This window comes from Ixodes scapularis, unplaced genomic scaffold, assembly GCF_016920785.2.
Source record: "Ixodes scapularis isolate PalLabHiFi unplaced genomic scaffold, ASM1692078v2 PGA_scaffold3__209_contigs__length_174095766, whole genome shotgun sequence".
Classification (NCBI taxonomy): Eukaryota; Metazoa; Arthropoda; class Arachnida; order Ixodida; family Ixodidae; genus Ixodes; species Ixodes scapularis.
The window spans coordinates 161,165,668-161,237,756 of record NW_024609868.1 but is presented as its reverse complement, the minus strand read 5'-3'; the positions used below and the strand labels follow the sequence as shown (position 1 = coordinate 161,237,756).

Genomic DNA, 72,089 nt, shown 5'->3' with positions numbered 1-72,089 from the left:
ATAAATCAATTAATATCCTTTTAGCTGATAAGGGGAAAGGCCCTGTAATACTCGATAAAGAAATTTACTATAAAAAATGCAGGTAATTCTTGACGACACACCGTATTTTGTGACGTTACCACCGGACCCGACTCCTAAATTTGAGATATCACTTGTTGATCACCTCCGCGATCTAGAAAAGAAGAAACGCCTAGACGATGCCACGTACCGTCGTCTTTATTCTTCTGACGGATCTACACCTAAATTGTATGGTCTGCCCGAAATTCACACACTGGAGTGCCCGTTGCGTCTTATTGTTTCATTATTGGGTCTCCGACGTACAATCTGTCAAAGTATCTGGTCGAACTCATCACTCCGGTCACAGGAAAAAATGGATTAACAGTACGGAATTCCCAAGAATTCGTGGGCCTGGTTCGGGATCACGTCCTAGACGAAGACGACGTAATGGTTTCCTTTGACGTTGTGTACTTGTTTACAAAAGTCCCCACCTCTCGGGCTGTTGAGAAAGCCGAAACACGCCTACGTAGGGATGACAGCCTCCCCTCACGCAAGTCGTTAACGGTGGAAGACATTGTAATTTTGCTGCGGTTGTGTCTTAAACAGTCGCATTTTACGTTTCGCGGAAAAAATTTTTACCAAATTGAAGGATGTCCAATGGGTAGTCCAATTTCTGTTACAATGGCAAATGTTGTTATGGAGTATGTGGAGGAGACTGTCCTTGAAGAGAATGCTCACCCGATAGAGTTTTACAAACGTTATGTGGACGCCACCTTTGTAATTTATAACAAAAACCATGTCGCTGACTTTCATTTAGCTTTAAACAGCGTTGAATCATCAATCCAATTCACACATAAAGTTGAACAGAACTGTTCGCTGCCTTTTCTGGATGCTAATGTGTTCAGAAATAGTACCGGTCGCTTAGATACGACAGTGTACCGCAAAGCTTGCGATCAGGCAACCTCTTAAGCTTTAACTCACATCATTCGTTGTTCTCAGATGTTCGTGGTTCTGGCGCGGAATGTTCGTTGTTCTGGCACGCAAGAGTTAATTCGCTAATGAAAAGTATTTTTAAAAGTGTCGCTTTTGGCATGCCAGACGTTTCAAGTGCAGAGATATTTCAGGAACTTCTCCTGTCGTCTTTTGAGAGATTTTTATGAAACCGTCGTGCTGCGTCATTTCTGGAGCTCCAATTTCAAAGCCCCTTATATTCAACAGCGGCCAATGAGGCCATCTCATCGTTTTGAGGTACCGCGTATTCGAACTCGCTATGGTGAGCGTGTAAGAGTGTATTATGTGGCGCATGTATTTAACCACCTACCAGGATCAATGCTCCTTATAACGTCGAGAAAAAAACTTAGGAATGCGTTACGGAACTTAGAGGAATAAAATCAAATTTTAAAGTGCAATGTTTTTTTGTTTTTTTTTTCTTTTATGTTCTTTTTTCCCCTCTTTTTTTAAACATAGCGGTTGCCGTGTGTCAAAGGTGTTTGTTTGGAGTGTGTATTTTTTTGGTTTGTGTTAAGACGCACTGAAGTTTCAGAGAACGAGTGTGCTGTAGATTGTAATTTGCTTTTCAATTAATCTTCTTCTTTATCTAATATATGTGATTTCGTCACCTGCCGAGCCAGGTACACAAGCCCTTGAGGCTTATTCCGGCTCGCTGTTGTATTTTGAAACAGGATTATTCTGTCAATAAAGCTATGTTCTATGTTATAAGCTATGTTCTATTCTGTCGAACATAAAAGGGCTGTCGTAAAAACCCTCCTACATCGGTCCGAACGCATTTCTTCTAATCCTCAATTGTGCGCTTCTGAGGATGCTGTTATTGCTGACCTGTTGATGAAGCGGAATTATCCGAAACGTTTTATTGACAACACGCGCAAACAGATGGGACAAAGAAGAAGTCAGGATAATGAAAGACTTTGGACAGGGCAAGTAACAATACCCTAGTTGAAAGGTATTTCTGAGTCTATTCGCAGGGCCCTCGCCCCTTTGAATATCCGCACAGCCTTCAAACCCCATCGTAAACTACGTGACCTCATTTCTAAACCTAAAGATTACACCCCCCCCCCCCCCCCCCCCCAGAGTCCCAGTGCGGTGTTGTGTATAAAGTGAACTGTCTAGACTGTGACGCATCCTACATTGGGGAGACAGGCCGGAGGCGCTGCACTCGCCTAAACGAACACAAAAGGGACATGGCGAAGGCCACGCATGCGACAAGAGCGAAGACGGAACACGTAGAGCAAGTTGGAATACGGGTCACAGTTTCGACTTTGAGAATGCGTCCACACTGGCGCGTGAACAAATATGGGGCCCACGCAGGTTCGTGGAATCATGGTTCATCCGAAGTAACTCATCGGCTTGCAACTCCAACCACGGCCCCCTCACCGATGTGTACGCGGACTTGCTTAAATAGGACTGTTGAAGTTTTTTCGCTCATTCCTGCTTGAAGATTTCACTGGTGATGTCGTAAGCTGCCTGCTTTGCCAACAGCCGGAAACTATCAAGCACGTGCTCGTGAACTGTTGGGACGATGTCTTTTTTTTATGTTACAGCGTAGCCTGAAACAAAGATCTACGTGTTGATTATTTCAAGATTAGGTCTCTCCCTATAGAGAAGGGGGATAACGTGCGACATATTTATGGCAAAACAGTTACGGCGCAGGCGAGCTGGTGTAAGTTTACCATTTTTTACCACCTAAGACTGGGTGAGACGTCGTCGTGTTCCTTCCACCCAGTCTCAGGTGGTAAAAAATGGTAATATTTATGGCGCTAGGGCTGTACAGTTTATGGCGATCACGCTTGGTGATGCGACATGCCGAAGTTCAACCAAAATCGGCTCGCGTATTTTTTTATCGAGCTTGTAATTCAAGTAAATTCAGTTCTTGAATAACTGAGACCATGCCTCAGTGGATTGGCCTGCTGGATAAGCTAAAGAGCAAGAAAGAGTTTTAGCGGCGCCAACAAACCCAAGTTAGGGCCCTTCGTATTTTACCTTGTTTTGTTGTGTTTTGTGTGTTTTTGCACAACAAAAAAACGTGTCGGCGTGTCCTGGATCTTGCGGCCAGCGCTCGACCGAGGCGGTCGCAGAATGACGAGCTCCGGAGGAGTGGTTATTGCTACAAAGGCCTTTGCTGGCCGCGGCTCTAATCAATCCGGGGAATCGACAAACGATGACTATACAGCTGTTTTGCCACAGATGCCTACAGGAATTACGTGTGAAACATCGGTGCTTCTGCATTGCGATTTGAAAGGAAGCCCCTATTGTATCCAGAATTTTCGACAAGAGATGGGCAGGTGCGGCGTACTCGGCGACATATCACTGCACTTGGAGCGAATCAAATGAATCATGTTTGGATGGCTACCATGTGACCGCCAGAAGCAAAGAGGCGACTCGTGGACACCAAGGAACTGCAGGGGAAGGGTCTTCGATGCCTTGTCGTGGATCCTAGCATCACGGAGGAAGGCTCCATCTCCACTGGATCCCGTATAATGTGCCGAACGACGTTGCTCATAAGGGACTGGAGCCGTATGGCAAGGTCCTGGAAGTGAGCCGGGAGAAGTGGAGGGTTAAAGGCTTCCAAGGAATCGAATCAACGACCAGTTGTGTGCGGATGACCCTGAAGGAAGGCGGCACGGCTGATACCATGCCACACCAGCTTCGGGTCCAAGCGGGTAACGTACTTGTCGTGATCCCTGGACGGGGGCTCTTGTGCTTACGCTGTAAGCGCACAGGTCATATTCGACGAGAAGGCAGGACGCCGAAGTGCTCGGAATGTTTTTGCTTCGGGCATGGCGGCACCGAGTGTGTAAGGTCGTACGCCAGGGTAACCAGCGGGCTCGGGGCGTTCGAAACAAATGGACACGCCATAGATGCCGAGGAAGCCGAGCGTACTATTCAGGGCTTAGCGTCAGAAGCTTCAACTTCTGCCAAGGACTGCAAGATTGAGGGAAACGGCTCCTTGGAGGCAGAAGAAAGAAGGGAGGTCCACCGGAAGGCGAAGCTTCTAGCGGTGCCGACGTGAAGCCCTCTGATGCCGAAGCAGCCAAGGAATCGAACGATGCGAGCCCCGATGGACTTTCAGATATGGACGACACCAGCGAGTCGACTGAGCGAGTTTTCGACGATGGTGCGGCAGCAGGAAACGGAGCACGCCAGCCACACCCCTGGACTGAACGCACAAAGAAGGGGCGTTACCAGCTCTCGCCCAACGACCCTAGAGACGAACAACGGCGCAGGGAAAGCAAGTAAGGCGTTCTTTGCCTGGTTTCCTGGTTTTAAGATATCTACACCAAGGCAAGTTCGATCCTGGCTGCTTAGGTGTTCAATGTCTACAGCAAATCCCATCACATGATTGGTGAGTCCCAATCATCCATTACAGTCGCAACGCTGAATGTTCGTAGTTTATGCTCTAGGAAAAAGCAGTACCAAATAGAGCGTCTATGGTTGAAAGAGCAACCCGATTTCCTGGCGTTGCAAGAAACTAAGGTTCGTGCTAGACTGCTCGCATCTGACACCCCACTTGCCGGCCCCCCCCCCCCCCCCCCCCCGTTTTGTCTCCCGCCTCTTCCTAAGGTCTTAACTTTGTGCCCCTTGCCTCCGAAGCCTTACTTCACTAAAGTTGACCTCAAAGACGCTTTCTACCACTTTAAGCTCCACCATCGCACTCGGCCCATCACATGTTTCCGTCTCGACGGAGTCTACTATCATTATAAGGTGCTGCCTTTCGGCATCCGAATAGCTCCGTTCCTCATGCAACATCTCGCAACGGCACTCACCAGGGAAGCTCGAGCTAGAGGAATCTGGGCCTGGTCCCATGTGGACAACCTGTTGTTTGCGCACAGTGACCCCAACCGCCTCCAACAAGTCACCGCCCAGTTCATTCAAGACCTCTTAGACTGTGGCTTCCGCATCAACCCCGAAGACACTGAATTTATTCCCACCCAGCGAGTACGCTTCCTCGGCTTCCTTCTCGACGGCGCAGCCCAGACCATCGGACATACACCGTCAAGGTACAGGGACCTTCTCGCTACCTTGGACCTCCTCAAAGTGCCTAGACCCATTAAGACCTACCAAAGACTGGCCGGCCTTTGGTCTTTTTATTTTTCAATCTTCTAAGGACATTTTCATGCTATCCGACCACTCCACCGAGCAGCGGCAACTGGTTTTCCACCACCACCTTAGTGGGTTACCTTGTTTTCCTTTACTTTAACTATGCTACCGGCATCAGCGCCTTTTGTGCCACCCACAGTTCAACACTGTGTGTTTGCGGACGCCAGCCTGACTGGACTTGGAATTTGTGTACCTCAAGGGAACATTGCGGTAATTTCACCATCGCCTTCGGGCATCTACAAGAGGGAATTGTGGGCCGTGCTCCTAGCCCTCATCTGCTCGCCCCCAAGAACCTTGGTTTTTTGTGACAACGCCGCCATCGTCCATGCGCTCACTCGTGGCCATGGACGCACCTTTTCACCATGTGAGGCCCTAGCGGCCACCCTTGTTTTCACAAATAAAGCATCCTGGCTGCGCTGGCTACCTACGACTGTGAACCCAGCCGACGGTCCCTCTCGGCTCAACCGCACACTTTTCCGTGGGTCGAGAGGGATCCGCCGCCAGGGGGCCGGGCTTACTTAAGGCTCGCTCCTCTGAAGAGGGGCTCAGTCGGGAGTTTGGCACCGTAGCAGAAGGGTTACCTGGATAGACCCCGTTTTTCCTCAAGTGTGGCAGGCTCGTCCAGAATTACCCTGCTCCGGTTGGCAGCAACCTTCCTGACACCATGCCGCCCAAACAGGTCGCGCCTCCTCCTGACAATGACGCTAGCTCCGACAATGAGTCCGAGACTCCTGGCGTCGTACGCGCCTTGGAGTCACACGCTCAAAGGATTGAAGACCTCGTCCATGCCGATAGGGTGGCGGCAAACCAGACCCTCGAAAGACTCTTACAAGACGCCCAACGTCAACAACAAGAGTCGACTCGGGAGCTCGCCGACGCAGTTGCCAACGTAATCGGTCGTGCACTCGCCCAGGGACTCCACACCGGAGGCCCCCCGGCAGCCCCCGCCCCAACGCCAACCCAACCCCCCATCACCAGCTTTGGAGGACTACGCCTCCACAGCGGACCTGCAACGGACTCCCAGCCCCCCGTGGGGATCCCCCCGCCCACCGACCCCTGGCCGCCGGTATCCCAGTCCGAGTTCCGGCCCACCTCTGCGACCCAGGCGGCCGCAGTCGCTGGACCGGACATCAGGTACCAGCAGCCCTATGGATTCGGCACCGCCGACCCCGGGCGCTTTTTTACGCCCTACGAGCTTTCACCAGCCCACCCCTACAACGTCCTGGTCGCCGGGCGACAGAGAGTGTTCACCATCCAGGATCCCCCCACCAAACGTGACATCGCGGAGGCGTTTGTTCATATCCAACACGCCGCCAGGCACTCCCCTCACGTTGGCAAACGTGAGATTACCGAACTACAACTCCTCGAGTGTTTGGTACAAGTCTGGGACTGCCGCTGCATCGGGCTCCCCAACCGCGACAAACTTAAAATCTTTGACAGAGTCCGTCTACTCTACCATGTCGCCCAGTCCGGCTGGGAAGCCGCCCTTGACGGCTACGCCGACCCCTGCGCCTCTTTGCTTCTTGGACCCCCAGTGCCCACCAGAAGGCCCCACCAACCAAGAGCAACTTCCTCAGAACGTGCTACCAGTCCTTCCAGGACTACCCGGCCTACTACCAGAAGCCAAAAACCTCCAAAGTCCCCCAAGAAGCCGAAAAAGTAGCCTTTCACCCCCCAGGACGACCACGCACCCCGCCTGGCCGCCCTCCCAAAACGGTGACTCTGCGCCGCCGCTCCAGGGCTTTCCCCTGGACCTGCCATGCCCGGAGCTACCACTCCGACCCCCAGCACAAGAAGACTTTTCCCTTACAAGCCAACCTAGGAGTGACGACACAAGTACCACTCAGGGCCTTCCCCTGGCAGCTACGACTGAATCACCGGTCGCCCCCCTCTACCCTGTTCCCTTACCGCCCAACGCAGACATCCCTTCGGAGTGTTGGGACTTATTGACTACCCTCGATGCTACTACAGGCGTCCCACCTTCCCTGGACCTTGTGCTCGGACAAGCCCAAACAGTGATAGCAATAGTCGACGGCGCACCAACCCTTGCACTCCTACAGGATGTCCTAAGACCTGACGACCTTCTCGCTTAGGCCATAAGAGAAGCAGGTATACCAAGTCATCAACCATCTGAAAACATCCCTGGCTTCCCCAGGAGTCCGTACCCAACGGACAACCTACCTTCCGATGACTCCACATCAGAGGACCTTACCTCGGAAACTTCCTCGACCGACTCCGAGATGACCCCCCCCCCCCCCCCCCCGAGCACGGTGTCTCGAGGATGCGGCCATTAGGATTCTACGTTGGCTTGAGGCCCATGACCCCTTCCCACCTCCTGATGACCAACAACAACCGGACGAGGATGACAGTCGGCGACCAGCCTTCCTGGCCTCGGGACCCCCTCATCCACATGTCAGAGAAAGCCTACCACCACCAGCAGTCCAATGGGACCGCGTGAGTACCCTTTTTGGTTACCACCCCCCCTTACGATCCCTCAGCTATAACCATACGAGTCCAACGACCTTCGGTTGTCAACGCCCGGAGCCTACCCACCACCCAACTGCCCGTACTTCGCGATGACGTAGCATCCATGGAAACGGCAGGCATCATCGAAAGAAGGACCAGAGGGCCCTTTCTGTCCCCAATTCAAGTTGTACCGAAGTCCGCAAAACTCTCTAGGTTCGTGCTAGACTGCTCGCATCTGACACCCCACTTGCCGCCCCCCCCCCCCCCCCCCCCCCCCCGTTTTGTCTCCCGCCTCTTCCTAAGGTCTTAACTTTGTGCCCCTTGCCTCCGAAGCCTTACTTCACTAAAGTTGACCTCAAAGACGCTTTCTACCACTTTAAGCTCCACCATCGCACTCGGCCCATCACATGTTTCCGTCTCGACGGAGTCTACTATCATTATAAGGTGCTGCCTTTCGGCATCCGAATAGCTCCGTTCCTCATGCAACATCTCGCAACGGCACTCACCAGGGAAGCTAGAGCTAGAGGAATCTAGGCCTGGTCCCATGTGGACAACCTGTTGTTTGCGCACAGTGACCCCAACCGCCTCCAACAAGTCACCGCCCAGTTCATTCAAGACCTCTTAGACTGTGGCTTCCGCATCAACCCCGAAGACACTGAATTTATTCCCACCCAGCGAGTACGCTTTCTCGGGTTCCTTCTCGACGGCGCAGCCCAGTCCATCGGACATACACCGTCAAGGTACAGGGACCTTCTCGCTACCTTGGACCTCCTCAAAGTGCCTAGACCCATTAAGACCTACCAAAGACTGGCCGGCCTTTGGTCTTTTTATTTTTCAATGTTCCAAGGACATTTTCATGCTATCCGACCACTCCACCGAGCAGCGGCAACTGGTTTTCCACCACCACCCCAGTGGGTTACCTTGTTTTCCTTTACTTTAACTATGCTACCGGCATCAGTGCCTTTTGTGCCACCCACAGTTCAACACTGTGTGTTTGCGGACGCCAGCCTGACTGGACTTGGAATTTGTGTACCTCAAGGGAACATTGCGGTAATTTCACCATCGCCTTCGGGCATCTACAAGAGGGAATTGTGGGCCGTGCTCCTAGCCCTCATCTGCTCGCCCCCAAGGACCTCGGTTTTTTGTGACAACGCCGCCATGGTCCATGCGCTCACTCGGGGTTTTTTGAAACCCTTCTGCTACGGTGCCAAACTCCCGACTGAGCCCGCCTCCAGAGGAGCGAGCCTTAAGTAGGCCCGGTCCCCTGGCGGCGGATCCCTCTCGACCCACGGAAAAGTGTGCGATTGAGCCGAGAGGGACCGTCGGCGGGGTTCACAGTCGTAGGTAGCCAGCGCAGCCAGGATGCTTTATTTGTGAGAACAAGGGTGGCCGCTAGGGCCTCACATGGTGAAAAGGTGCGTCCATGGCCACGAGTGAGCGCATGGACGATGGCGGCGTTGTCACAAAAAACCAAGGTCCTTGGCGGCGAGCAGATGAGGGCTAGGAGCACGGCCCACAATTCCCTCTTGTAGATGCCCGAAGGCGATGGTGAAATTACCGCAATGTTCCCTTGAGGTACACAAATTCCAAGTCCAGTCAGGCTGGCGTCCGCAAACACACAGTGTTGAACTGTGGGTGGCACAAAAGGCACTGATGCCGGTAGCATAGTTAAAGTAAAGGAAAACAAGAAACCCACTGGGGTGGTGGTGGAAAACCAGTTGCCGCTGCTCGGTGGAGTGGTCGGATAGCATGAAAATGTCCTTGGAACATTGAAAAATAAAAAGACCAAAGGCCGGCCAGTCTTTGGTAGGTCTTAATGGGTCTAGGCACTTTGAGGAGGTCCAAGGTAGCGAGAAGGTCCCTGTACCTTGACGGTGTATGTCCGATGGTCTGGGCTGCGCCGTCGAGAAGGAAGCCGAGGAAGCGTGCTCGCCGGGTGGGAATAAATTCAGTGTCTTCGGGGTTGATGCGGAAGCCACAGTCTAAGAGGTCTTGAATGAACTGGGCGGTGACTTGTTGGAGGCGGTTGGGGTCACTGTGCGCAAACAACAGGTTGTCCACATGGGACCAGGCCCAGATTCCTCTAGCTCTAGCTTCCCTGGTGAGTTCCGTTGCGAGATGTTGCATGAGGAACGGAGCTATTCGGATGCCGAAAGGCAGCACCTTATAATGATAGTAGACTCCGTCGAGACGGAAACTTGTGATGGGCCGAGTGCGATGGTGGAGCTTAAAGTGGTAGAAAGCGTCTTTGAGGTCAACTTTAGTTGACCTCAAAGACGCTTTCTACCACAAAGTACCACAATTATGCCTTTCATGTCTAAGTACGAAATCTGTGTGACGCGCGCAATTGGTTATTCTGCAGGGTGTTTCCTACTTATGAAAAAGTCGGTACAGTTCTCTCAGTTATGCGTTACTACGGACACTGAAGGTCGTTCCATTATGTGTGATTTTGTGATAGCGTCTAATCAATTTAGGCTCATTTGCCTTTATGCCCCAAATGTGACCACTGACCTCGTTTTATTTTTTGTTGGTTTACGCAGGTATCTTGATTGCGATTGAGCCTTAGTCCTTGTGGGTGACTTTAATTGTGTTATACGACAGTTAGATATATCGCCAATTAGACGGAACGCTGATAAGAGTGAACTACGTTCGAGCGAAATGTTGGAGGATTTCCACTGGGTTGATGTGGGCACTGTAAGAAACACGAAGAAGGAAATTCGCTTTACCAGTTTTCTAGCGTAATCCAGTGCGCGTTTGGACTGGGTGTATGTTTCGGCCGCTCTAGCAGAATATTTAGGATAGTACCGTGTCACACCTGTCTTTTTCTCAGACCGCAGTCTGGTTATGGCAACGATAGGCGACAGAGCACTTGAAAAGAAAAATTTTAATTGGAGCCTATGGAAACTAAATATAAAGCTTCTGAAAGACAACGTCTTTCTGAAGAATGTGGAACAGTTTCTAAAAGATGTTTTTAAAGAACCGACAGGGGACATTTGTGAGAAATGGAAATGGCAAAACAAGAAATCAAGGCAGTTGCCATTGAGAGGTCCTCAATAATTTCGTACAACGCCCGGTGTGAGGAGACTTGTAGAGCTGTGTAAAGCAGAGTGCGAAAGACCCGGTAATGGGGTCAAAGAAGTAGAGTATGTTAGAGAAAATTTAGACCAGTTCCACCACGAGCGCTACCATGGTACAGTAGTGCGCGCCCGTGCAGAAAAATACTCGACGGGCGAGCAGCCCACTAAGCGTGCCTCGACAGGCGAGGAGCGTTGTGCACTTCTGAACGAAATAGCGAAAATTGAATTCAAGCCATGAATTACTACGGATCCCAAGAAAATAGCACAGGCCTTCCTCGAACATTACACACAGCTTTTTGCTAGCAAAGCGCAAAGGTGTAATACGGAAATTTATGCCCAGCTTTCAGAAAAACTGCAAAAGCTATCGAATGATGAACGCGAAAGGCTTGAGCACAAGATTATGATCCACGAAGTGGAGCGCGCAATCCACAACTTGCCGAACTCTAAGACGCCGGGACCGGATGGATTGGGCGCAGAATTTTACAAGAAGTTTCAGAGCGTATAGCTAGTGTTTTTATTGACGTCATTCATACTGCCTATAAGAAAGAACGTTTGCCCTTTTCGTTTACTCGTGCCTACACTGTCCTGATACCGAAATCTGATGACATCATGAAACTGCGCAGCGTCACCGGTTATCGCCCAATAACGTTATGCAATACGGATCACAAGATCTTCGCGAAATTTCTGGCTCGTCGCCTTCAAGGGGTCGCATGCGAGATAATAAGTGAGCATCAAACGTGTGGGATACACGGGAGGGCTATCTTGACAAATGTCCATGTGGCCCGTAGTGTCCTGGGAACCTGCAGTGATAGCACCGGGCAGTTTGCAATGCTACAGATAGATCTAGATAAGGCATTCGATCGTGAAAGCCATGATGTTCTCTTTGATGTCTTGAGTCATGTTAATGTGGTGACGCCATCCTTCGAGGTGTAAAGATGGCCTATAAGGACTATACAACAAGGCTTATTGTGAACAAAGAGCTCAGTTCTGTTATTACCGTTCGAGAGTATATACGACAAGGTTGCCCTATGTCTCCCTTTTTATTTGATTTGTATTTAGAGATTATTTTGTTTAAGTGTAAAGAATAGTCAGCATGTCCCAGGTTTTCAAGTACGTAATGCAGAAGTAAAAATAATAAGTTACGCTGATGACATTGCTGTTTCTTGAAGGGACAAAGAAAGAGTCACCGAAGTCATAACTTTAGCTAAAAGGTGTTTTCCACGCTACTGGTGTTGTTATAAACTGGGATAAGTGCCGTGGTTTCTGGCATTGCGTTTGGTCCAATGCACCCTCAGAATTTAAGGGTGTATGCTGGGACACAGTGCCGTGCCAGTACCTCGGGGGCCATTGGAAAGTTTCCGGAATAGCCAAGCGTATTGGTCGGATGTCGCTACCGCCCTGGACAGGCGTGCTTCTAGTTGGAAGCAACATGAGCTGTCCATTTTTGCCCGAGTGACAATCGTAACGTTTTCATGTTGCGAAGCTCTGGAATATTCTTCAGGTCATCCATTGTGCGCGAACTAATGTTCAAAAATTTCATCGAATTTTCGCCACGTTTTTATGGAGCTCGAAATATGAGCCCATGAGACGAGGTAATCTTTTTCATCGAGTCTGTATCGGTGGTGTAGGGCTTTCCCACGTTTTTGTCAAGCAGCTTGTGTCACGTTTCTCTTGTCTGAGAGGCCAAGAGCACCCGTTCTTTTGCATACTGATTGAAACAAAACTGTCCCCACATTTGCCATTTGTTCTTGTTTTTTCTCATGGCGGCGAGCCAACAAGAATCGTTGTTTTTCTGAGAGAAGTTGTTGACTCAATGGGGTTTTTGACGGCACATTATTCCTTGAATTACCTTTGTTATGTCGGTAAGAAAGCGCTTTTTCGCGATTTATTTGTGAGTGTTTCCGATGCCCTTGTACTGAGGTGTGTCCCAAGGTGCAAACGATGTGCTTAGACGTGTAAAAAGGATGCGGTTCCCGCGGCTGTGAAGACTTTCTTTTATAAATTACACACGAATACGTGGCTAGTTAATGTTTGTCTGAAGAAAGAGGAATTTATGTGCCGTGGCCGGGAAATCGCTTTCTATGTAAGAAACATAAGACTATTGAACATGTGTTTATTTTTTGTTGGGACGCGTTATTTTTTTGGGGATGTGCTCCAGCGCACTTTAAAGAAAGAACTAGCTGTAACCCCAACAGGATGCATTTCCTTAGTGTAGATAATTATAATGAAGTTCCTTATGACACTGTAACGCGAGTCATGATTGTGCCCTCGTGTTATCAGCCGCTTCTCTTGTCTGTTTCACTGCTCACATGTTCTGTATATATTATCTCGCTCCTGGCAATAAACGTTCGTTCGTCACTTGACACGCAACAGACCACACGGTGTCAGAAGCGGTCGCGACAGCGATCCGTTGAGCACGCTCTCGTTGTTGTCGGCAACACGCCGCTTGCTGCTGAAACGGATCCGCCCATGGCCACGTCGAGCATCAACGCATCCGACGCCGCAGCATCGCACGGATTTATGACGTCGCTACTGCCTCCGCCCAAGCCCTTGGACACGTTCGAAGATGTGCGGCAAAGTTGGCAGATCTGAAAAAGTGAGTTTGAACTCTTCGCTACCGCGACCCACCTTACGTCGCAGCCCAAAGAGGTACAAGCAGCGACACTGCTTATGACGATAGGCCAAGAAGCGCGTAGAACCTACAGCACGTTTTCCTTCGACAACAAAGAAGAGAGGTACGACGTCAGTCTCCTGATAGCCAAATTTGAAGAGTTTTTCCGACCAGCATCTAACCTTGCATATCATAAATTTCGCTTCGGAACGCGAAACCAGAAGGAAGGGGAGACTTTCAGCGTGTGGCTAACAGACCTAAGAGTACTAACCAAGCGATGCGAGTTTGGAGAGCTTGAAGAGAGGATGCTCCGCAGCTCGATAATACTGGGAGTTCGAGACTTGAAGTTACAAGAAAAACTTGTCTCGGAACATCCGACGTACGGCAAGACAGTTGAGATTTGCAAAGCTCGCGAGCACTGTAAAGAACAGTGCCAAGAGATTCAAGGGTCATCAAAACCTCAGTAAATTAGCTCCTTAGTGAAGACCGAGGAAGAACTTTGTCCGAAATGTGCCTTCCAGCATCGCGATGATCGATGCCCAGCGCGAGGGAAAAACTGCATGAACTGCGGCAAGCCAAACCATTTTGCGAGAGTATGTAAAAAAAAAAAAGGAAACAAGCAATCGAAGATTTAAAGCGAGCTACAAGGTGCGCCAGATAACGACCGAAGATTCAGATGATTTCTGGTTAGAATCCTTGTCAGTGAACACAATTGCAGAAGAAAGTAAATAGACAGTCACGTTCGACATAGAAGGCACGCCAACGAAGTGCAAGCAAGACACCGGCGCAACCTGGTCAGTCATCTCGGCGGGTCAAATTAGACAGATAACTTCAAAGCCGTGGCAAAAGTGCAACGTCGTGCTGAAAGCTTTTTTTGGATTTCAAAAGAACGCGTCCGTGAAGATTCGGTTGTGTATATCTGGGAATGAAAAAAAAATCGAGGCAGACTTTTTTGTGGTTGAAGACGACGTCACAACCACGCTCAGTGGTGCTGTCTCCGAAAGTTTGCGTTACGTTCTTCGTGTGGCTACCGTAGAAGAACAACCATATGAAGCGGCTCAACCTTACGTGATGTTTTTCAAGGTTTTTGGCAACTTAAAGACGTCATCTACCACCTCAAGCTCAAGCCGGGTGCCCAAGGCTCCGTGAAACCGGCTAGACGTGTTGCGGTCATGCTGCAGGAAAAGGTGAAAGCTGAACTGGACCGCATGGAAGCAAACCAAGTAATCGAAAAGGTAACTGACCCAACAGAATGGGCAAGCCACATGGTTGTAGTTGTCAAGAAAGACAGAAGTTAGATTATGTTTATATCCGTCATACTTAGACAAAGTTCTGTTGAGGGAACACTATCCAATGCCGACTTTGGAAGATATCGCTCGAAATCTTAGTGGTGCAAAATATTTTTCCACTCTAGACGCTGCTTCCGGTTACTGGCAGATTAAGCTAGCAGACAAAAGCCCGAACATTTGCGGCATGAGCACCCCCGTATGGGAGCTATAGATTCCAAAGAATGTCATTTGGATTCTCGACAGCTCCTGAGATATTTCAACGAGCCATGCACCAAGTATTGTAAGGGCTAGAAGGGGTCTCAGTTGTTATGGACGATATTCTGGTATGGGGACGAACCAAAACTGAGCATGACCAAAAATCTGAAACTTGTGCTGGTGAGGTGCCGAAACTACAACTTACGGTTAAACAAAAAAAATTACACTTTTTTACAGCGAATTGTCCGCTACTTAGGTCACTCGTGACTAACGAGGGACTGGCCCTGGACCCAGGAAGACTTCAAGACATCTTGGAAATGAAGGAACCGAAGAACCGTAAGGAACTCCAAGTATTCCTTGGCATGGGCAACTTTGTAGCTCGGTTCGGGCCTAACATGTCAACGATCACAGCGCCATTGAGGGAGCTGCTGAAAAAGTAAGTTGCCTGGGTGTGGAATGAACGACAACAAATTAGCTTCGAGGCCTTGCGCGAGGTCCTGACCAAAACCCCAGTGTTATCCTATTACCGGAAAGACAGGCCGATTACACTTACGGTTGACGCAAGCTAGTCGGGCGTCGGAGCTGTAATCATTCAGGATGGGCATCCGCTAGCATATTTGTCGCGTTCGCTAACTGAAACTCAGCAAAAGTATGCCCAAATTTAAAATGAAATGCTCGCCTTTGTCTATGGGTGCAAAAAGTTCCACCACTACATTTTGGTTTAGTCCGAGGTGATCGTTGAATCTGATCACAAGCCGTTAGAAATGATATCGAAAAAACGCTGTGTCAATGCCTGTTGCGGTTGCAACGCATGCGACTAAATTTGCAAAAGTATGCAATCACGATCAAGTACAAGCCAGGAAAAGAAATGTTTTTAGCAGACGCCTTGCCGACGTTTCCAAACGAAGCACCCTTGGGAGAGGAAGCTTAATATTTTTATGTGAACGTAATCAAATGCTTGCCTGTTTCAGACAAACGTCTGAACGATGTACTGGAAGAAACCAACCGGGACCCCAGCATGACGAAGCTCCGGGAGTACGCAGGTGATGCTTGGCCCGAAACCAAAAGCGAGGTTCCAGCCGAGATCCGAACCTACTGGAACTACCGCGATGAAATGCACGTCCAGGAAGGACTCGTGTTTCGCAGCAACAGGCTCGTCATCCCCGCGAGGCAACAGAGGGAAGTACTTTCTCTGCTGCACTCCGCTCATAGCGGCGTCGGAAAAATGAAGTCAAAAGCAAAGGCCGTGATTTTTTGGCCCAACATGGGAAGCGACTTTGAGCAAATGGCAAAGAATTGTGCCGAGTGTCAAAAGTATAAACCTAAGAATGTGAAGTTGCCACTGCTCAGCCATGACAACCCGAAATTGCCATGGCAGACCATCGGAATCAGTGTTGCGGAGTTGCCACTCCGGAGTTGGAATGATTCCGGAATCATTCCGAATTTTCGCCACCCCGGATTGGAATAGGAATGGAATGGCGGCAGCGGATAGGGGAATGGAATGGGAATGGAATTAGATGCCTTTTGCCCGGAATGGAATGGGAATGGAATGGGCCTGAGTCGTCTTCTTTTTTTTTGTGTGTGTGTGTGAGTGTGTGTTTGCGGTCAGCGAATTTAAGCCAGTCAGCGAGCCAGTTCCTCAGAAATAAAATGAGCGGGCGGGAAACAGCTAACCAACGTGGAGCTTTAACAGACTTATACGCAAAAAATTCGATGCAAAAAAGAAGCGTGAAAGCAAAGAGCAGCGGGGGGAGGGAAGGGGGGGGGGGTGGTAGCGTGTTTCGCGCTGGCGACGGGCTTTATTGGCGTTACACGAGAGCGGGCGAAACTATACTTTGTTTCAGCTTTGGTCCGAGCGCGGCCGATGTTATAAGCCAAAGGGCCAATCAAACAGCGCAAAAGCGCAGCGTCATGGCGTACTCTCTGCACTTGATAGGACTAGCCGGCGGAGGAGTACGCACAGAGAGACGGCGAATACCGGCTGGTCCTATCAACAGCAGAGAGCATGCCGTGATGTTGTGCCTCTTTCGCTGTTTGATTGGCCCTTCGGCTCATAACATTGGCCGCGCTCGGACCGAAGCTGAAACGAAGTATAGAAACCAAGCAAAAGAAACGAAGGCATGGAGAATACACGCGCGCACAGGCTGAGATCTGAGAGCGGGGGGCGACTCATAACTCGCAGAGCTCTGATAACTCGTTGAATCGCGCGCCGCCGAAAGATGATCATTATTGTTTTCGTATAGTTCGAGGAGCGTTGTTTAGCAGGTGGCCAAACGTGCTGCCTTCCACGTTCATTCGGGCGCACTCCTTTGAAGTGCGAACTGTGGGTTTGCTTCGGCTATAAAACAAAGCGAGATTCACTTCTTTCTTCTCCCCTTGCGCTTTGCTCCGACTCTTGTTTTATTATTCTGCATTTTTACGTGCAAGTCCGCCTTTTACTTGGTCTTTGTTCCAATGCTTGTTTTCCGTGTGATATGTTTTACATTCGAGTGGGTTAGAGTTACAGGCAAGCTAGCGGATTCCCGCTCATTTCCTTCGACTGTAGACTCTGCCTACTTTGTTTCACCTTGTGATGTGCCGCTGCGGACGCAACGAGTCACCCCAGGCAATCCAGCACCGTGAGGGGGACTACACGCACGGCGCGTTGCTGCGCTCCAGGATCAGGCGACACTCGGAAAGCACTGGATTGGTTTCGATGGCTCTTGTGCTGCCTGTTGCGGTCCATCGTAAGGTGAAGTAGATTGTCGTCACCGCTCTTGTCGCGTGACCGAACTGACTAGACCTACAGAAAGACTGTTTTGTGACATGCTGTCTCGTGCTGCGCCATAAAGGTTGCACTTTGTCAGGAGATGTGTTCCTGCCTCTGTGCATAGAGTCGCTTCCAGCAGCGTACTAGCCGTATTGCTATGCGGATATTCGAAGAATACAGTACTTAATATAGCTTATTTCTGCGCCACGCACGAACTCGATATTTTTATGGTCTTATCAAACAAACACGCTGGCCGCGTATGTCCTAGAAGACAAATTCCAAAAAAAGTTTGCCAAAAAAATTAGTGAATTTACGTTTTGCTGCTTGTTGCGAGCCACGTGGTCGAAAGACCGATGTTTTAAACAAGCATCGGCATATCAAGGGGCTTTCGGCTTTCTCTATGTTTCCAGTACAATGTAAACAAACACTTTGTGCCACCAGCGCTCCGCTTAGTAAAATCAGTGCTTTTTTTAGGCATTTTGCATTTTGTTGCTATTGTCTATGCGTTTGATAATGTCAGCTTAATGGTGCTTATAGACCATTCCATTTAGCGCTCTCTGGGCGGCACCATTTTGTTCGACCGCAACGCCCTCTCCACACATCCTGGAAGTTCAGCGGGTTCGGCGGGGTAAAACGAGAGAGAGGGCACGCGCCCGACTCCGCTAGCAGACGACAAACCGGGAGGTTGCCGTCCTCCATCTTTGGGCTGTATCGGCGAGCAGTACGGAACATCGAACTCTCACTCGTGGCTGCCGTTGTGAAAAGCTTCGCGTTCTTAGAATAGTTGTGGCTACTCCAAAATCAGCCTATAGCTCTGCTGTTCTATTTCGCTAAATGATCAACTAGCATATCTTTTTTCCGTTACTTAAATAGCAGTCGAGTCAGCCGGCAGTACTACCCTCAACTACTGCGTGTATTGCGGCAGGAGAGCACGTTTTATTTATTATTTCAGGCTTCCCCTCATGGTCGCTAAAGGCTTACGCCAGCACGAACTTTGTGTAGGAAAAAAGGTACAGCAACCGGATTTACTTTTCGCCAAAGAGACCGGCCAATCTGACACGGTTTTCCCTATTTTTTTTTATTTACACGCAGGTGACAGCGCAATTGGACCCTGCTAGTCTTTTTTATGTAGCATAGTATTACACGACAACTGGCGTACCAAAATCTGCGCATCTGCGCTTGAAAGTTCCAAAATGGCGCGATTTTAAACAGAGTTTGCACGCCAGCCGGACGCTAGCTACAGCCCACTCGGCGGAGCAGACGAAATGCGGGCTGAGAGGGAGAGGGCATTTTTTTCTCTTTTACCCTCTCTGCTATGACCCTAATGGAACGGTCTATACCGGCAACACAATGTAGCTGTCAAGAGCCAATTTTTACGTTTAGGAATTAGAGGAATGGAATGGAACGATTCAGCCATTCCAGGAGTGGGAAGGGGCACAGTGTCCCCATTCCTAGGAGTTGAAAGGAATTGAATTATCGCAAACTCTAATTCCCCGAAATGGAATTGGAATGGAATGAGGGTGCCCATTCCGCAACACTGATCGGAATCGACGTGTGCTACCACAATGACAAAGAATTTATTGTTGTGGTCGACTTTTACTCTTTCTTTTTCGAAGTGAGAGCCCTCGACTGCGAGCAGAGTCATCACGGTCTACGGAGTCATCACTGTCTGCGTATACATCTTCGCGGCACACGGCCTGCCAGAGACTCTGTGCAGTGACAATGGCCCGCCATTCAACATCCAACAGTTCAAGGACTACCTCCGTAAGATGGGCACTCCGCACGTCAAGTCCAGTCCATACCAACCGCGCTCAAACGGGATGGTGGAACGCGCTGTGCAAGGGGCAAAGAAGCTTCTGAGAAAATATGCATATGGTGGTGTCGAATACTACACCGTATTACTGGAGTGGCGCAATACTCCCAGGGATGATTATCTCAAGTCACCTGAGCATCGGCTGATGGGACGACAGACTAGGACCCTTCTACCAGTACCCCCGAGTCACCTGGAGCCGAGCATCGTTCGACCGCAAGTTGTCCAAAGACGTCTGCGGCACATCCGGGAGAAGCAGCGGACGTATTACAACCGCACCTCCAGGTCTCTTCCCAATCTAAGGGATGGCGACCAGGTGACCATGTACGACACCTTGGCCAAGACGTGGGCTCCAGCAGCAGTCATTGGAGCTGCGGGTGCCCCTCGGTCTTACATTGTCCAGGATCAAGACGGAGGAGAACTTCGCCGCACGAGAGAACACCTTGAAAGCACAAGCTAGGTCCCGATGCCGACATCACACACCACACCATCAACTTTGCCCGAGACTTAGACGGTGGAATTGCGCCGTAGTGAGCGACCAAGGAAATATCCCGGAAGATACCCGGAGCTAGAACATTAACAAGCATTTAGGTGTCTTTAAGATGTGTAGTAACAACCCGGACAACAAAAGTGCTTATAACTACCTTGTGTTGCAATTATGTTTAATTAGAAAAACTTTCTTTTTAAGAATGAAAAGGAAGATGTAACGCGAGTCATGATTGTGCCCTCGTGTTATCAGCCGCTCCTCTTTTCTTGACTGTTTCACTGCTCACAAGTTCTGTATATATTATCATGCTCCTAGTAATAAACGTTCGTTCGTCACTTGACACGCAACAGACTACAGACATGATTATGTTGTTAGGTTTGTGCAGCATTTGGAGACCACGTATAGCTTTTTGACATGCTGACCTCGATGTAAAAGAAGTTCGGATATATTTTTCAACCTTGCAAAACAAGTTCAGAGCGTGTATTTGAACTATGAACCTGAACCGGAGTGGACTGGTACTTTAAAATCACTCCTCGAAATGCGTGGTTTTAATACGCTGTGCAAAAGAGCTGTACAGCATTTTTATGATAACATCAATGTTGCTGTAACTGCCATCCAATAAAGAAGAAAAAAAAGTGTCGGCGTGGCCTAGTCGGGAGTGTGTCTGGCTCGCAACCGATAGGTCGTGGTGTCGAATCGCGTCACTGCATGAATTTCTTCAATTTTTTATGGCAAATAAATTACTTTATAAGGTAGAATCACGACCTCTAAATTGCAAAATATATTATTTTTAAATCACTTTCCTGCTACGCGTACCGTCATGTTTCACGGAAGCATTCTGGGTTGTTTCAAATTTTTGCTCGAGGTCATGTGGTTGTGACTTCATGACCCTATCGACCAATCAGGATTTTCCCGTCCCACTGGCGCCGGCGCTGGCTTTTCTGCGACACGAGTTCCTTAACGCTATCGCAATATTAACTGGAAATACAATAAAAATACATAAATACACATAAAAAAGAAATCATATTACTTCCTAAAGCTTAACTGATTACAGAAACTGAAACGAGAATAAATAAAAAACGACAAATTTGCATACAAAAATAAATACAGAAACCACATTCAATTCCAACTGAAAACAACACTCTGAAGACGGATATATATTTAACGGAAAAAAGAAATCCATATATTGCAAGGGGGAGAAATGGGGGATGATTTAATAGTCAGTAAGGGAGCGACAGACATCGTGAACTGATCGTAAGCCCACAGCGCAGCCTCTCGAACTGTCCACAGGTTCCCCCGTAAACAACCGTTCCTCCCCTTTATCTTCCTAACACTTCCCGCGGTCGGGTGGAGAGCTGACATGGGTCAGATCAATGGGGAATTAACTGGAATGCAGTGGGGCTTCATCCGGGCGACGTGAACAATGTCTGTGGTTTTCGAGCGACGATCGTGTGAAGGCGACAGCTGTCACACTTCGTAATTCGTGGTGGAAAAACGACGAACGACACGATAGGGTCCGATGTACTTAGAAGCTTTTCAGACAGTCCCGATTGACGCAGCGGTATGGCCAGGAGAACTATGTCCCCGACTTCATGAGTCACGGGAGAGTGACTTTAGGCGTGGCAAAGCTGCTGTTCCCGCTGCGACCTGAGGGTGTGAAGGCGGGCAAGTTGACGAGCATCTTCGGCTCAGCAGACGATATCGGCAGCAAAGCCACTCACAAGGCGGTGGTTGATAAAGGACAATACTGTGTAAAGAGTCGTGAGAGGTTCGTGAGCGTATAAAAGGTGGTAAGGGGAGGAGCCCGTATTGGCTTGGTGTGCTGTGTTGTATGCGTAAGTTGCATAAGGGATGATGGTGTCCCAATTTGTGTGAGGTTCAATTAAAACTTGTCGTTGGCCTAGTTGGTTCATAATACAGTCTAGAAGTTTGTTTGCGCGACACTAGGGGTAATCAAAAGCGAGTAGACACGGACAAGCGCAACTTTCAACTAGTTCATTCGTGCTCAATTCAGCACGAACATGCGTCGACATACATAGATATCGATTGTGATAATGTCTTGTTAAAGCGACCATGAAATGATCTTAAAATCGAATTTCACCCACCGCACGTCGTAAAAGGTGTGAAAAGAAACACAAAAACACAAAAATAGAGAGCCAAAAAAAAATTATTTGCTATAGAACTTTTAAAAGAAAACCGGACTCTTTTGCGCCTTCTTCCCTTCGCTTTTTCACTACGATGCATCCGCGGAAACGGGGCACGTCAGCCGAATTCACGTCGCCTATTGGGTTAGAGCCTACCTCACCAGCACCGCGATCGTAAACAATAAATAGCCGGCGAATGTTTCCTAAAAGTTTTGTTAAATAATATTCAGATCCACATTTTGTAGCATAATTAGAGATGTGTGGCGAAAATTGCCAAATTTGATAACGCTGAGAGCCAAGCGCCATCTATCGTGTGGTAAACGAAGCAACTACTGCGCGTGCGCAGTAGGGCAGGGTCGAGTTCAGTTACTTGGGTCGCGACGGCCGTCGAACGTTTTTTTTTCCTTTGATTTCCTTCCTCTCAAAACTCTGACTGACTGAACGTTTATTTTTCTACGTGTTCTTCTCGCGCGTGCCGACTTCAAGCAGCAAGAAAAAAGTACTTAAAACAGACCACGACGAACAAGAACGCTGGCCACGAATCTACCGACTCCGACGACGCGAGCTGCTCAGAATATAGGCCTAGCAGGCACTCCGACTCGGCGCAGCGTTGCTTCGTCGCAAGACCGTCTGCCTACGACCGGCTGGCGTGCTGAATGGAATATGCCCGAGCTACCCTTGTGGACCCTTCCCGCATTATAGTTTGATCGCTGACCTCAATTTTAGATTAAGAGGTGAGGTCAATCTCTTCCCCTTGTTTTCCGAGGCAGTGTTGACGAACACTCGTCGAAAAGGGACTCTCGTCGATTCTATCTTCTTGTTTTGTGTGATATAGAGCTGAAATAAACGCCGTATGGATTACCTTCGCAACACGCTATGTACACTTTGTTATTGGTATGCCATTTTTATTCTGACAGACTGCACGTCACTGTCGAGCTATAACAGTTCGTGGGAGGTATACGTGCAATGCCGGTCCAACCTTTCTTTGCCGAGTGTCGCGTCAGTATCGAGTTGCAATCGTAAAAGTTCGGTCCCGAAGCGCTTACCAACAGCTCGAATACAGCACTCCCATCAAACGCGCGCGTCCGCTCCGAGTGTGAACAGGTATTTACGTGGCTCTTGCTGACACTCGTAGTTCAAACGTATCTTTTTTAACGTCGGCTCGCTACTGCATCTCCGAGGCCGCGAAAAACGCCGCGGCAATTTGTTTCCATTTACGTCGCTTTGCAAACGACCGACGCGGGCCGCCTTTTACCAACAATGACAGTTGGGTTGGCTTCTGGAGTCGCTGCACTTTCCAACAGGCATACCGGCGTATGGAACTAGTCCCATGCTGTCGCTGTAGCCCAACATATCTCGTTGAATTTCGTTCAGCTGCGATGCGGCGATGAGAGGCGCCGATTCAGAAAATACGTCGGTGACATCAGCTCAGTAAAACCTACCGGCGCACCCCAACTCGTTGCCGCTAACGCTCCCATTCCTACTGCCGAGAGAACTTCCGGTTCCGGAAACAGCGTACATCACGGCTTGTTTTGCGGTCAGTTGGAGAGAAAGAAAAAGTCGATATTTCATTAATTTTTTGTGCAGCAGTTAATAAACCGAGACGAAAACGGATGCCTGTTTGGCATTCAGTGAACATGACGGTTTAATGTATAAGTTATCTGCAAAAAGTAAAAAGGTAATTTCATGGTCCCTTTAAGGCGTTCGGTCAGTTCGTTAGTTTGTGGGTGATACACGCTCGGACCACTTGTGACCTGTGTTGAAGGGGCGTAGAATCTTCTCAGGGAGCTGGGCGATGAACGCCGTGCCTCAGTCACTGATGATCACTCCTGGTGCTCCATGACGCAGTATGATCTTATGGAGAAGGAAATCCGCGACTTCTTGGGCAGTGGCATTTGGTGCAGATGTCGTCTCAGCGGACCGCGTCAGGTAGTCGACGGCAACATGAACCCATCAGACGTTGTTGGCGAAAAGCGGAAAAGGACCCAAAAAATTGTTACTAATATTGAAAGCGATTGTCCGATGGAGTAATAGATTCAAGGGGACCGGGTGTCTTGATCGTACGGCTTTTTTTTTGTTTGGCAAAGGTGACAAGCTTGTATGTATTTGTTAACGGTACGCTACATGCCATTCCGAAAACAACGCTCACGGATGCGGAAGTATGTCTTGCTAAATCCAATGTGACCAGCAGTAGGCCAGTCATGATGCGCTTGTATGATATCTATTTGGAGTATTCGGGGTGCAACAAGCAGCCACGGGCGCCCATGTGGTTCGTAGTCTTTTTCTTTAAAGAACACCATCATCAAGTGTTAAAGGGTAGCACGTCGTTCATGTTGGCGCGTGGAACGTGTGGTGGTTCCCAACAGGTAATGGATGATGGATTTTAAAGAAGTAGGGAAACGAAATTCCAGCGCTCATTTTCTAGCTTGAATGTGTTGCATGTTGCACCCTAACCTCAAAAACACCAGTTTTCCGTTGAAAGGCACAAGAAAACTAATTTTAAAGCTAAATAAACAATATTTCAATGTGCACCTTGTGGATGCATGCAGAGCCTATATGAGAGGTAGTCTAGCAACGTTGTGGAATCTGCTGCGTAGTCGTGACGTAGCAAATTCCATCGGAGCAGCGCCGCTCTTTGGCATTTCAACATCTTCCCTCTTAGCTTTCCTCCCCAACTCGCAAGTCGTGCATTGTACCAAACGGTCCAAGAAGACGGAAAGAAAGGAAGGACTCCCCACTTTCTCGGACACTCGTTCGTGCAACCGGAAACAGCCATTCTCCCCCTAGATTAACACGTCGCTCAAAATTCGAACAAAATTTGCTTTCCCCACCCCGTTCAGCCCTAAGCTGACAGTGTTGTGGAAGCTACGTGCTCCTTGAGCCAGCCACGTGCTCGTCACCCCACGGGTACTTCGAACGGCTCGGTTGTAACGCGCTGACGCTATTGACACCACCACAACGCTGACAACGCCACCAAGGGCCAAGCTCAAAACCACGTCCGCCTTGCTACTCCACGAACGCGAAAAATCTTTTCTTTCTGTTTTTGTTTGCGCCGGTTATCCCATGACGCATCGCACCCTCCGTTCGCTTCTCTTCGAGCGCTTGCTGGAGTGCACCGTTTGGAACAAAAAATATAGCCAGTCGTTCAAAATACAAACGTGCGATTATCATTTACGGTTATTATCCGTCATGCTTGACTCATTTCCGAACTAAATTTGAATATTTCAATTTTTGTTTCCGTACCCCTTTAAGTGCTTGCCTGATAGTTGAGCGTCGGCTACGCCAATTGGGTCCAAAGCTGCAGCGAGTAAAGGGGGCCTTTGGGTTCTTGTCCAGGAGGCTCATTGGGCAGGGGACAGCGAGACAAGGCGTCAGCATTGAGGTGTAGCTTTCCAGACTTGTGGACGATGGTGAAGTCGTAGACCTGAATACTGAGGGACCAACGTGCAGGGCGTTCAGATGGACCCTTAAGATTCGTATTCCCGCAAAAAGCGTAGTGATCTGTGACAATTCGAAAGTGAATTCTCTAAATATATAGCCGAAATTTGGTAATCGCGCATACGACAGCCAAACACTCACGTTCAATGATTGCATGGATACGTTCGCGTCTTGTAAGAGTTCGGCTGGCGTATGCAATCACTCGCTTCGTGTTACCAACGTTTTCCTCCAGGACGGCACCTAATTTGTGACCGCTTGCATCGGCGAGTAGTTCTGTGTCGGCGCCTTCAAAGAAATGTTCAACAATCTGGTCATAGATGAGGGCCCGTTTAAAGGGATGCTGAACCGAAATCTGGATTCCCCAAAACACGTGGCAAAAGCGTGCAATGGGATGCTACAGACACCAAAACATCACTCATACAGCGATATCTCGAACGGATGACCTTATTTTTCAAGAAAAGAGGCGCATTTGGCAGAAATGTTGACGTCATGTTTCTCCGAGAAGGAGAGGGAACGGCCTCGTGTCTTCTCCGCCTCGCGGCCTTGAGGGAGCGAAGCGAAGAAAGGATGAAACTAGGTATCTTGACGTCACGCGCCTCGTCGGCGTGGATCGATCTCGACTTCTTTTTCGAAAAATACGGCCGTCCATTTGAGATATTGCTTTACTAGTAGTGTTGTAGGGATTGTAGCGTCCCGCCCACATCTCCAGCATTGTTTTTTTGAAATCCAAATTTTGGTTCACCATCCCTTTAAGAGTGTTGAAAGCGCATTCTTAAGGTGGATCCCAGTGGAAGCCTCGGCCCATTCGAAGTGGCTCGTTGAGTGGTTCGGCGAGGTTGGAAAACCCCAGTATAAATTTTTGAAAATAGGTGCAGAGGCTACGAAAACCGCGAACGTCTTTCAAGTTCTTAGTACAGGATGTTCGGAGACGGCTTGAATCTTCACGGAGTCAGGGCGAATTCCGTCGACACTAACCAGGTGGCCAAGGACTTTGATTTGCCGCGCTCCGAATCTGCACTTCCTGGAGTTCAGTTGTAGTTTAGCTGCACGAAAACAATCGAGAACTTGGCGCAGTCAGTGTATATCAGAATCATAATCAGAATCAGTTTATTTCGTCTATATGTACAGACGACAGGGGTATGGGCAAAAAGCCAACACATGTTGGCTTGACTGGGCCCCACCCCCGTTTTCTTGACAGAGGCGGATAAGCAAATTGTAAGAAAATGTAAACAAAATCGATAATTATATAGCAGGAAGACGAGTAAAAAAAAAGCATAACAAAAAAAATGTAGACACTTGTAACCGGGAAGTAGAACACTGATATCAAGAGGCACAATACAAAAATAGGTGAGCTACACAAAACATATTTTTGATGTCACGAGGTGTTAGTGTTTCTATGGTGAAGTTGTTGCTCCTTAGATTGTTCAATAATGATGGGAGGTGGTGTCTCAACATCTGCGTTCCATAGTTTGTTCTGCTATATGGTACCTTCCAGACGTCCTCATTACGAGTAGAATAAAAATTTATACTTCTTGCTAGACCAGCGATCTCTTGAAATAAAGGATTGTTCAGTTTAATGCCCGCTATGTATCTTAAAATTATTGTGTAGTTATACAGGTTGGTAACTGGAATGATATGCAGAGTCTTAAAAAGGGGCTTTGTGTGAGAATCATATGGGGCATTGATGATACTCCTTATGGCCTTTTTTGAGAGACATGAAGATTGTTTATATTGGTTAATGTTGTGGTTCCCCAAACCAGATGACAATAATTTAAATGTGAAGAAAATAGAGAGTTGTATAAAAAGAGTTTAATTTTTACTGGGAGATTGAAGCCAAACCTGTTAAGAATGCCAACGGCTTTCGAAATCTTCTGAATGAGACCTTCAATGTGAAAATCCCATGACAGATTTTCCTGAAAAATTACGCCTAGGGTTGTAGTACTAGGTACTAGTTCAATGATGGAGGGCCCAAGAACAAGGTTGTAGTCGAAAACCACAGACTTATTCTTCGGTTTAAAGAGCACTGCCTTAGTTTTGGAAGTGTTAATAGGAAGTGAATTTACAGAGCTCCATTTGTGAAGCGAGTTAAGAGTATGATTTGCGATTTGCGCGAGCTTCTCCATATCTTGAGCAGAAAAAAAAAACTAGTGTCATTGGCATATCCTTGCCAAACGTCGCTAAAAAGACAACGACGTCGTCCAGGTAGCATAGACAAATATTCCATGTAAGGCCCCTAAACAAAGTGTCCATCATCCGTTCAAATGTAGCGGGGGCATTGCATAGTTCAAATGGCATTACGTTGAATAGGTAAAGGCCATCAGGAGTGGTACATGCTGAATGCTATTTTTGGTTCGGCGCGTCATTAGAGAGGGGTGTTTGCCAGTAAACGATGCGTAGATTAAAGGAAGAGAAGAAAGAGGAGCCCTGATGCGTGTGTAAGGTGTCAACAATTCCAGGTAACGGGTAGACTAATTTCTTGGAAGCGTTGTTCAAACGGCGGTGCTCAACGCAGAATCGCCATGAACCATCCCTTTTTTCACGAGGACTACAGGCCACGACCAAGGGCTGGATGAAAGTTTGACTACGTTTTCCTTGAGCATATAAGCGACGCTTTTTTGTATCGTTCGCGGCTCCACTGGTGGAATAATAATTGGGGTTGTGGGGATATTTATACAGCGTGTAGTTGGTCAGCCATTTAAAGTTGCGACGAGTCACACGCTGTAGATGAGCAATTTAGCCAGTGCAGTACAACCGCTAGCCTGGGGTCTTTAACGTGCACCACGCAGTAGTGATACACGACCGCACGCCGGTACGATGCTCATCCAGATCGAGACGGGCAGGGGTGGGGCTCGAACCCAGGATCCCTGGGTTCTGCAGCGCGAGCTTTCGCTACATGCGCGTCGAGCTGGGTGTGCGCTTCAGCCCCCCTCGGCCACCGATCCCCCGCTCCACTGGTGGAATTCTGTAAGCTCGAGTTTTCAGTGGAGTTGCCGTACCGGTGTCGATGCCGTGGTTCACAGTACATGTCTTCGTGGGGGCACGTCGGTCAAAATCAAATAAATCACTGTACGCGTTTAGCAGACTGGAGAGAGCCTGATGCTCTGTGTTGGTCAGTAAAGGGTCGGTCATATAAACAGTTTCGCAGTCTGAAGCAGTGACAGAAGAGGCCCGCGCAGAGGTGTTCAGAGCTCCCGGAGATAAAGCGGCAAGTGTGTGCTCGTTATACGTTTGAATGGTGCGACACGAGATCCCCGAGGTAGCATTAGCACTGCCGCTGAAGGGTTCGTAATGCACAACTGGACTCGTCCTGCTTTCTGCACGGCAGTTGAGTAAGCTACAAGAGCGGCTTCCTTTTCAAAGCTGGTGAAAGTGGTCTTGTCGAGGCCGCAGTAACCGCTAAAGGGTGCCTCGGGCACGAGCTCGACAAACAATGCGGTCAACGGAGTCAAGGATACGTCTTCTTTGACACGAAGGACAACCGGAGACTAACCCGAAGAAGTGGCATCCTTGTTAGAAGTGTTCAGATGAAGCTCGCGACTTCCAAAGTCAATAAAAGCATCGGTTTCTGTCAAAAACTCACACTTCAGGGTTACGTCAGCGACGCAGCTCGACAACACTGTGAAGATTACTGTGTAACGGCTACCCCCAAGAAGCACCGAAAGGGTTGAGTAGACGAGGGGTCGGATTAGTTCCCCGTTGCCCATGCCAGGAAAGCGTCCGTCAACAGGCGTGAGTGCTTTTCGGAAACGACGACGAATATTTTCTGCAATACATGATTTGGCGGCCCCTGTATCCGCAAGGGCTGTAAACATCTTTCCGTCAATTTTAACTTGAATAGTCGTTGGGCTGCCAGAAGGAGGATTTCCGTCTAGATTGGACAGTGCAGTTTGTTCTCCGGCGTTCCCAAAGACGTCTTGGTGCATTCGGGAACGGGGTTAAGAGGCGGCAAAGAGCACGGGCGGCGAGGGTAAGGCGACGGCGATCGGCCACAGCAATTGGGGGTCGGCGAAAAAGGACGCGGGTTGCGTCGATCGTCAGAAGGTTGCGCCTGCTTCTGGAAGGTGCGGGAAGTGCCCGTTGTTAAGGGTCGGTAAACTAGTGTCTACTAGTTGGTGGCAGTAGCGGGCGATATGGCCCGGTGTGTGACAATGGTAACAGATGGGCGGTTATCGACGGTGCGCCAGATTTGAGCTCGGCGATGTGGCCCATATGGACGGGAAGATCAGGGCGTCTGTTGAACCGCAGGCCTACAATAACGGGGATATGATTCTTGTGACATTGAGCAAACAAGTGGAGCCACCGATGGCAGTGGTAGGGAAGCGCGAGTTGGTAGGGTAAGGTGACCTAACGCAGCGCGGATTTCATGTTGGACAACTTGCCACATAGATTTCACCTGTAATATTCCGGGGCAACCGCAGCGGCTGGTGTCAAATGAGAGGGTTACGGAAGTAGTTCATCGCGGATGATAGTCCTGATCAATATAGCTATGTCGGTAGTGGAGGCGGTGGCAAGGCACACCTGAGGAACGCGCTCGAAAGGTGCCTTGGCGATTCAGGCACTATGCAGCTCTTCATACTTTTTGCATTCGTCAATGAGCTGCTGCACTGTTGGTGGCGATTTTGGTGCAGCGATGGTGACAGTTTCTTCGAAAGTCCTTTAAACGGTGTTGAATGGGGTCCTCTTGTGGCATTTCAGGATCAACGCGGGAGCAGAGCCGTAGTATATCCTCAGTGTAAGAAGTGGATGACTCGGTGTTTGCGTGATAGCGGCCAGCCAACTTGTCCTTTGCTTGTTGTTTACGCTGTTCTGGCTTGCCTAAGGCATTAGCAAAATTGGCCTTGAGGGCGTCCCAGGAGTCAATTTCTTCTTCATGATTCTAAAACCATTGCAGAGCGGTGTTTTTAAGGAAGAAAAAAACGTTCGCGCGCTCCAAAGAGTCGTCCCAACGGTTGTGGAGACCTGCACTTCGTAGGTCTTCTGCGAGTCGTGGACATCGAAATCTGGTTTACCCGCAAAAAGTGGTGGGTCCCACTGCCGGTTCTTGACGGTTGGTGGTGCGGTGGCTGGAGCGGTAGGCGGTGTGCGGATGACGATGGCGTGTTAGTCTTCTTCAGCCATAGTAATGATATTGCGACCGCTATGAAGTTCATGAAGTTCCAGACCGATGTGCTGGAAGAGCCGCAGGTGAGGGGGAGGTTGGGGAACTAGAACACTTCCACCACTTGCAAGTGGGAGAAACGGGGGATGTTTGAAATGGTCAGTGAGGAAGCGACAGATATCGTGAACCGTTCGTACGCCCAAAGCGCAGCCCCCCCCCCCCCCCCCCTAGCTGTCCGCACGTTCCCCCATACCAGACTGTTTCTCGTCTTTATCTTCCTAGCAATACATATATATTATATGGGGCATGTTGACTTGGAGGCCGAAGGCGTTGAAAACAGTGATATATAATAAGGGTAAGAAACAGAACAGAAGAATTTATTCGACGTTTTGACCAATTTATACCATTCTTAAAACGGGGATGTTCATTTCTCAGGTGGGCGTCGCAACAGTTTTGCCAGGTCGTATAAAAAAAACGGGGGGGGGGGGGGGGGGGAGAAGGGGGAAAGGCGAGGATGCCTGACGGTCCCAATACCACACTTCGCGTACAAAGGAAATGTGTATGAGGAACTGATAACTGTCACCACCCAGCAGCTTACATGAAAGAAGGGACTACTTCTAAGGGGGAAGAACCCGAACACGGATGGTCACAAAATAACTCGCTCACACCTTCTCTTACCACAAGGCAAATAAAGTGCAAAAGCAAGCACGCAAAAGCAGTAACTAGAAGTAACTAACTACAAAACTTATAATAGAAAAAAGCAAAAACACATTGTCCAATTCTAGGTTCAAGCAATTCTAGCACTGAATCATTGCCCCGAAGGTTTGTTTATTTATTCAATAGCGCATCAATCATTGCAAGTGTTCCCGGCATTCATTCATTCCGTATTTTATTGTGTTAAATCGGTATACAAAGTATGTCTCACGGTATTCAAGTTCCCGATCGGGCAATGTGCTTCGTTTACTTATATTGTGTTTTGCGGTTGAGATTTCCTTTAAAGTGACGAAATTTATCCCCAAAGAGGCAAAATTTACTATCTTTTTACTTTTTGTTTAATTTTTCAAATAACTAAAATTAGTCCCCACAGGGACAAAAGTTACTATATCCATTTTCTTTTTAGTTCGTTCCTTGAAGTGTCAGACTTCAGCCCCAAAGGTACAATAATCAGCTCCCTGTCGAAACTCCAGCTTGGCGGAGTTGGTTGGACATGTTACCGGCTTCACGGCGCACAATTAGCAGACACATAGCTCACAATTAGCATCCACACAAAACATATGATACCAGTTGCGTCACTATGGTCAGCGGCACCTGGACCACGAGAGCGGCGGCCCCTCGCTCTCGTGGCAAGCCGCGACCCGACACCCCCCCCCCCTTCCCCCCCTTTCACTGCCCGACCGCAACCCTGTGAACTGTAAACAAGAGGTTATCCCTCCCCCTCCCTCCCCATTTTGACGCTACTGCATGATACACAGCGCGCTGAACTCAAAACTCTTAGTTGTTTTTCGTCCTTGTTTTCTTCTACGTCTATTAAGCAAATACACAACATTGTCCGCTATTATCTCCTTGTGGCCACATATACTAATTATTTTTCTCACAAGAGGAGAGACGGAGTACTAACGCACTTGTCGAAAATCCTAATGATATGTTCGGCTTCAATGATCTCCGTGGTCATTTGGTGACTAGGTCTTCTCAGAATGGTGCAACTGTGAAGCCGTGCCGCACACCCGCAATTTCGGCAGTAACTCCTAAGTGTCCAAAGTTTGATTGGCGATGTTGTGTTCGCGGAGTCAATTGCTGAGACACAGTCCGGTTTCCCCGAAGTATAGACAATTGCAAGGATGGCGCTACAAGTGGTGCCCTGTGCGTGCAAGCGCGTGCAACGCGCGGGTGAACGTAGCTTTCGCAAGCTCGTAATCGCACGGGCGTGCCTGCTCGAGCAGAGACATGGCGGCGGTCAGTCGCCCAGCTTGCAATCATCTATTGTTTAGCATAGGAAACGTGGAAGGCGTGCACCACTTCTTCCTTCTCTGAACAAAGCTGGTGTGGCATTTTAGAGCGCAGCTCTTAGGCGCCCGTTTCCGGCTTGAGCGGCGTCGCCGTCGCCGTCGGCGTAACCGCGCGGTGCATTATGGGTAAATTTCCCACTAACTCTACCGGAAAAATTTCCCCGCTCAATCTAGCGGAAAAATTTCTACGCTAAATCTAACAGAAAAAGTTCCCCGCTAAATCTAGCGGGAAAATTTCCTCGCTAAATCTAGCCGAAGAAATTCCCTGCTAAATCTAGCGGGAAAATTTCCTCGGTAAATCTAGAGGAAACATTTCCTCGCTAAATCTAGCGGAAATATTTCCCCGCTAAATCTAGCGGAAAAATTTCCGCGCTAAATCTAGCAGAAAAAAATTCCCCGCTAAATCTAGCGGGAAAATTTCCTCGCTATATCTAGTGGAAAAATTTCCCCGCTAAATCTACCGGAAATATTTTCCCGCTAAATCGTGAAAATATTTCCCCGCTAAATCTAGCAGAAAAATTTCCCCGCTAGATCTAGCGGAAATATTTCCCCACTAAGTCTAACAGAAGAAATTTCCCGCCAAATCTAGCGGGAAAATTTCCTCGCTAAATCTAGCGGACAAATTTCACTGCTAAATCTAGCGGAAATATTTCCCGCTAAATCGTGGAAAAATTTCCCCGCTAAATCTAGCAGAAAAAATTCCCCGCTAAATCTAGCGGGAAAATTTCCTCGCTAAATCTAGTGGAAAAAGTTCCCCGCTAAATCTAGCGGAAATATTTTCCCGCTAAATCGTGAAAAAGTTTCTCCGTTAAATCTAGCGAAAAAATTTCCCCGCTAAATCTAGCAGAAAAATTTCTCCCGCTAGCGGAAAAAATTTTCCCGCTAAATCTAGCGGAAATTTCTCTGGGGGGTCACGTGACCCCCGAGATCACGTGACACCCCCAGGTCACGTGACACCCCCAGGTCATGTGACCCCCTTAGGTCACGTGACCCCCACGTGATTTTGGGGAGGGGGTGACGTGACCCCACCAAGGTCACGTGACCTCAGGGGGGGTCACGTGGCGTTTGTGGCCTTTGCTCCTCCTCCTCAAGAGCTGCGTTCTAGTTCGGCGTTACAGGGAGTTGTAAAAGGCTTTCATTTTTTTTAGCGGAGTTATATGCGAATGGGCGTTCACTAATGCAAGAAAATGTCCACTTACGGAAAAGAGTAGGCGAGTGAACTTCTGTGAAAGTAGTGTTTACCGCTCCAAGACACCTGGAGTGCATCATTTGTTGCGAGGCATTTGGAAAAGCCAGTCACTGCAGAATTCCTACAAATAACGAAAACAAAAACGTGTTTAGACCTAAAAAAAACGTTCGAGTAGAAACACGGAGCGTGTTCAAAGGTCATTCTTACTGCCGCAACGCACACTTTTTTTTGTCCTAAGATATTTTCATCCTCGTCATTTGTCGAACTCTCTCCACAAATTATAGCCATTGGCTTTCCGAAGCACTTTCCGGTAAAGCAGTCGCTCCAGATTTCTTAGAATGTTGATTTCCACGCAAATAACACTTCATGTTAACAAATAAAACAATACGAATATAAAATTTTTATTTTTTTAACATTTTGTGTTGTTTTAGTTTAAATTGTTTTCACAGCAAATAATGAAAGCGTGCGCGGTTTTCGTTTTCTTACGGAGTCGTCGCGATTGGGTTTCTGGAAGACTCCGGAATCATCGATTTACCTATAGCAATGGTTTTAGAACCACAACGAGTGACTGCTGCGAAAAAAAATGCAAGCTTGATCCACATCGTCCGCTTGAACGCGGCTACCTTGTGCGTCATACCCGTGTGCATTCAGTGCAAATCTGATGGTCTCTGCATGTTTTGTTAACTAATCCCAGTGCGAAACAACCGGTTATCAAAGAACGCACTGGGCAACAACCGTCCAGCTTGCTTGCAGCTTTGCATTTAATTACATTATAAGTATAAATACCGATCGATTAAAAAAATTATCTTTGTATAACCCCCATTTAGATAATCCACACATGGCAGATTATAGACGAGTATTCTCTAGAAGAGAAACTGCGGTTGCCACAGAAGAGAGCCCTCGAGACACGGTTCGTGATTTTATCTGGCTTATCCTGTTTTAATCAAGTGTCCTTCACTCCGAACGATGCATATATTTCCAGTTTTCCGCTGGTTTTGGTCATTTTATTTTTGAAATATTGTTGGCCTAGTAAGCTCCTTACAAAATAAAGATTTTTTTTTATCTTATTGACTAAAAGGTAAAACAGCGGCCTTAAAAGGGAAGCACATTAAACATAAAAGTAGGAAAATGTTGAAAGATTCCTGCAGCCCCGAAAATGAAATTCCATCTATTTTTCTACTTGACCTTTCTGGACATTCTTTACATTGAACGCAACATTCCATGAGAGATTTGAAACCTTTTTAGGCAAGTACCGAGAGATTTTAACTCTAAATATAACAAATGAACGTTAATAATTCCTTCAAGGACAAGCAATTACTCGGAGTGTAGGCACTAATTACTCGCTTATCAATATTAATTACTGTTGGTATGAGAGCACCACTTTTCTGACAAAAAATAGAAAACAGGTATACAGAAATAACTAAAAAAGCAGTTCTCAAAATTATTTTAATGTCAGAGTATAAAGCGCCAAAAAAAAAAAAACGACAGGACAAAGAGGATAGCAATCAGGACGAGCTGCTCGTCCTGTTTACTCTCCTCTTTGTCCTGTCGTTCTTTTTTCTTTTCGGCGCTTTATATTCTAATCATGAACCAACTAGGCCCAAATTTCCACTTTGCTGCTATTATATTATAAGATAGAAATTTTTATATTTATGCCTCGCTAAAGCGCCAATAGGACAAACGGGTGAGCCTTCCAGACCAAAAAAAAAATTCGTGACATCTTTGAATCAGAATGGAGATGCCACTGCTAGGTTGAAAAATAGGGTCTCCGATTCTTTCCTAATGTTTTTCAAACCAAACCACACTAAACAGATGCACCGGTAGCCTTCTCTGGGCTTCACGGCGAGTCAGATAACTCCGGCGTTAGTGTGACAAGTCCTAAGTGTCTGCTAAAACTGTCACTGAACTCCACGTCGCCGCCTACCTGCTTCCGCTCCAACTGTATGTTGCACACTATAAAATAAAATTAGGAGCACACGATTTGGTAACACGTCTCTTTCAAAAATTAACTAAGGAAATCCAATCTTCCGCGCCAATCTGCGTTTTGATTTCTCCTATTCTGATGGCTCTGCATTTTATAAGCGCAAACAAAACTTTCCCGCTATACCCAAAAAGACAAGTCCACGCTCATTTCCTTGGCGAGCTTCTATTGTTGCACATAAACTGCAACTCAAAAATTTTAGAAGAGCCTATTGCACGTAGTTTCGAGAATACAAACTGCAAAAGCGCATTGCAATAATATTTGACGTCGATGAAAATAATAACAAATTTCTACGGAGCTGCCTGAAATAAAATGTGTTCTGGATAAACTCAAAGCGAGGGGGGGGGGGGGGGGGGGGGAGAATATTGTGAGAATATCCCCCGGAGAATAACGCGAAATCACAGGCGCAGAATAGCACTCGCAAAGACGCACCCATACAAGAAGAAAGGCGCGGGGAAAAACGCAGCGTGTACGTTCTGCGAGCACTCCCAAGCAGCGGGTCGCACCGGTATTTGCATTTGTCGCCCCTAAGCCTGCTACTTCTTTTCTGCGTTGTTGGAAAGGAAAAAAAGAGGGGACGAAAAGAACGGCAGAGGAACCGCGCGTGCCACGCCGCACTCAGGATGGATTCGAGTAGCGGCGTCGGCATTCGTGCCAAGTTTCTCGTGGGGATTTGCGAGCCTCCCCCGGAACAGCGAAATCTCGCAAATAAAGCCGCCGAAAAGAGAGGTCTCGCCAAGATCCGCGGCAGAGCTCGTCGACACGAGATACTTTACGCATGTACGTTTCTTAGACGTTCGAGGCTGCCAAAAAAATAGTTTCACTCTCCTCTCTCGCGCGTCAGCCTTCTTCCGTCTTCCGGCCGGGAGAGAAGGCGGCCAACCGCGCGCAAAGCCTGCGCCGATTTTATCCGGGTTATCACAGCGCTCCTCACATTTATACTTGAAATCCATAGAAAAATACTACGTGTCGCCACTTCGCGCTTTAATTTTTCTTTTTCCTTACTGTCCGGTTCTATTTTCCTGGACTTGAACCCTGAATTACGTGAAGAGACCGGAAAGATTCACATCCGCAGGAATTGGTGAGGAAAATGAGGATGAGAAAGTGGCGCCCTGCAGATACCCATTCACGTAGGTGACTGCGCACATGGCAAACCTTTACGTCCGCAGGTTTACGTCCTGTCCCGTTTTTTCTCCTAATGTTGGAGCGGAGCGGGGAGCCATTCTAACCGTGTCACCTGACCTTCGGGTAGCAGGAAGTCACGTGATATTGCGCTGTGTTGGCGGAATCACTGTTGTGTAATGCACATCTAAAAAGAACTTGAAGTAAAGTGCAATGTAAATTAGAGGTTATGTTCTTCAAGTAAAGTGTACTTCAAGTAAAGGTTATGTACTTCAAATAAGGTACTCCGGGTACAATGCACTTAAAGTAAAGTACCATAAATACGATGTAGTTTCAAAGTAAAGTACGATAGGTTTTTAATACAAACTTTTATAATCTGGAAAAGTGGTAAGTAGGTAGGGTGTGCGCGTGGTTCTCCCAGCCCTAAAAAATTGCGACGAATTTGTTTTAAGGCTCGCGAAAGCGAAAACATGGTCAAAACAACACCTGCCACAAAAAACATGCGTGTCCCTTTCTTCCTCGTTCGTCGGGCGTGGCACATAGTATTCCTCTTTCCTGTGTACAATGCTATGTCGGACAGACTAGGCGGTTTCTGAATGACCGGCTGCGACAGCACAGTCATTCTTTAACATCAACTGTGGGAGGTATTAATGTAATAAAGCAAGGGTGCAGGCGAGCTGCTTCAATACTGAGATGGTAACCCTAGAGCCGGGGAAAATAAGGGACCTAGGACAAAAACAAAACTCCAAACACAGCTAAAATTGTATTTCACCGTCACGTCCTTAAATAGACCTACGACGAAGCGACACCGACAAAAAAGGTTTGACAACAAAGGACCTAGGTACGGCCAAACGAACCAGGCACAAAAGGTTTGACAACAAAGACCCTCAGTACGAGGACGCATGATATCAGCAGACATACTTCTGACAAAGACCCATCGAAAGGAGAGCGCAAGAGATAACCAGGTACGCTTTAGGAAAGACCATGGCGACGCAGACACAAACGGTTTGACGACAAAGAACCTCACAGCACGAGGACACATGATATCAATAGGCATACTTCCAATGATGAATAATCAAAAGGAGGGTGTAAGCGATAACTAGATACGCTTCCAGAACCAGACAAAGACAAAAAAAAACCCAAGAAGTTCATAACACATCTACACAAGTCAAAGAGGGAAAAAATTAAGAATTTAAAAATGTTCAAAGCGGATCACCAAAAGCATAAGACAAATTTGTAAAGCAACCATTTTGACTAATTATTCTCAAATACTTCTTTACCAGACGTTTATAGCAGTCTTGCTTCCTCTCCAGGACTTTTGTCTCCTCCTAGTGAATGAATACACCGGGAAACATGCTTAGCTAACTCTGAAAACTCATTCTTGTTTTTAACCGCTCTCTTGTGCTCACATAGTCAATCATTAATACCCCTCGCAGTCTGACCCACAGAATAAGACCAACATCACTAGTACAGGGACGTCGTACACAACTCCAAAATTTCAAGCGACTGCTTGCTCCCTGTGCTTCCTCTGACACCCCAACCTGTCTGACAAAAAGGGCGTTAACCTATCCAATCAAAAGTCGGGTTTGAAAACCACAGTCACACCGAATCTCCTCGCGATCGCTTTCAGATAATGTGAAATATTGTGAAAATCTGGCAAGCAGACAAGTTGGCTCCTGTCTACTCCCAAAGCCTCTCGCACGGTACCACTGTTCAGAAGCCGAAAGACTACGGCCAACACAAACTCCTTATTATAGTTCGCCAAATTAATCATTTGAAGTTGTTTCTCCAGGCCAAAACCTAACCCGTGTGTGCAAGAAAATTTTAGAGCATTCATTCAGACAAACTTCGCCACACTACTCTTTACAATTTTTGAAAGACAACTTAACCTAGACAACAGAGGTTTCGATTTAACCTTCCAGAATTCCCAACAAAGGCCATTCTCAACCAGGAACCGTATACCAGCTCGCCGTAGAATCGTATAACCAGCACCTTTGCACCCTTGATTTACTTGCATTAATCCTTCCCAATGCAGGCATTGTCCCTTTCTGTTGCTGTTTTGTCTTTAATAAATCCTGTCGACCTTAATATGCAAGCATTATCTCTGTTATGTCAACTGGGGAACCCTGCGGTTGAGCTAGAGTGGGACGCAAGTCTCTTTAGCCTGGCTCTACGGAAGCGGATCATCGACGGAGCTGACTTCAAATTCCTGGCGACGTGGATTCTATAGTGAAGATTAAAGAAGAAAATTCTGAAGCCATACAAAAGTGCGGTGAATGACCAACTCAGATCAGTCTCTGACGTCTCGACGAGACTTTGGGTGGTAGTAAATGGCGAGAACTTCAGGACTTCCGTGGATTTCAAGGCCTGGCTGCGGCTAAAACAGGGTACGTATCGTCGTCTTTGGGCTTCGAGGAGAACGCTTCTGCTGAAAGTAACCCGGACCGAAGGTAGGACTCCTACTAAGTGGGCTGCTGGAGCCTCAGGATTAGAATCGCGAGCTGTGGAGGCTATTAGCGTGGGCAGTGAAGGAAGTAAGATTTGTAATCCTCATAATGTCCCGTTGTCTTCATCTCTAATAGGTGTTTTGGAAAAAGGGCCAAGATTCTGTCTTAACGCGAATCCCTCTAGGTTGGATATTGTAGCGAATTTTCATAAAGCTGCGCACAAAATTTTGTCTCGTGGATAGCGCTCAGTGTTTTTGTACCAGTCAGTGAAGTGCGTGAAAAGATTAGTGGATCGTTCCGTTAGACTTGAAAAACGGACCTGTAAAGATGTACGCAGAGTAAGGGAAGAACTAGACCATGACGGGGTAGTGTTGCTACAAACTGACAAGTCTGGGAAGTTTGTGGTCCTCCCAAAGAAGAATTTTGAAGAGCGGGTTAGTATAGCTGTTGATTTCTTGTTTCGGCCTTTTCATGGGTCCCTGAAGTCTAAGGGGTTAGCGATTACGAGATTGTGGAAAGAATGTTAGTTTCCTTTTGTAGTGAATCAAATAATGGGGGCCAGGGAGAGCTCACTCTGTGTGAAGTTCTTCCTAAAAGACCATGAGTTTATTCTTCCAATGTGAGGGGTAGTTAATAAGAAAGGAGGTTGGTAGAACGTTGTATCGAGTTTTATTTAGGGTTGTCTGAAAGGCCTCGAAGTATCAAGCCCTCTTGTGTTGAGAAATACAGACCAACTAGTCTCTGACGTCCAACCTTCTCACTCTAGATCGGTGGCTCTGTTTTCTCTACATATCGAAGACTTGTATAATTCACTAGATCACAGACTTCTTCTTCAAGTGCTGAGAAAATTTCTGGAAGATAACTTGGTACAGATTCAAATTGAGTCTGGAATTGATGTTGGCAGCTTTCTAAATCTTGTTCAGCTCTATCTTCGGTCAAAGATGACTAAAATTAAAGAAAATTTGTTCTTGCGAAAAAGTGGGATTTGTATTGGTTCAAAACTAGTGCCAGTTCTATCGGAAATCTATCTCAGAGTTATTGACATGGCCGTAGTGGAAGCATTTGAGGCTTATCCCAAGGAATCTGTCCTAGTTCGCAGGTACGGGGATGGCGTTCTTGTGTGTAGTTTAGACAAGGCAATGGGGGATCGGGTCAGGGTTGGGTTTTTGAGGCAGCTCCAGAGCTATTCTTTTTAGAAAAAGATATTCAGAATTGGTGTTGGAGGTTTTACGGTATATGGTTCTTGGTTGAGAATGGCCTTTGTAGGGAATTCGGAAAGGTTGAATCGAAACCTCTATTGTCTGGGTTAAGTTGTCATTCAAAAATTGTACAGAGTGGTGTGGTCAAGTCTGTCTATAATTATGAATGCTCTAAACTTTTCTTGTTCACACCGGTTAGGTTTTGGCCTGGAGAAACAACTTCAAAGGATTAATTTGGCGAACTATAATAAGGAATTTGTGTTGGCTGTGGTCCTTCGGCTTCTGAATAGTTCTACCGCGCGGGAGGTTAGGAAAGTAGACAAGAGCAAGCTTGTCTGTTTGTCCTATTTTCACATTATTTCACATAATCTGAAGGCGATCGCAAGGATATTCGGAGTGACTGCGGTTTTCAAACCGGACTTTCGATTGGTTAACGCCCTTTGTGTCAGATAGGTTGGGGTGTCAGAGGAAGCACAGGGAGCAAGCAGTCAGTGGTTTGCGATCTTGGAGTTGTGTACGAAGTACCTGTGAGTTGCGGTGCTAGTTATGTGGGTCAGACTCCGAGGTGTATTATTGATCGACTTTGTGAGCATAAGAGAGCGGTTAACAACAAGGATGAGTTTTCAGAGTTAGCTAAGCATGTCACCCGGTGTACTGATTGTAGCATTCACTGGGAGGAGACAAAAATCTGAGATAGGGAGCAAGACTGCTACAAACGTCTGGTAAAAGAGTCCTTGAGAATAATTAGCAAGGATAGTGTCTTTAGCAATGGGTCTGTTGCTTTATGTGACCCCCTTCGAACGTTTCTAAATTTTTTTTTCTCTTACTTGTTTAGGTGTGTTATGAACTTTTTGGGTTTTTTTTTTTTTTGGTCTTTGCCTGGGTCTCGGAAGCGTATCTAGTTATCGCTTGCACCCTCCTTTTGATCATTCATTGTTAGAAGTATGCCTATTGATATCATGTGTCCTGGTTCTGAGGTTCTTTGTTGTCAAACATTTTTTGTCTGTGTAGCTTCGTCGTAGGTCTATTTAAGGACGTGACGGTGAAATAAAATGTTAGCTTTGTCTGGAGTTTTGTGTCTGTCCTGCATCCCTTCTTTGCACCGGCTCCAGGGTTACTATGCCTGTAGGGGGTCCAATGTTCGCTACATTGTAAACCTGTACGTGTTCATCATCTCAAACACGCGAGGTGCTCGAGGCGTTTACCATCCTGGGATTGGCCGATAGCTCTGTTAATCAGCGGTGGGAGGCTTTGAGTGAAAAAGAAGTTGCGTTTTGCCATCATTTGGCTGTGCTGAACAGTATTCCCCCTGGTGCCGGTGTCCTCTGCGAGGAACGAATCTTGCTTCATATTTTTTTTCGTCACCTGATATACCAGACTTGTGAGTACGCGCCCGTCTGTGTTCTGTGTTTCTTCCTCTTTTGTCCTGTCTCTTTGTGTAGGATTTTTTATTATGTTCAACGTATACCAACTCGCCCAGCTTACCACTTTACTACAATTTATTTAACGATGCTCTCATAGTCCCCCATGCAGTGTTATTTAGTTTTTTTTTTTTTGTTTTTTTTAATGAAATGCTTCGACCCAGGTGTAATCGGAAAGCATTAGGTATTTTCAAAAATAGAGTCGAATAAAGTTGAGTATCTTCAGAGTTGCCAAAGCATAATTTTTGTATACACATTTAACAAGGTCAAATAATGAGAATGTACTTTGAAGACGGAAGTTGTACTTTCGTAGGAACTTACCAGAAAAAAAAATTAAGTAGAATACAAGTGCATACTAACAGAATGTACCTCAAGGAACGTACTAGTTTTCTAAACTTCTTTCAAGTAGTGTTTGAAGTACTTTATGGATTCCTTTGCTGCTACCCGTCTCAGTTAATGACAACGCGCTGGTTCAACAACATTCATTTATTCCCCGTTATCGTCCACACCGCTATTTCAAGAGCCCCCGCGCATACGCTGCGAGGCCCTTTCAATAAAAAACGCAGCTCAGCTCCCGCGTCCAATAACACTTGAACCCCTTGCGGTGACAATCATTATGGACGATTTGGAATGCGGGCACCCGGTCTAACGCTTTTGATCTCCAGGTGGCCAACACATGTCCCCCCTACTGAAATACGAATAGGGACTTTCTTAGGAGGTCTTGGCGTGGCCTTTTTTCTGGGTAAACAGGGGTCGCTACAGATGAACGAGAGCCGGTCCGACGTCAGTACTTTCGGACGGTACCGATGCGGCTGTGCTGGGACTGGTGATGGGAGCTGCATCGCCGCCACTACATCTTTGCCGCGAGGCTCTAGAAGTTAAAAGGAAAATGAGGCCATGGCGCCACAGGAATAAACGGTCACGCCTGTGAACGACGCCTACCCAACTACAGTACGGGAGCAACTACCGTACGCGATCCCTATAAACCGAAAGGGCATGAATAAAATGCACTTAGGGCAGGTTCTCTTCCCTTCATCGTTTTCACAGCCGTCGCAGGTTGTATCTTGGCAGAGACGGTGTGGAAACTTCCTACAGGTGGCCAGGATTGCTGCCATCTGGAACCTACGACACACCTACCTCATCTGGACTATACACTGTTAGAAAAAAATCAACACGCCCAGGCGTGTAAACCGTTCACCCGTAGCGGACACGCCCAAACGTGTTCTTTTTACACGCCAGGCTGGGCGTACTCTGTTTACACGCGAGGTCTCGTGTAAAATGAACATCTTCGAACGTGTATTTCGTACCGCGGTCACGCGTCTAAGCTTGTTTTTTTATATATTTTTCTTCTGGCGATGGTTGCCTAACTTTAAAATCGCGGCCGCTTGACGTGAAGCACGACACAGGAGGCTATAACAGGGTCTACGAGTGCCTTACAGAGCTTTCCACGGCTTTTCGCCGTCGTAAAAGCGTAGTTTTCATGTGCCCATTCGTAGTCTTCTAAACGCGCTAAACCACCGCAGTCATCCACCCAAAATTGACGATACTGTATCCAAACGGCGAATAGGCGACACCGGGAGCGGCTGCATCCAGCCGCGTCTTTTCTGTCGATCAGGTCCCGTTCGCGTAGCGGTTCCGCGTACCTCGGGAGCCTCATGATGGTTTCACAGAGACCGGATTACTTTCACAAAATGCATCTTTTCGCGACCATAGGCATGAAAGCTTTATTGGCCTCTGTTTGCCGTGCGCCGCGAAGAATCGCTCCCTCACCGACCTCGCTTTCGACGCCCCGCTCACCTCTTTACCGGGTGTTGGGCGCAACGTTTAGGCGTATCTGCTTATATCTCGCGTGTACGCAAATTTCACGGGTTTCTGCGTAGAAAACGGGTACTCAAAATCCGGCGAAAGAACCGCGGCTGCATTAGGACCACAGCAGCACCATTTTATTACGCAGTTACTTTCCTACTATATAGTTACAGTAGTTATAGTTCCTCACACATAAGGGGACTTGAACGCAATGCTAAAATAAAATTGGGCGGCTGCTCGCTCCAGTGTTCTGAAAACTACAAAAATAAAAAGTAGGTGTGTACTTTCAGAAACATCACGCAATACGCTCCAGGAGCTGCCACACAACATATCAATATACAATCCTAACAACGCATAGAAGTACGAACTAGCCGACAATCCTACATAACACCAACCGTGACCCGTTCCTTCTATATAGCAGATTTTGTTATTTACACGAGGGGCCGGTGACCCCAGCCGTATTTTACATGAATGCAGCGACACTTCTCAATTATTACTTATATAACACAGTGGTTTAAATTTGGTTCAAGAAGGTACTCATTTCTTTTAGTCTCTATCCTTGCCAAAACCAACCATATCTTTTTTTTTTTTTAATGTTTCGAGCTGGCCAAAATGCAGTAAACTTTCAGTTTTTTTTTTCTTTTTTTTTAGGAATTTGAGTGTTCTTCGCGTGAAAACGCTGTCGACTTTGTCAGATCTATTGGCTGCAGCCCCCGTCTGGGTTTGGCGTTTGATTTACACGCGCTCTCGTTATGTTAGGCGATCGCTATCCTTGACCGCGAAGTACTCACGCTAGCGCCGACTTGCATTTCCGGAATTAACGTAATCCGGTCGTGGACCGGTCCAGTTAAACTAACCATTGAGCCCGCTAAGCGAACGATAAGGATATTCAAATATGTCAACAATGGCCTGTCTTCGCAAAAAAGAAATGTATCTCTCCAGATTCTCTAGGTTGATATCGGGACTTGTTATTTGTTCAGTTGTCACCTTGAATCCAGACGCTTTATGGTAATAAAAAAAAAAAAAAAGAAGGCAAATTTTTTTTTTTTTTTTATCAAAGATAAAAGCACTTTGTCTACCCCCTGTTAGCACGAAAGCGCTAGCATTTCATATAAACAATTTGGAAAGTTCAGAGTAAGCTCAATGTAACCGGTGACTTCATTTTTTTAGTTTAATAAAAATTAAATCTTTGCAAAAAATTTATTTTTTGAAGTTTGTTTTAAACTAACAACTGAAAAGGAAGTCTTCATTTGCACTACCACGTAAATGCTTTCGAAAAAAAAAGAACGATTTATTTGCGATCTCGAACTTGCTTCTTTCCACTTTTGACAGTTACTATATGCTTACTTGCAAATTGTATCCCAATAAAATTTTAACGCAATTGCATTAAAAATAACAACCTGTACCCAATTACTAGTTTAATTAAATTCCTATTTGTTTGATAGAGCTTCATTTTAAGCATGAAAGATTGAAATTTGACATTTATTACTACAGGTGAGCACTAAACTCTGGAAGACAAAGATGAAACACACAACAATGCAAAAAGGCATTTAATATATTTAACAGATACACATATGGGCCTGTGGTGGTCTATCTGTTCAGTGTCGGCACCGTCAAAAACGAGTGTTGCAAAACACTTACATGAACTATATCGTAATGACTGCAGTGATTAAAAGCAAGCTATTTATTCGTCGGAACGAGCTCGACGATACGGGAAGAAACAGAACGTTTTCACAGCTAAACTCGGAGTTGGTCACACCATCTCTTCCATCCTCGACGTCGAATGCGATACAAATTGTAACCCCGACATGATGATCGACTCCGAGCGCCAGTCATCCAATTGAACGTTCATCGCTGCCCGGGGCATGGCAACGGCTCGGCCTTTCTGGGCGAAAATGGAGTAGGCGGATCTTCCACTTTCAAAGCCTCCGCACCCACAGCGCCTCCGTCAACTCCTCTGTCCCGTTGCATCTAGCACCGGAATCTCCTAGCAATGTGCTGCTACCAAATCGCTCGCCCCTCCGGCTCCACAAGTGAACATTCATCGACGTTACTGAACTGTTCACAAAAAGGCACCTCGCTAGGTGACAAGGGTCTCGTTGTTGCTACGTCAGGCATTCGCTTTCCGCTCGGTTCCTCTTCTTCCGGAATGTTGCATCGGCACTGCTGTCGGCCGGCATCCCTCCTTGAGTCCGAGGCTGCACACATCGTGCTGACCGAGCCGGACCCACAGAAGGACCGGGTCGATTTCCCCCATGTCCTCCGCCTCATTGCCCGACCTCAGCGTCAACTACCCTGAACGTCTTCCGAAAGCCGTTTTTCCTGCTCTATACTTCGCCGCCCTGCTCGCAGTACATGAACGCCTTTCTGGAGGCGCAACCACTGCAAACCGAATCGTGCCGTCCCCCGCAGTCTGCAGAGCAGCAGCCGACGGCTCTAGGAGGGGAGCTCTGTGGCATTCTATTGCTTCAGCCACGGCACCGCCAAAGATAACAAAGCTACTCATGCCCGTCGGCACGAGCTCGACGGCACAAGTCTACACGCGTTTCACTGCTCGTACTCCGTTGCACCATCTCTTCTATCCTCAAGGTCGTACCTGCTAGACACATTCCAGGTGAAAAGATCAAATGCTCAGATCAGACATGCCACGGATGTCTAAAATTGTCCATCGTGACGAATGTTCTTTTTTTTCATTCTAACTGAAGACAAAGGTAATGATTGCGTGATTAAAATGAATATTTCCTAAACACCCAGTTCCCAGGGTATGTGCTCACGGCCGATCCACGATTGTGTGATATACTTATTTAAAAGCACACCGAGGATGCCACCTGCAGGATTGGCAGCAATACCGAGATTACAATGCTTGTTACCCTCTTAACGCAGAAGGATTGTCCGTTATGAAAGACGCAAAAAGAAAGAATAACGGAAACAACATAAAGTAAAAATCTGCACAACAGGCTTCCAGTTCCGACAGTGGGTGTGGCAACCTACGCGACATGCTCAAACCACTTTTCATCGTACAGATTTCTCTGTTGATCGGGACACGGCCACCCAGCCAGCGTAAAGGGACAGGCATCAGATGGACGGACGCCTCGATCACCGCAGACTCGGCTGATGGCTCACGCTTCCATGGCGAGGTGTTTTCTGCAAAGTCAGTCCAATAGCCATTGCCGCCGCTCTCATGAGTCTCCAGCGAAGCTGTAATCGGCGACCAGGGCGTCGCCAACCGGCCAACAGCAGCAACGTCCTCCGTGAAACCTATACCAACGGCGCCGAAACCGGAACAGTTCAGTGGGCGTGGCAGCATACGCGACAACGTGCTCAAACCACTTTTTATCGTACAGGTTAGAGGCGAACGTTATAAAAGGTTGAGAAGTAACAATTAGTTCTCAGTGTACTGCCGGACCCACAGCGGCTACTGTGTATTTTCGCTGGTGCTTTGATTTGTGTTACCTCCTCTTACTCTCCAGAGGTATTGAAAGTAATCCAAGCCCAGATACGGAAGAAACCCTACAAAAACTGTCGGTAGGTCAAAATAAGATACTCTAGGCAATTAAGGAAATCAAATCCAGCCAAAGAAATGTCGAAGAAAGAATACGTGCTATTGAAAAAGCCGTTGGATCATTCAAGAGCGTCACAAAAAATGTTGACGTTTTTTTTTAGTACTTCGCTCACATTAAAACAAACAGTTTCTTCGCTCGGGAAGAAAGTTGATGACCTAGAAAACCGAATACGCAGAAACAATTTAATATTTTTTGGAATTCCTGAAAATCCCAACTAAACTAAGTGGGACTTCGAAAAAGTTATCATATCGGAGATTCTTCGAGACGAACTAGGCATAGTAGATGTTGCGGTGGAGAGGATTCATGGGATCGGAGGACCGACTAAGGGCAAATCAAGGCCTGTAATATTGAAACTCTTTGACTTTAATGTAAAAGAAAACATCCTGAGAAATGCGCGGAAACTTAATGGAACCAAAATATCAATATCCGAAGACTTTTCGATTCATATCAGACAAAAAGGAAGCTTCTCTGGAACAGTGCTAAAGAAAACCGTGACAAAGGCTAAGATTCGATAAGTTGATAGCTGGCAGTTCCTGCTATCAGTGGGATCCCGAGAAAAACGCCCGTATTCTGATTAACACGAGGTAACGAGACGAAAGACACGCGCAATCTACCAACGAATGACAACAGTGTTTGAGATCCCGTTCGTTCACTCTTATCAATGTAAACGCCAGAAGTGTAGTACATAAAACTGATGACCTAGAACACATATTTGTGTCCGATGTTTCTGATATATTTGTCGTAACAGAAACATGGTTTCATGCTAAAATTTCCGATAACAAAATCATTCCACCAGCACATCACATTTTACGAAAAGACAGGGATACAAGAGGGGGAGGTGTGGCAATAGTTCCTAAAAAGGATATCGATGCAACATTATTTCACTATGCCTTAAACATCGAATCGGTCTGGGTCAAGCTTATTATTTATAATGTTCCGATTCTCCTCGGGGTGATCTACCGACCACCAACTGCTTCTGAAAGCGTAGTGGAAAAACTATACAACTTCGTAAATCTGCAAAGACAACGTTCTTCTTGTTTTTTTTTGTTTTTTTTAATTGTAATTGCAGGTGATTGCAACTTTCCAAACATCAACTGGCAAAATTTAACACCTTTGAACTTTAAGGGCAAGCACCTAGAACTTTTCATTAATATGGCGTCTGATAATGATTTGACGCAAATCGTTACATGTCCCATAATAACTTCAAGTACAACCAATAATAGCCTTGATCTCGTATTTATATCTGGAGAGTTAATGAGTAAAGCGTTCACTTGCCAGGTTAGAGAAGGGACATCTTATCACCATCTGGTTTGGTGTGAATCTGTCGGAGAACTTCATACTAAAAAAACCGACCGATTAGTTAAAGTGCCTGACTACACTAGAGCACTAGACGAAAGTGTTTTAGATCACCTCGGATTATCATTTGACCGCTTATGTGAACAAAGTGAACGTGCATTAGATATTGCCGATTTCTGACTGTCATTTCAGAATTCCGTTATACCGACACGTTGCAAACGAATACAGAAAAGTAATCCTTAGATCACTCGTGAGGTTTTGCATCTCAAACGTAAAATAAACAGAATTAGAATTCAAAATCAAAGAACAGACAAACGTAGTATAACACAACTTTGAAAGAAATTAATGTCAATGACTCAGAAGTCAGAACGATATTTCCATAATGAGACATTAGATAAATTTTTGCTGTCTGATCCTATTATAATTTAGTTTAGTAGTTTACAACAACTGGGCAGAAGTAGAGCGAGCTCTCGGAAGCCATGTTGCCTTGGGTTAGGCAAGTTATCTGATTATAAGAAAGAAAAAACTCTGAGCAGATATAATCTATTTCAATACTTTTCCTGTGGTACATAGTAATAATATTTTATAATACTTCGTCACCAGCCGTCTGGCTACGGCTTTAAAAATGGAGATAACTTTGACATACTTCCACTCGGTCGACTCTGGTAATTTCAAGAAACTTCCCAAAAAATATTGCAAGATATTTGGCACACCACTGCGTCACGGCGCAATAAATCGTTTGGAATATTATCGATACCGGTAGATATTTTATCGTCGAGTTTAAACAACATGGAAAAAAATTCCTCCACAGAGAATGATTAGTCATCTAAAAGCGGTGTGTTCACGGGCAAGTCGCATTTAGGGCGAATGCAGTTGTCTAGTACGAAAGTTGATATGAAAAAGTCGTTGAAACAGTTTGCCAGCGTGTTCGATCAGCGTCTAAGCGTGTTCGCCGTGCCGACAAGACATCGGAAAAGAAATATCAGCATTTGACTAGAGGCGGAGAATCAAGGTGAGCTCCATTGGTGACACTCGGGTCCGAGTCAGGGAACAAGCTTCGTCTAACTTTCAGTGGCCGAATATGAACTTCATAGAAGAAGCCTCAAAATGTCATCGCAATTCTTCGTATAGACGGCAGAGATGCATCGCAAAACCGCTACCCATTATTTTTTTTTTTTTTGCAATTAAAGCGAACTGGTGTAGCAAAGAGCGATCGTTAGTAGAAAAAAAGATTGATGTTTTCACAGGTCCAGGGGCCCCCGTCCTCTCTACGCCTCCACAACTTCCCCTCCCCCCTTTCTTAAAAAACCAACCACGGAGCTTCCCCATTAGTTTGATATCTTCGTTAATTATAACATAGTATAATAAGCTGATTAGTTAAACTTAGGTATACTTGAAGAATGCGCCAACCACACAAAGCCCTACAAGACCCAAACTTGGTGTGCCCTTTCTGCGTAACCTAATAATCATAATTCTCCTACATAGTTCCCCACGCATCTTCATCAAACCAAAAGATTACACTTGTTAACAGATCCCTATCCTTCGCGCAAGGTTAAATGGACTTGGCGAGAGCTTCAGCAATGCACATAATAGACTGGATCTCCTTGATGCCGTAGTTGTGGATTTTCTGCGTTCGGAGTATAGAGAATGGACGCGACTGCCATCCGAATGCTACGTGGCCCGTGCTGCCTCCTGGAGACCAGCACGGGTCACACTTGCGAGAAAGAGCCGTGGCAGGAACGGCTCGCACGCTGTCTTCCTGACCCTGTTCTTGGCCAGACGGACGCCGGGGAATCCCGGACAGTTATCCGCAGTACGCTTCGAAAGAAAGGAAACGAAATTTCCCCGAGAAGCCGTGGTCCTGAGGCCTCTCCGGTGCTTGGCCGACGGCGGCGGCCGACGCGACGACGCTCCAGCGAGTGCCCCACTGTTTCGGGGGAAAACCCGACCGGAATCTCCCAATTAAACACCTCTTCGAGGCCGGTCCCGGACGCGCGCTGTGTTCTAGTTCTATCGAGGCATGACTGTCTCCGTGGAGCCCTGAGCACATCCTGATATTAAGAAATCTGATTAGTAAGGTTCGAGACTTCTCGATCTCCCGATGTCGACTGGAGGAGGGGGCCTCTACTGTTCGCGGAAGAGTTGTCGCAACCCAGCGGCACAGACGCTGCGTTTCAAAACAGGGAGCCCTCGCCTATCGAGAGGCGCAGCGCGATATTCACCGGTCTGGTGGTGAAAATGTGAAATAAAGTAGCAGGAATTATACTCACTGCGTTCAAGCTGCACAGCCTGTGTCCAAGCCTCACCACTTACGCTGTAAGACAAAATGTTTGTAAGAAAAACAAAATTTCCGTAAAACTTTGTGTTCTGTTTTGTAATTTTACTTCCTATTGACAAATTTTGACCACTTACAAATTTATGTAAAACAATACGTTTTGTAAAAGTAATTAGCGTAAAAGCCTAGGAACAGAAATGTTTCTGTTTTGTTCAGGTTGTTTCGTTAACTCGTTTACACCCGAGGCGTAAAGCTTAAGGGGTGTGATTGCTTTTTCACAATTGAACGATTCAATACTCAAAAGCTGAACAAGGCTTACTCAAAAGCTGGCCACTCTGCTGATATGTAGCTATGACATTTGTGCTAATAAGCACTAAAATTGAGTAAAGTACCTGTGGTTTAGCAAAGTTTCATGTGCCTGCCTGTATTTGCGAGCACGAAGAAGACACCCCAAAAACGTTTTGGCTAGAGGCACGTGCTAAATAGACATTGTGATACACCGAACGGAACCGAATCACTCTGAGGATCAACCCCTGGCACCCGCGAATGTACAAGATTTTGATTCGAATCCCGCACCCGGCAAGAGCACACTTTATTCGGCGGAGTAGAAAGGCATTTCATAAAAATACTTTCCTTTACAACTTGAAAGTGCTTAAAAAGTGGGTCAACATTTGCGTGGCGTCTGGTGATCACAGGGGGTCGGTATTAAAGCATTAATGAAATAAATTGTGTAGCTTAGTTTGAGAAGCTGCTTGTCCACTTTTACTTTCTTCCAGTCTTTAGATTTAAACATCATGGTTATACGTACGAGCTCCTCTTCACTTTTACCATAATTTTGCTGACCGTACCAGATGAAGGTTGAATTTATAATAATAATAATAATAACACTTCATTTAGACTTATTGAGTCTCGGCTGGAGGAGCAAAAGTCGAACTAACGACACCAGACGATGCTTCACCAGTCGTGTCATCGTTCAGTACGTACAGCACTTAAACTTCTAACTTCTTCTAACTTCTTCTAACACTAAAACTTCGATTATTTTTACTAATATACGGAGGGTCATAAAAAATCGTGACGCACTTAATGTCGTTTTATAATCATCATCTGCTGATTTAGCCATTCTCACAGAAAAGTGGCTCTCTGAAAGCAAAATTGTTTCGTGTTGTAAGCGTTTCAATGTGTATAGCTATGAGAGGGAATTCAGATCCGGTGGAGGTGTGTTAATTGCTGTATCTGAGAATATGACATCTTTCTCTGTGAACATTTTAACTAATCTTGAGTTTCCCTGTGCATGCGTTAGTACAAGACATAAACGTATTGTTTTTTGTGTTTGTTATAGACCGCCGAATTATTCTGCTACATTCCCCAATGAGCTACACGACGTTCTTAATTTGATTTTAACCAGGTTTCCTAACTCTCCCGTCTTTCTCTTGGGAGATTTGAACTATCCTAGTATTATGTGGACTGGAGTGTGTCCCTCTGATGCCTCCGATTTCTCAGAAAGTCTCGATTTTCTAAATGTATGCGTTGATTTCAACTTAGCTCAGCTTGCCACAAAGCCTACACGTGTTACAGCCACAACTGTTAGTTTGCTCGCCCTTGTATTAACTTCCTCACCCGATCTTGTTTCTGAAAATTCTAATCTTCCTGAGCTCAGCGATCATTGTACGTTACACATCACGTTAAATTTACTTGTAGTTACCTCCCTCGAAAGGAACCAAATTCATTCGAGATTATAAGAAAGCGGATTTTGACGCCATTAACAACGAACTCGCTCTCTTTGTGGATGGCTACATCGATTCTTTTTCACAACGATCAGTTCAAGAAAATTTGAACCTTTTTAAAAACATTGTTAAATCACTCACGGATACATACATTCTGCTTCGATCGATAACGTCCCACACTAATTCTCCTTGGTTCAATGTCCAACTCAAGCGGCTTTCCAATAAGAAAAAACGTTTGTTTAGGGCCGCTAAGTCCTCTAACAAACCGGATCGCTGGTCAGCCTATCACGACGCTCTTGTGGAGCACAAATCTGCTGTTCAAAGCGCCGAACATTCTTTCTTTAATATCACCTTGCCGACATTACTAGCCACTAGCCCTAAACAATTTTGGAAGACTGTTAACAGTAAAGACAAGTCATCTATTTCCCTTTTTGTTGACGGTTGTGCGATCCCCAGTGATGTTTGTGCAGAGATCCTCAACAATGTTTTTGCTGACTCATTTTCAAGTTTTGTTAATCCGCCATCTTGGTTATTACAGGAATATAATTTTATACCTATGGACCCCATCATAATTGACCCCACTGGTATTGTTAAACTAATAGAAAATTTAAAACTGACTTCTTCAGCTGGTCCTGATAATATTAACTCAAAGTTCTCAAAAAACTTAATTATGTATTCATCTATTATATTTTCTACACTATTTTCTTAGTCGCTTGAACTTGGCATTTTAAATGACGACTGGGAGGTAGCCATGGCGATTCCATTGCACAAAGGAGGTGATAAGCATTCCCCCCTTATCTATCGTCCAATCTCGCTTATCAGCATACCATGTAAATTACTAGAGCATATAATATACTCCCGCCTGGTTCATTTCCTGCAATCAAATTCTTTCTTTAACAAGGGCCAACATGGTTTTCCGCAAATTTCATTCTTGTAAACGCAGAATTTTTCATTTACTAACGATCTTCATTCTATCCTTGATTGTGGGTCTCAAGTTGACTCTGTTTTTCTAGATTTTAGCAGGGCTTTTGATAAAGTTCCTCACCAATTGCTTCTATTAAAACTTAACAAATTAAGTATTGATCTTAACGTAGTTGCCTGGATAACCAGTTTTCTAACTAACCGATATCGGTTTGTTACTGCTAATGAGAACACGTCTCCCCTCTCTTCCGTCACATCTGGTGTTACTCAAGGATCCGTATTAGGCCCTCTACTGTTTCTCATTTACTTCAATGACCTACCTAATTGCGTCTCATCATTAATTAATTTTCTCGCTGACGACTGTGTAATATATACTAAATCTACTAACGACTCCGATGTTTTAAAGCGCCAGAAAGATATCAATGCTGTTTACCACTGGTGTGAACTTTGGAATATGGAACTTAACATTACTAAATGTAAAGTCATGAGAATTTCACGTACTAGTCCTAATGTGCCCTTCTACCATCTCAACAACGTCCCTTTGGCACCTGTTTCTTCTTACAAATATTTGGGTGTTCACCTTACTTGTAACCTCTCATGGAAACTGCATGTTGAATACGTCATCAATAACGCTAACTGCATGCTAGGTTACCTGAAAAGAAACTTTGCTCTCGCACCGTCAGCCTTAAAATTAACACTGTATAAATCTCTCGTTCGCTCCAATTTAGAGTATGCTTCTTTTATCTGGGACCCCAGTCAGTCTAATCTAACTATTGTTCTGAAAGCGGTCCAAAACCGGTCTGCCCGTTTTATTCTAGGTAACTATCACCGCACTGCCAGTGTTAGCTCCATGAAAATCACCTTGTCTCTGCCTAACCTCTCTCTCCGACGAAAAGTTGCTCGTTTGTGTCTTTTTCACAAGATCTATTATGCTAACCCGTACTTAAAGCAACGTCTTTTCATCCCACCGTTCTACGTTCCACCTCGCATCGATCATCACCTCCTAAGTTGGAATTTGTAAATGTAACACCAACGAATTTCTAGTATCTTTCGTCCCTAAAACTTCTTTGGAATGGAATCACCTTCCGACTTCCGTAATTTACATTATTGATAGCCAAATGTTTAAAAATGCTATAAACACTCTTTTACTGTCTTGAGATGCCATGATACCTTATGCACTCTGCCCCTTTGTTTCTTTTTGTGTGTTATTTGGTTACTTCCACTCCCCTCTTTAATGCCGATTGGCCTTGAGGGTATTTAAACAAACAAATAAATAAATAAATAAACACTATTCCATGTGCACAAAAATACAATCACACCCAACACAGTAAATTAACACTAAACCAGCAAAAAGTAATTATTTACATTATTTCTAAAAATATAAATACGTATAGGATTTAAAACCATTTCATCTATTTCTTCAAAAATTAGTTCGAAAATTCAGTCATAGCTGGTTAGTGTGTATGGTTTGACAAAATGTTGAATTCCGAGATTGTATTGTGCTGATTAACGTTACAGCGCACCACAAAAGAAACACTCACAAACACAGACACACCAAATAAATATATACTCACTCGGCGCTGACTCACAACTCTTGGTTTGTATTGTCTTCTTCTTCCATGCAGAAAGACAATCTATTCTTTCGCTATGTTCTAATAACGAGATGAGAACATCAAATGCAATTGCAAAAATAAAAAATAAGAAAATTAGAAAAATAAAAAACACAATAATCAAAACAAAATTTTATTAAAAAATAAAGAATTCTCAATACTGGTGCCTAAGAGATCTTTCGGTCAAATAATTTAGCTCCCTGTGTGCGAGAGTTAAAGATGGCCTGCTGACACGCTTGTCAATGTGTCCTTCGACATTTGCTGCCTCATTAATCTCCCTGATGAGCGTCCCAGTACAGTGCAGTTGCTCAAAAGCGCCGAACACCCACAGTCACTACAGTGGAGTCCCAAATGTCCAGAGTTGGCGCTGACGATGTTATTGGGATGCTCCCGAAGGTGGTTACTCCGACACCGACCAGTCTGCCTTACGTACACACCCCCACAAGAAAGGGGGAAGGAATAAATTTTCAAATTCAAATTCAAATTCGTTTATTTTTGCCACAAACGGTACATTTGTGACAGGGGCGCTGGAAAAAAAGCTGCAGGTCTGCAGCTTGACGAGTCCCAGCGCCCCAGAACAATGTAAGAGCGGCACCGGCACATACAGTCAAAAAGAACGAATATGTGCACACATACATAGGCATACACATATACAGAGGATAAACACGAGAAAAACAAAGAATTCAACTTCGCAATCAACAGTATACAAAAAAGTGGTGGTTACTTATTATAAAGCTTCTTGAATGGAACAATGACTAATGGAGTGCATTTCAATATCACGGGAAAACAGGGTGTTTTAAAAAAGTGGTAACTGGTGGCGATATCTTTGTAGACCAAAATTTGTCCTTGAAAAGGGAATACGCCAGGGGGGCCTACGTCGCGATGGATATACAGACTCGTTTGCTTCTAGATTACCAAGATCTAAAGAAATGACATTAGTTTTTCTTACGGATGGTTGATAATTAGCTATCAGTCTATGTGCATACAAATTGGTTATATCAATGACTTTATGTTTTTCAAAAAGAGGAAGGGAATGATAGTCACGGGGAACATTTTCGATTATCCTGAGTGCCTTTTTCTGTAATAGGCGTAATTTGTTAATGTTGCCCTTTGTAGTCGAACCCCATACCAGGTGGGAGTAGCAGAGCACAGGGTAAAACAGAGCATTGTAAATTAGTTTTTTAACATTTAAAGGAAGTATGTGCCTGAATTTATTCAGTATTCCGACAACTTTGCATAGCTTTTTATGAATATAGGCAACATGATTATTCCAGGACATGTGAGAAGAAAATATTACTCCCAACGTCTTTATACTATCGACGCACTCTATCGCACAATCCCCCAAAAACAAATCGCGCGACAACCTAATGCGTGGTCCTGGACACTGAAATAAAACTGCCTTTGTTTTGGATGTGTTAATAACAAGGGAATTCATAACTACCCACGATTTTAATTTATTTAAAAATAATTCGCTTTGAAAGTGAGCACCCCTTCCCTAGAATCAGAAAAAAATATGCTGGTGTCATCCGCGTATATAATAAACTTAGCAGACGTGTCAATATTTACAATATCATTAACATAAGTGATAAACAATAATGGGCCTAGAATACTTCCCTGAGGGACCCCGGAACTAATGCGTTGCATAGAAGATCTGTTATTATTAATTTGAACGTATTGGGAACGGTACTGTAAATAGGACGAAATGAGTGCTAATGGAACTCCTCGAATACCATAACAATCTAGTTTATCAAGAAGAGTTCTGTGATTTATCCGGTCAAATGCTTTGCTGAAATCTACAAAGATCCCCAACGTTAAAAGTTTACTCTCGAAATTTTCTAATATTGTCTCTTTTTGTACTAATATAGCAGTTTCTGTAGACCTACACCTTTTGAAACCGAATTGCGAGTCCGTCAACACAGAATATTTTTCAAAAAAGGTTAATAGTCTAGAATATATTATTTTTTCTATTGGTTTCGAAAATACAGGAAGAATCGATATGGGGCGATAATTACTCATGCCATTTTTATCCCCGCCCTTATAGAGGACAGAAACTTTAGCAACTTGCATGTTTTTAGGAAATACACTAGATGATAACATGAGATTATACAAATGAGTTATGCATGGTAATATCAAATCTAGTACAAATTTAACAGGTTTGATTAAGAGGTCATCACAATCACGACTACGGCTATTTTTCATATTCATAAACACCGAGGATACTTCTGCAGTATCTGTGGGATTCAAAAACATAGTTTCGCTAGTGCGGGAGACGTTATCTTTGGCATTACTATTGTAAGTGCTATTCCCGACACTCACAAAGTAATCATTGAATTTATCTGCAAGTTCACTACCGGAAATAATTTCATTGTTTATAGTCATGTTTACGATGGCTGTAGCTTTAGATTGGCTACGCAGAAGAGAATGCAGTTGCTTCCAGACTATATCGGGCTGCCCTAAACAGGATGAGTCGAATTTAGCCGCGTAATAAAGCTGTTTAGCTTGTCTTAATTGAGCGTTAACAAAATTTCTGAACTTTTTGAATTCGCGTAATTTTTCTTCGTCTCGTGTTTTCACAAAAGAGTCATAAAGTACGTTTTTCTTTTTAATGAGTTTCAAAAGGTGACCATTTACCCACGGCTTCCTAGCTTTCTTGTTTCGACGGATGCATTTGATTGGAAATGAAGTGGAATAAGCATTTTTGAAAGTACTTATAAAAAAATCGTAGCACTCATCAGCATCTGTAGAATTAAACATATGACTCCAGTCTATAGTGCTGATTGTTTCTCTACATTCTTCCAGTGTCCTAGAACTTGTGTCTTGAGATATTGTTGAAAAGTTTGAAACTGCGCTATCTGATATATTCTTATTGATAAACATGATTATTGGAAGGTGATCGCTGATCCCATTACTAAGCACGCCAGCACTAATAATATTTTCATCATGATTAGTTAGAAATAGATCAAACAATGTCGATGTGGTGCATGTGACGCGTGTTGGAGGGATAATTACGTTGGAAAAATTGTTTGAAGTCAATAAACCAACAAAATCATCTTTAATATGAGAATCTTCAAGCATATTTATATTAAAATCACCACCCAGAAACAAGAGGCACCTCTCTTGATTAGCAAAGCAAAACAACGCTTCTAAAAATTGCATGAAACTCAAAACATTACCATTTAGAGGACGATATAAAACAGAGTAAATGTGATTTCCTTTTTTAACACAAAGTATTTCATAATCTCGGGTCACAATAGAATAATCACTGAGTATTTCAAAACCAGAGGCACGAGTTTGCAATGAAACGCCACCCCCGCGACTATGTCTGCGGTTTAAAAAGAAATGAGTGTAGCCTGGAAGAACAAAAAAATTAGCATCATCCCTATACCACGTTTCAGTCATCATGACAACATCAAAAGAAGTTTGGATTGAGTCAAAAAACAATGCAAGATCATCCTCTTTTAATCTGGCGGGTTGCACATTTAAATGAAATAAACTCAACGATCTAGTTGTCTGTTTTTGTAGGAAGGTATTTAGACACTCTACCGTCAGAACACCTAAATTTTGAACCATGGTAGTAAAAAGGGAAAAATAGAAAGAGACACGTCAGCTGTATTTAGCGGATCTTATCAAGATCTCCAGAGTCAGAAATAGTAATGACAGGGGTCCCATCCGCCTTCCTTGCAAATATTTTAGAGTTACGTACCCAAACGTATCGCCACTAATGCTCACGCTTCCTTGAGACCGCCATCCCTAGCAACTTTTTCAGGGCGGGGCACAAGTGTTCATTTACATAGATAGGCGATGTTTCAGGCAGTCCAAAGTCTTAGCAAGTAATTCTTTTTTTCTTTGCCTTGTCGAGAACAGAGTCTCGTTTTTGTCGCCGCTGAAATTGCACTATCACGTTGCTCTTTGTCGGATCTCTCGTGGGAACACGATGACATGCTTCTATATCAGAAAGGGCGATCTGCTCTCCGATGAGGTCACCAAGTTTAAATACCAGATCAGTCACGTTATCAGTTTCGGTTTTAAATATTCCTTTGACCTCGATGTTGTGGCGTCGCGAATACTGCTCGCACTGAACAAGTCTGAGTTCATTTTCTTTCAGTAGTTCGGCCATCACGACACATTTTTGCGTGAGTTCAGCATTTTCTTTTTTGAGAACGGCGTTCTCCTTAAGAGAGACTGGAGCTTCAGCTTAATTTCCTCGAACTCCTCGTTCATGAAATTCATCCCATCGCTTATGCTTTTTAGCTCAGTGTTTATCTCACGGAGATCAGTTCTGAAATCCCTCTCTAGTGCCTCTTTCATCGATCTAAATTCTTTCTTTAGCTCATCTTTTAGTTCATTTACCAACTTAGTCATATCCTTAGACATTTAAAAAAAAAACATACAATGGAAACGCAATGGACTTCATCCAAAACCGACGCGCCCCATCGCGGCGAAATACCACGCAGTGCACTCTGGGAACTAGTTGGCCACTCAGTTTCGGTTTCGACTGAGCAGCTTCATCTCATGCTATTCGCCGCGACCGAACGCGCTGCTTGCGTTTTCGATTATCTGACTTTTCACGAACGTACAATACACTCATTCTCGAGCGATACAAAACGAAGACCGGGGCACTTTCCTTGCTCTCCGAAACACCGGATATTGTGCGTGCGTATGCGAACGTAGTAAGTCGTGGCTTAGTCACCTCACCCCACGAGTGCATCTTTGAGCTCAATGTCAGTAATCCCGTCTAGTACCAGTGAACTACAACTGAAATTTGTTCGTCTGGAGCCTTACACGCATTTTGTTTGCCAAACGTCCACTTCTCGTTACTTCATTGGGCGAAAAGCAAGCCGCATCCTCACAGGGTATCAAAGTTGCGGCCAGCGTTTACGCATGAACTTTTAAGGAAACGCAATAAATTCGACCTCACTACTGCAGAAAAGTTACTATGATGTCTTCCTCGTGTCATCATATATCTCCCACTAGAACTTTATGCTGATAGAAGATTAACTTTTCGCAAACGCTGAGATCGGCTAGCTACGACTGAGGCCCTAACAAGCGTCCCCTACTCCTCGCTAAGCCTTTTTGGACGAGCTTTTACTGACGCCCGAGATCTGTGCCGGGAACGGTGTGTCTGAAATTACCTTGGCATACTCAGTCAGGAAGAAAGCAAACACATAACAAATATTTTGGCCATTAGCAGCCGTCAAATGCGCTTTGAATTCGTTCGAGCACTTGTCTGAAGAATGTCGCACCGTGCGCCGGACGGGCATGCATGAACCCCAATGCGGTGCGCATAGGGGTTCTTGCCCGTCTGACGCACTACCGGCGAATGGTGCGTCATTCTTCACACAAGAGCTCGACTTTTGCATTCTTAAAACGGCCTGTATGCGCGAATTTGCCTATATGATTGCAGGATAACTTTATGCGCATACGCGATGTTGAATATTAGTGGAATGCAAGTGGGTGGGGACTTCACTTCGTGCAGTGCTGCGGGTCAGTACAGTTAAGAGATAAGTGTGTTAAAATTGAGTTTTCAATGGCACCTCCGAGTTTTACCTCGCGTACTAAGGCACATTAAGAAAAACAGTAATTGCAAAAAGTAATATTTCGTCTATGGACGCACGAAGCAAACTTCCTGATCAACAACACTAATGTAAAGGCGCGAGCTCGATGTATGCATACCTATTGGTTGCTACATCTTGTTGATTCGTACACAAGCAAGATCCCCGAGCATCCGAGCTTCGCAGCGTCGAGACTCCCAGCACTGGCTCGTCCACATACCTCGATTGGAACGCTAACAGGAAGGCTCAAGTACAAAAATACAACAAGCATGTGTTAAGACAAGCTATACGTCTCGGGATATTGCTAAAGCTTCGAGGTATGACCATTTAGGTTAGTTTAGAGACCACAAATGACGCTCTCGGGACCAGAAAACAATCTCTTGTCGACGTGTCGATCGAAACCGAAACCATGCCACCCTCCTCCCTGGCCAACTAGTTCCCAGAGTGCAACACGCGCCATGTTGCATGCAGGGCTTTATGGAAGTAGTCTATTGAGAACACGGAAAGGTAGCAGCAGCAGCCGCAGCAGCAGTTATACACTCAAATGAGATAAAAGATACGGTAACCAACCTGCGGTAAATACAGGAGACAATTAGGTGATGCGTTGTGCCGCTGCCGCTGCTGCCAAGTGAAGCGCCGTTGCTTGAGTTCCGAGCATTTGTAGTCCTCCGCTGGAGACGTGGAATGTCGATGAACCAATCGGACAGGTAGTCGTCAGCTGTGACGCCGCAACTGATACGAGGGCGTGCGAAGGCTTCTATCTTGCTTGTGCCGGCAACGATGTGTCAGCGAAAATGCAGATGAATTCGGCAGTTACTTCGGTTTTTTTGCTCGCCGGGCAATGTCCTGCGGTAAATACAGGAGACAATTAGGTGATGCGTTGTGCCGCTGCCGCTGCTGCCAAGTGAAGCGCCGTTGCTTGAGTTCCGAGCTTTTGTAGTCCTCCGCTGGAGACGTGGAATGTCGATGAACCAATCGGACAGGTAGTCGTCAGCTGTGACGCCGCGACTGATACGGGGGCGTGCGAAGGCTTCTATCTTGCTTGTGCCGACAACGATGTGCCAGCAAAAATGCAGATGAATTCGGCAGTTACTTCGGTTTTTTTGCCCGCCGGGCAATGTCCTGCGGTAAATACAGGAGACAATTAGGTGATGCGTTGTGCCGCTGCCGCTGCACACCCTCTACACAAGGAACAAAGTTTGTTCTGTGCTCCTTGGTGCAACTTACGGTGCTATTTGAAGTCGAATTTACCTTTCCACACATTCAGTACAGCTTTTTTTGAGCTCAAAAGACTACATCTACGTTAACTCCATTCGCTGCCCTCTTAAGGCTATGAGTAACTTATGCATGTATGGTACTACCACCAGCCTTCTTGGCATGTCCCTGGTGTTTCTATTCACGCCATCACATTTCTTGATCTCTTTAAGGAGCCTTTCAACGACGGACGTCAATAAGGAATCAGTGTATTCTGTGGACTTTAACCTCTGGGATTTCCATTGCTGCTACCCGTCTCGGGGAGCGACACAGCACATGGTTGAACAACACGTAGCATATAATGACCACTATCGCCCGCGCCGCGATTCCAAAAGCCCCCGCGCATATGCTGCAACGGCCTTTAATAAGCGGCGGAGCGCCGCTCGCGTGGCCAGTTGTCCTTGGCCCCCTCGCGGTGAAGATGACCACTGACGATTGTCGGCGGGGCAACCTGGGCCAAACGCTTTGAGTCCCCACGTCGACTACAGACCTTGCGACTTGCCCATTGAAGCTCTTTTGAATTGTGTGCGTGGAAGATTTGGTATTCAATTCTTTAGACGCATCCTCACGACGCCCCTCTTCAATAGTTTGGAGTGCGCGGAGTGGAATGGGAAGAGCGTTTTTTTCTCTCTAGTCTTATAAGACCAGCATACATCTCGTGCTAACACTTATAGTCTAAGGTCTAGGAATCTTAATGATCTTGCATCCGGGAGTTCATAAGCAATTTGCAACGGTTCCTACAATTTCTAACATGGTAATTAATTCGGTCACTAAGGTATTAAAACTGTTGTGGTTTGTGTCTACACACTATGAAAAAACGGTATCGATAGTCCTCCCTAAGGGGAGGGACGGTCTTGTAACATATGTTCTTTTAGAAAGGGAGAAACGTTCGTCCCTGAAGCAGGGGAGCAAAGTTCCCCCGTCCCCTGCATCTCAATATGGCGGCCACGGATTGAAAAAACCGAGCTCAATAAGGCTTAACGAGGACGCTACGTCTCTTGTACGGAACGGGATGAGCACCAAATAAAAGTGTAACACAAGCTTTCCGCGAACTGTGTTTATTTCCGAAGCCAGATTTCCTCGCAGGTACAGAAACTTGCGATTCAAAAGCAGTTACTCAGTCTTCTCGTCGGCAGCACTGCGATGTTAAACGGAGACAACCGATACCCAGTTACTTCACGCACTTTACCTTTTACCTTTGCTGTTCCTCGAGTCGCAATGCCTTCCTCAAGCGCACATCACGGAGGAATGGCAAACCAATCTGCGAAACCAAAAGCTGCTCTTAAAATAACAAACTCGAAGCCGCTGTTCATCGCGTAGCGTGAAAGAAGGTTAAATCGCTTGCCACCAGATGGCAGGGTCAAGCAGAGTAATTGCGATTAGCTAGGCTAGGTGGCGCTAGGTACCGTCCAATCTATGTTCTAAAAAAAATATTTTTATTTCTTCACGCCACCATTCCGCTTCGGGATCTGCGGGAACCTTTATTACACCCACATGTAGACACTGGGGGTGTCGCGAACCGGCGGAGGTTCGAGTTCGACCAGGTTCGACTTTTTCGATTTTTTAGTGGAAAGTTCGACGACCTTGTATTGAGGTTCGACTCGTGTGCGCATGCACGACAGGCTGGCCAGTTGGCTTCCGATTGGAGGGTGATGGCTAAGGGATGAATTAAGGGCAGCACTGATTGGTTATTTCAGTTAATACAGTACAACAAATTAAGTTATTAACTTCTTCAGTGATTAGAATTAGTTTTTTTTTTTTTTAATATCAGCTGTTCGAAAAAATTAAAATCCCTTTGCATAGAAAAAAATTCTCCAAGTCTAGACATGCTTGTATCAAGGTCTGGTCACACTGTCCACAAGGTCGAACCGGTCGAATCTGGTAAAACGTCCGAAGGTTCGTCGAAGCGGTTCCACCCAGTCGAACCCCGAATGTTCGACCTAAAAATTCGGTTCGACAGAAGTTCACGACACCCCTAGTAGACAGATTGCGCAAGCTACAACATCAGGTGAACATACATTGAGCGCATACACATACAACGGCACACTAACCCGATCACTACACCAGAGCTCTGCGTTTCCGTCTTTCATACTGGTCCTTTTGAACGGACGGAACTTCTCGGTGACTGCCTAAGCAATAAAAAAATATTCCCAGCACCTGGATTTTTTTTCAGCAATGTCATACCTCTGAGAGTATCTTGAATGGCTCAGGAAATTAATCTCTTAACAAAAAACGCTCGATCATGCCGTAATTATTTGGAAGCCAATAAATGAAGCCGCTCCAATGCGGTTCCAAGCCACAAGTTTATTTCCCCGCACGGCACGTCGTAGCAAGTATTTCTATTGTAAAGTTCTTTTCTTTTTTTTCTTTTTTTTTCTGTTTCCGCGAGGCTGCAATTACCGTCTTTAATTAATATCTGTAGAGCGGATATTCACCAGCTGGAAGTGATGCTTCACGGGCAGAGAAATCGCTTTTCAATCAACATGAATGCAGTCAAAGCCGCGATTTGCGGCAGGTGTTAAGTGTACGGAGCGACTTGGTGGCGAGCTCGAAAACTTCTAGCGCTCATCCCAGCGCACCAATTAAAGGACAGTTTCTCCAGGCACCATAGTATATTGAAACAGCAAAATAAAGGGTAGGTTTTTTTTTCGTTTTTACTTACTATTTATTTTAATGGTAAAATCCCACATTATAAGATACGTACTTTCCATCATAATTTCGCACTGTTCAGTCCTTTCCCCAGAGTGCAATCGCTTTTGGGGAGGAGACCACCAACAGTCAGATTGGCAACTGTACGATAAGAGCTTACCGTTCTGACCAGCGTTCCAACATGACTATCCGCACGTCGATCGATTGCACCTAATCCCTGAAGGGGTCTTAAACTCTTTAATGCAAAGCGGAATGTCAACCTGCGACCACCCCGCCCCCTCCGATCACGGCCCAACCAGCGGCAGCAATGCCCGACAGTTTACGTCGTCTCATCTTGTGTTTACACCACTGATACACGAACAGACGGTCACATCGACGCTAATTCTAGTCTTCTGTTCACAACACACTACACTGACATCACGATGTTGCTCCTATTTTGCTGACACGCAGAAATACAGAACCACGTTGATTGCCGGTTGGCACTCGGCACGGGAAAACAGAACCGAACTCAGCACGGAAGGCACCCAGACCGCCCGCAGCTAAATCGGCCTGTCTTGGACGCAGTTCCTGCGATTTCTATAACGTCGAAAACGTCGACACAGTTCCGCGTGATTTCGCTACTGTAGTTCCGCGTGGGTCCCGCAATCCGGAGACGGCCATCTTACCCAGGGTTGGGCAGAAACACTCAAAAATGTATTTGGAAACACAAATACTGGGATACATTAAAACGGTAGCTAAAATACTGATACTGAAATATATCTGTAAAAGTGCATTCCGACACCTATCGGAAATACATTTTAAATAGAGGCAAAAAGTATTTGGAAATACAAATACAGGAATACATTTTAGGGAGGGCAGAAATACAAATACAGAAATACTGATACTGCAATACATTTTTCAAATTTGTTTGAGACGCCAAATAAGATGAAGCTTGAAGTTGGAAGTGGAAGTTTTCCATCCTGAAATTACTTTCCCGTAGGCTTGGCTCTTTGCTTTGAAGGTAGTGATTTGGGACGACGAGGAGTCCTCAGTGGGCTCAAAAAAACGTTCAATCAATGACTGACCACGGTCCCTTCCCTGACATCCTGTTTGTCTGACGAGGGAGGTAAAAAGGCTTCGACCTCTATATAAAATCTATGTCATCCTAAATCCCATCAAAATGTCACCATGTCCAATAAGGACGCCCCTGTCACCATTTATCACATGACGTCACGGTGGAATGAACTGGTTTTCTTTGTCTGTAGGTGTGGCCTTGAACATGAAACTTTACCGCGCTGTTGTATGAAAGAACAATACTTGCGTTCGTTGTAGGCTACCTCGTTGAAGATCATGCAGGCAGTGTCATTTGGAATTTGCGAGAATAGTGGACCACCTGAAGCATCCTGGAACACATGACTTATTTTTTGTTACGGTTGATAAAACGATACGGTGGCATCTCTGTAGTGAAGGTCCTTCCTACCGAACCTCCGCCACCGACGCATCGATTGCAGTCCTCAAGTTTCGTCTTGCATACTCCAGATAGAGACCTCGTGGACTGCGACCTGATATTCCCGGCACAGGTGCGAGCTCTCCGACAAACAGCGCCCTCGAGAGGAGTCGCAGGTGTACGAAGTCTGGGTCGGCACAGCGAGGCCACGTCTGACCTCCGTCCTGGGTTTCGGATCACCAGAGCAGCGGGTCACTTTCACGTCGGCTGATGACGTACCCTTGAGCCGTGCAATATTACGGGCGCAGCCGCAGACGCATTCGAATATGTATTGAACTTCACTGCGTGAGTCATCCTACTATTTCAAGTCAACCACCGCCAGGCTCGTGCTGCAATGGACTGTGAATCAGCTTTGCCGGCTGGGAGTACTGTGTGCACTAAGGCAAAAGAGACGGTTAGCAGCGGGCTTTGGATGCGAGTAAACCATGACTCAAGAAACCCCCACCTAAGGACCTGCGGCACAAGATACTGTGACTGCAATCCTGGCACGCCACCTGGTTTGAGTCCCCGACTAGGCAAAACTTCTCCGAAGAGAGAAGAGGACGCATAGAAAAATGGTTCGGAGATTTGGAAGGAACCTGGTCAGCACGGTAACAATGCCCCAGCATCTCCTTAACCCTAATGTCCTCAAAAGTAAAAAAAAAAAAAATGCGTTTTTTTTTTTTTGGAGGGGGGTATTTCTTAAGAAATGTAACGAAATATATTTCAACCTGATTGTATCGGGATACAAAGAAACATTCAAAATGTATTTCGATAGAGGAATACAGATACTGGTGAAAAAAGGTATCGCGACACAGAAATACTGATACAAAATACATTTCTGAAATACTATCGCGATATGTTTGTATCGCGATACTGTCCAACCCTGATCTTACCCAGTGTACGTAGCGCTGCTGGCACTGCTCCGAAACTTCGCTGTTTCTAGTGGCTTCGTTTACTTGCTTGATAAAATTAGTGGTAAAAACGTCAATGCAACTGAAATGTTCTGCACGTTTGAACTAGAAGACGGAATTACAGGCGGCCTTCGCTCCTGTTGAAGCTCAATCAACTCAACAAAATTTATTAAACAACGTGCGCGACGTGCTCGGAAAACGAAACCGAAAGAAGATGAGTCGGGAATGCGGAAACTTTCTCCCATCTGCCTGGAGAAGGAGAAAAACGTCTCGTTCCTCCCTTCTTCTCATGTCCGCTTGGGGGCGCGTCAGTAAAAAGGAAGAAGGTGCGCCATTGCTACCTTTTTTCTTGATTTTTTCTTAGAGTGTAGGAATATTAAGAAATCATCCACATACCTATACACCTTTAACTCCATTTGACGTATGTAACGTTCCCTGTAGAATCCTGATATAATGTGCTAAATAGAGGTTACTGAGGACCGGAGCAATGATTGATCCTATGCATATCCCTTTCTTTTGAAGATACGTATGTTTTTCTGAGGTAGTGAAGATGGACTTATGATACATGGTGACCAAGTTCAAAAACTGCCTTTGGCAAAGACCCGACGCTGTCTGAAAGGAAACGGCAACAAAGGCATCAATCTGTTCTTCAATACACCTTAAGAGACCTTCCTAGGACGAGGCATAATAAAGGTCCTTGATGTCTATGGAGAACACCCTGAGATCCTGTTCTTGATGCTCATTTAGGAAGCTCAGACTTCGTACGAGCTCCGGATCAGGTAAGGGTATGAAAATACGAAACAATCTATATGTGGATTGTTCCACAGCTGTGGTATGCGAGATTTCGCTCACGTGTGGGAAAGCATATATTGGTCAAACTGGACGCTGTGTTAATGACCGCGCTCGGAAACATGAATTGCCAATCAGGAATAAAGACAATGCACAGTTGCCAACTCACTGTGCGGACTGTGGGTGTGAGGTGCTATTTCAAGAGATCAGGATCTTGGGTAGAAGCAAAGATAGCACAGCCAGAGAAGTGATGGTAGCGTTTTATGTAAAGAAGGGACGTGCCTGGTGTTATACCTCGGTTTCTTTGTTTGAAAGTGAAGTCCAGTTTTTATCTGGGTTGCTAGTGTGATATTCACTATCGGCGAATGTGCTTTGGTTTTTGACATTTCTATATATTATGTTTTTTTCTGCTACCTTTTTTTCTTCTGTGTAGCTTGCTGCGCATGCTCTTACTGGATGTTCGTGGTTGATTGGACATGAATAAACTAGTTGAAAGTGTTGCGCTTGTCCGTGTCTACTCCCTTATGATTGTCCCTTGTGTCGCGCAAAAACTTCTAGACTGTATCATGAACCAACTAGGCCAACAAGAAGTTTTAATATCGACATCATCACACTTTTTCTTTCACACTCCTTGCGTTTGAAAAAAGGGAAGAAAGTTGTTTACAGATCTCTGCAACGCGACATTATAGCGCAGCTCTAAGTAGGAGAGGGGAGCGTACGGAGCGGAGGGTATTCCCCTACTCCTCAACCTCCTCCTCCGGACCCTCCCCTCCTCCTCCTTCATACCCTGCCCTCCTCCCAAACTTCCATCCTAAATTTAGCTTAAAAATGAACGCCACGTCACCTCAATACCAATTAAGTTTCCCCGCTAAATTTAGCGGGAAAAATGACATCACATTACTTTGTGTCACGTCACCTACGAACCAACTCAGTTTCAATGCTACATTTAGCGGTAAAACTGATGTCACGTAACCTCAACTCCAATTCAAGTCTTCGCTAAATTTATCCGGGAAACTGAATACGCAGCGTTGCATTATGGGACCTTACAAACCTACACACCAATTCAGTTTCTTCGCCAAATTTAGCGGGACATTGAGTTGGTGTATAGGTTTGTGACGTCCCATAATGCAACGCGCGGAATTACGCCGACGCCAAGGGCGACGACGACGCCGTTATAAACGGAAACATGCGCCTAAGGGCGTTTTCAGATAATATAAAAACCCATGTTCGGTTACCATTTTTAATTTGGATGAAAAAATATATTTTGTTGACTCTTATGCCCAGAAAAATAAAGCCAATTCTTGTTTTCGAGAAAAAAGAATGCTTGTCGTTGCGAGAAAAAATCGTAAGCACCCTCTCAGTCACGTGCACGTTTTGCGTATCGCGCGATGTTGACGATTCGGGCGGCTTCCCCCCCCCCCCCCCCCCAAAAAAAAAAAAAAAAAAGAAAACTCTCCTGGCTACGGGTCTAGAAATATTTACTGACAAATTAGGAACTGCAAGAATTGGCAAAAAGTATTAATCACTGAGTATTAGGCAAACACGGCACATTGCATAATAACACTCTGGATTAACGATTTTTTTTCTCCGTATCTTTTAAAGCTAAGAGCTTCAAACTTTCCCAGTATTTTGACTTGTATATAGTGCATCTTTGCATGAAATATTCTTGTCCTGGTTAGCGGGAGAAATTTACAAGAATTACTCCCACAGGGGCATTTAATAAGTATGCATTATTTTGAAAACCCTTGTTAAAAAAGGCCATTTTTAATATTTTTTAATCTCTCTAAAATTAATGTTTATAATACCCCGTACAAAAATGTCAGCTATGGCCCTGATATATTTTATATACGGCTTTATATCATTATATAAGCAGTCAAATATGGCCATATTCCGCCATATATGTAGTAAATACGGCCATATTTTGCCATATAAGTGGGCAAATACTGCCAGATGTGGCCATATGAGTGCGTAAATACGGCGCTATATCGGCACATACGCATGCAAATATAGCCCCTGATAATTAGATATGAACCCGTTTCGGTCGTGCAAGTAGTAAGTCATATGTACTCGCCAAGACACTAGTTGATTGATCTATATTGCATGAGTCTCATGCAATTGGTTAACTATTGTTAACATGCTTAAACTCAAGTTATTCCAGGTATTTGGACCAATTAATCAATTGCGCATTCTGAAGATTGAAAGACAAATGTAATTTGGTAGTATGTTTGCTGTGTTTACTATATGATGAAGTGCGAACGGAAAGCGACTTAATCAAATATTGGATTTTAGATCGCAGCTCGTAGGGACCCGTTTCCGAGTTACGCAGTGTCGGCGTCACCATCGGTGTAACCGCCCCGCTAAATTTAGCGAGAAATTGAATTGGTACGTATGTCAAGTGACGTCAATTTTCCCGCTAAATCTAGCAGTGAAACTAATTTTTTTCATGTTTACCCGCTAAATTGAGCGGGTAAACAAAAACCGTTAGCTTACTGAAGATGCAAGATGCTACTCCGTCGTCCCGAATCCTTTTCCCTTCGAACGGCTGCTAAGCCGTTGCGCCCGCAGTATAATACGCTGCGTATTGTACTCCGGGCGCGCAGCATCGCATCCGTTCTTTTGCGAGCGTCGTCGATTCATCGTGTGTTGAAAGTCGGAAGATGTGCTGCCCGTGGTTCCTTTTATGCTAACTCTTTCGTAAAACAATTTGCAATTTATAAACGCGAACCTAACAGTGTACACATAATTTTAAATTTATTGGTGATATATATATATATATATATATATATATATATATATATGTATATATATATATGTATTTATCTATATATTTGTGGACATCGCGCACAAAAAATAGTCGCGTTTGTTTTTTTCATTTCAAATTGTAATGTGGGTTGTTCAGCGTAAAACACAGTATCTTCAAACTCGCATAGTTTTGAGTCACTTTCGAGCTGGACAGCTTCTTTGGAAGTTCAAAAGCTGGGCTTCATAGAGCTGTATGTTCACTCGATATTGCTGCGCGCAGGTTCACGGATTTCTAGAAATTTCTCGTTTATTCTTGCTCCGGACATAACTTCTATCGTTTATCCCTGCTTTTGTTGTTCTAGAAAGTGCGTGTTCATTCTCGCCCCGAGCGCGCTACGCTCGAACCTTCTCTACCGAATCTTCGAGATAGTGACTCACTCTAGATAAGATGCCGCCCGCGACATTGTCGAGTCAGTTTCACCCCAGCGTTCGATTCTGCTGTCACGCCGACTTCGACACCCGCGACGCTCTGCTTTATTCTGTTCCCTTTTTATTTTTGGGCACAAGTTCGCTCCATTAAACGTTTAGTTTCTCCAGTTATTATCGCCTCATCACTTGTCATTCGTGACATTTTGGTGGAGGTGAAACTTCCGACAGAAGGCTCAGCACCTTACGAAAGGCACCGCCGTAGGTCACGCCGAGGAACTCGCGGACTCAGCCGCAATCGCCGGAATAGCGGAAGACCTCTCTTCGTGGCCACACGAGACAACGCCGCAATCGCAGTTTTACATCGATCCAGTCCTGCCTACTCCACAACGACGACAACTCAGTGACCTTCTCGCCGAGTTCAGTGAGTGCTTCTCCGAGTCGTCAAAGGTGCGCCAAACGACGGTTGCGAAACATCGAATTATTACTGATGACGACGCGCTTCCTGCTCATTGGTCACCGTATCGTGTCTCTGTGAAAGAGAGAGAAGTCATCCAGAAGCAGGTCCAAGAAATGCTCGACGACAACATCGTCCAGCACTCAAACAGTCCGCGGGCTTCACCGGTAGTCCTGGTGAAAAAGCAAGACGGGACTCTTCGGTCCTGCGTGGACTATCGTAGACTAAACGCCTTAACAAAAAAGGACGTCTACCCGCTGCCACGCATCGACGACACTCTGGACCAGCTGCGCCACGCCCGATACTTTTCGTCGATGAACCTGAAGAGTGGGTACTGGCAGATCGACGTCGATGAGCGGGATTGTGAGAAGACTGCCTTCGTCACACCGGACGGACTGTACGAATTTAAAGTGGTGCCGTTCGGAGTGTGCACAGCACCGGCGACGTTCCAGCGCGTAATGGACACCGTTCTTTCCGGCTTGAAATGTCAAAGCTGCCACGTCTATCTCTGCGGCGTCGTGGTATTCACAAGCGACTTTGACGAGCATCTGAGACGTTTGCGAGCCGTGCTGTAGGCTATCCAGAATGCTGGACTGACACTCAAGCCGTTGTTGCGTTCGGGAGGGTGGCGACCTCAGGCGCGGAACCAAGAGTTGGGGCTGCGGCTCGCTGCTACCATGGCCCCGAGTAAACAGGCCTGGAGTGGGAGTACTGAAGGAGAACTTTTATATACAGTGAATATACAAGAGCATGGTCGACTAATTAATCGGCAATCGGCATCTGCAGTCGGCGGCTTCGGGCTCTC

The 72,089-nt window shown here is 45.8% G+C and overlaps 1 long non-coding RNA gene across 1 annotated transcript; it reads right to left on the bottom strand.

The window, feature by feature from the left end:
- Positions 1-45,052: 45,052 nt before the first annotated feature.
- LOC121837146 lies at positions 45,053-61,601 on the bottom strand. Its single transcript, XR_006078138.1, has 4 exons — positions 61,159-61,601; positions 55,001-55,078; positions 50,777-50,820; positions 45,053-46,905 (listed from the first exon to the last, which is right to left on the bottom strand). It is a non-coding gene; the product is annotated as an uncharacterized LOC121837146 (long non-coding RNA).
- Positions 61,602-72,089: the final 10,488 nt, after the last annotated feature.